Source organism: Ruditapes philippinarum, unplaced genomic scaffold, assembly GCF_026571515.1.
Source record: "Ruditapes philippinarum isolate M1 unplaced genomic scaffold, ASM2657151v2 ctg337_1_1_1_1, whole genome shotgun sequence".
Classification (NCBI taxonomy): Eukaryota; Metazoa; Mollusca; class Bivalvia; order Venerida; family Veneridae; genus Ruditapes; species Ruditapes philippinarum.
Genome location: NW_026866767.1, coordinates 2600 through 70998, shown reverse-complemented (window position 1 = coordinate 70998; position 68399 = coordinate 2600). Strand labels below are relative to the sequence as shown.

The 68399-nt window shown below is 32.1% G+C and overlaps 4 protein-coding genes across 4 annotated transcripts; 3 read left to right on the top strand and 1 right to left on the bottom strand.

Moving 5' to 3' along the window:
* Positions 1 to 12977: 12977 nt before the first annotated feature.
* On the top strand, positions 12978 to 19714 carry LOC132733636 (uncharacterized). The gene is made up of 8 exons (XM_060720296.1): positions 12978 to 12986; positions 13500 to 13710; positions 16659 to 16858; positions 17069 to 17233; positions 17504 to 17587; positions 17900 to 18088; positions 18565 to 18665; positions 19576 to 19714. Exons 1-8 carry the CDS (start codon positions 12978 to 12980, stop codon positions 19712 to 19714), a joined length of 1098 nt encoding a protein of 365 aa, XP_060576279.1.
* A 621-nt stretch (positions 19715 to 20335) lies between these two features.
* Positions 20336 to 23869, top strand: LOC132733639 (glutamate receptor ionotropic, kainate glr-3-like). Its single transcript, XM_060720300.1, has 7 exons — positions 20336 to 20487; positions 20892 to 21087; positions 21540 to 21766; positions 22030 to 22134; positions 22367 to 22530; positions 22816 to 22967; positions 23303 to 23869. The coding sequence occupies exons 1-7, from the start codon at positions 20341 to 20343 to the stop codon at positions 23401 to 23403; spliced, it is 1092 nt and encodes a 363-aa protein (XP_060576283.1). The 5' UTR covers positions 20336 to 20340; the 3' UTR covers positions 23404 to 23869.
* A 9168-nt stretch (positions 23870 to 33037) lies between these two features.
* Positions 33038 to 41080, top strand: LOC132733641 (glutamate receptor ionotropic, kainate glr-3-like). The gene is made up of 11 exons (XM_060720302.1): positions 33038 to 33148; positions 33504 to 33692; positions 34946 to 35045; positions 35463 to 35559; positions 36813 to 36968; positions 37114 to 37309; positions 38558 to 38784; positions 39375 to 39479; positions 39950 to 40113; positions 40481 to 40632; positions 40902 to 41080. The coding sequence occupies exons 4-11, from the start codon at positions 35500 to 35502 to the stop codon at positions 40997 to 40999; spliced, it is 1158 nt and encodes a 385-aa protein (XP_060576285.1). The 5' UTR covers positions 33038 to 33148; positions 33504 to 33692; positions 34946 to 35045; positions 35463 to 35499; the 3' UTR covers positions 41000 to 41080.
* A 14643-nt stretch (positions 41081 to 55723) lies between these two features.
* LOC132733640 (protein serrate-like) lies at positions 55724 to 64651 on the bottom strand. The gene is made up of 8 exons (XM_060720301.1): positions 64483 to 64651; positions 63515 to 63691; positions 62732 to 62772; positions 62274 to 62402; positions 57223 to 57306; positions 56931 to 57068; positions 56508 to 56530; positions 55724 to 55940 (listed from the first exon to the last, which is right to left on the bottom strand). The coding sequence occupies exons 1-8, from the start codon at positions 64554 to 64556 to the stop codon at positions 55737 to 55739; spliced, it is 870 nt and encodes a 289-aa protein (XP_060576284.1). The 5' UTR covers positions 64557 to 64651; the 3' UTR covers positions 55724 to 55736.
* Between the last annotated feature and the right edge of the window lie 3748 nt (positions 64652 to 68399).

Here is a 68399-nt window from a genome sequence, read left to right as displayed (position 1 = left end):
CAAAAAAAAGCCCTTACTGCGTTAGTCACGCAGTACAATAAATTATTACTTGAATCTCGATTATTTTAGTGTTCTTAAAATCGTTGTGTATTTTTCTCAAGCCTTTGGAGTTCGAAATATTTTGGCTCATCTTGAGGCATGCAGCTTTAACATTTCACTAATACAATTCAAGTACAATACAAATACATGAAGTACAATTCATTCTTTCGTTATTTGTTTCATTTGAATAATTTGATTCATTTTTATGAAGTTTCACACAAAGTAACGCTGGTGCATCATCCACATTTCTGTAAATTTTTATCATAAATGTTCTCTATGAAAAAAAAAGAATAGTTTGTAGTTTAAGATCTATGTCTAAATTTTCACAATTTAACAAAGAAAGATTTAAGAGAATATTGAGCGGTCTAAAGACTTTTAATTCTAAATTCAAACTTTAAATGTTGATCAATATTGATCATGGTGTTGCAAATTCAACTATATTTGGTATTTTAATTACTGTATAAACATGCACTATTACTTCTTTATGCGCCTATTTTGAATGAATACTAGTAATAATTATGCATAATTTTTATCGGAACCATAAATAAACTTAGTCTAAGTGTAACACTGTTTAATATATCAAATTGAGCCGCGTCATGACAAAACCAACATATTGCGTTTGCGACCAGCATGGATCCAGACCAGCCTGCGCATCCGCGCAGTCTGATCAGGATCCATGCTGTTCGCTATCAGTCTCCTTATAATAGAGTTGGTAAGCGAACAGCATGGATCCTGATCAGACTGCGCGGATGCACAGGCTGGTCTGGATCCATGCTGGTCGCAAACCCATTATGTTGGTTTTGTCGTGACGCGGCTCAATTCTTTTCATCCAACACTGCAATACTTAATCATTCAAAGGTATTTATAAAACTTGAATTGAAATAAACTGATAAGGCAGGGCATTTTTGACGAGGGTGTCTGTTGTCCGGGATCATTTTAAAGTAATTTTAGCACCTCATAAAACATTTAATCTTTCTTAAACGTGCTTTGTTTATCATATATATAAATATTCTTAATGTTTGTTACAGACATGAATATATTAACAGGATATGGTAACATAATGTGAAACAAGGGAGACTATCAGGCAAGGTATGCGCTGTTCTAGTCTGGATTACCTGCCCCTAATTGCTACACTAATGCCTCATGTAATACTTGAAATTTATCAAACATCGTAAAAAGTCAAGCAAATACTTTGACATGTCGTCATTTTCAATTAAATTCGATTTACAAATATAGCGTAAACACTAATTGTTATAGTAGGCCTATAAGTGCGTCAAGAAAAAAATAAATAAATAAACCAATCAATCAATCAATCAATCAATCAATCAATAATTTTTGTTTGGTATGAGTTACAGAGAATTTAATACTATTTATTACTGAACCGTCACTCATTCAATATCCTCTATTTATTATCTTCTACTCATATGATTGGGTCTATAAAAATTGAGTATACTAGAGTATACTAGAGAATATTAATTTATTTAAAATAATTGAACAAAATATGCAACGAGCTCACACCCAGAAGAAAATATTGCAAGTACCATTGTTTTACTCATAATGTTTTAACGTCAAATGACGTAAGCATAGTTGACGTCACTGACGCCGCCATATACGTCGTCACCAAAGTGACAACGTTATTCTTTATTTCACTTGACTTGTTCAAGATGACTAGCAACACAAGCTCTCTCAGTAAAAGATTTACTCTGCTAGAAGCTGAACGTCGGTTTAAGAAAGCCTGTGATCAGATCATAGTGCTTAACCAACGTCTCAGTGATATGCAGAAACGCTACAAGAACGCCAAGACGAACAAAAACAGACACTTCCAGGCTAGCCTGAGACGGAAGTTGGCGGTAATCGAGGGTACCCGGAACATGTATCATGATTACGCCAGGATGAAGGGAGAAAAGATTGCAGAACTTCGAGCAGAACTTTTTGGTGAATCAGTGGCGATAGTGTCAGGCTAATTTCTGTCTGATTCGCCACCCGGTCCTTTTTAGGACCAACCAAATAAATCGAAAGAAGCCTTCTTATATTGTCAAAAAACTGTCTTGTTGTTATTTGTGTCTTTCTTATACACACAGTAGTTGATGGAAAATTATGCCTCAGAAATCAAAATATTTTTTATTCTACCAGAAAGGTCAAATATTTGTTTTATAATGAATTTAGAGCATGTTAGGTGTTGATTAACTGAGAAAAAAATATAGCGCTGAATATACAGTAATGTGTCGTAAAGATAGCAAAATCAAATAAAAATGTAAACAAAGTAGTATTTTTACTACTCCGATGCTTTCCTTATTAAACAAAGTGGGCAAATGAAAACAATTGAGCCGCGCGATGACAAAACCAACATAATGGGTTTGCGACCAGCATGGATCCAGACCAGCCTGCGCATCAGCGCAGTCTGATCAGGATCCATTCTGTTCGCTATCAGTTTCTCTACCTGTTATAGGGTTTGTAAGCGAACATGGATCCTGATCAGACTGCGCGGAAGGACAGGCTGGTCTGGATCCATGCTGGTCGCAAACCCATTATGTTGGTTTTGTCATGGCGCGGCTCATTTATCAAGTTCCACTAGCAGTACATCTCAACTTTGCGTGTGTTTGGTAGATTAAAGGTAAATTTTGCTTCAGAAATCTTTATTTTTGTTCGTAAAATGTCAAATATGTGTTTAATAATTTTTTTAAAATGAATTTATAGCTTGTATGATGTAAATCAACTGAAAAGGTGGCGTTTAACGTGCAGTAATATGTCTTAAAAGTAGCAAAATGTAAACAAAGTTGTATTTTGACTTTCATACAAAATACAAATTGACTGTAAATTATACCAATTGCCAAAAGCGCTGAAGAATAAAAAGGAAAGTTCATTTGCATGGCAAATGAGTAATGTTTGGAAACTGTAACAATATACTTAAATAAAAAGTTTTTTTAAGATTGAATTAAAGTTGATGGCGTTTCTGAGGCATAATGGGCCTTTAATGATGCCACGATCGTGTGCTTTATAATGTCGTTTAGGATAAACTCTTAGTTATCCAACTAACTCTGATAGTAATCACGGCAAGAATAGGGGGGAAATGAGATAAACATTTACACAAAACCCACATCTCCTGACATTCATACTAGAGGTACGGGCAAGTGCGTCATTTCCGAAAAGGGGAGGCTCGAAACTTCTAATTTAAACCTTATGCCATTGATCTCGTATCAACGAAATTGATGCACCGAGTTGCTTCTTATGCTCTCTCTCTCTCTCTAATGAGCTAAGCATGCGGACAATAGCAGCAAATAGTGTGAAGTCTAAGCAGCGGGAGAGTGCAAGCTTGCCTTGCTCTGTAAAAGGGACATTATAGTTGTCAAGGACATTGCTTATACTAAAAGAATTTAAGTACATATTCCTTATGCATTCACTTCCAAACCTTATACAGTACATCCTTATCACATCAAGGGCCTTGCACGCGTGTTGTCAAAAAACTGCCGGTATATTAGTCTACCGTTGTAGCTCGGTGCTGGATAAATTATATAGCTTATTCCGCGAAAAAGGCGTAAGAGATTAACGCTATGGCAAGAGCCGAAAACAATAAATAATTGTTTTTATATGATCTCAGATGGTACCCGTTTATAATAATTCTATTAATACTTCATGACGTCATGAGGCAAATATTCAAATAATTTATATGGTTGATAATAAAATGTTCTAGAACAATATTATAAGTCATCATATATATGGTCATACTAAATTACTTAGAACTTTATCTAAATGTTTTTTCAAACAATATTTTATAATAATATCCAATGATACATTTCGATTAATTTTATCAATATTTGAAATACTCATGGAAAATGTGTCCATTGTAGACCAATCCAATATTTGAAATTCTTATGGAAAAATGTGCCCGTTGTAGACAAATCCAATATTTGAAATTCTTATGGAAAATGTGCCCATTGTAGACCAATCCAATATTTGAAATTCTTATGGAAAAATGTCCCCATTGAAGAGCAATCAAATATTTGAAATGTTTATTGAAAAATGTCCCCATTGTAGACCAATCCAATATTTGAAATTCTTATGGAAAAATTTCCCCATTGAAGAGCAATCAAATATTTGAAATACTTATGGAAAAATGTGCCCATTGAAAAGCAATCTAATATTTGAAATTCTTATGGAAAAATGTGCCCATTGTTGACCAATCCAATATTTGAAATTTTCATGGAAAAATGTCCACATTCAAGACCAATCCAATATTTGAAATACTTATGTAAAAATGTGCCCATTGTAGACCAATCCAATATTTGAAATTCTCATGGAAAAAGTCCCTATTCAAGAGCAATCCAATATTTGAAATACTTATGGAAAAATGTGTCCATTGTAGACCAATCCAATATTTGAAATTCTCATGGAAAAAGTCCCCATTCAAGAGCAATCAAATATTTGAAATTCTCATGGAAAAGTCCCCATTCAAGAGCAATCCAATATTTGAAATACTTATGGAAAAATGTGTCCATTGTAGATCAATCCAATATTTGAAATTCTCATGGAAAAATGTCCCCATTGTAGAGCAATCCAATATTTGAAATACTTATGGAAAAATGTGCCCATTGTAGAGCAATCCAATATTTGAAATACTTATGGAAAATGTGCCCATTGTAGAGCAATCCAATATTTGAAATACTTATGGAAAATGTGCCCATTGTAGAGCAATCCAATATTTGAAATACTTATGGAAAATGTGTCCGTTGTAGACAAATCCACTTTAAAAAATTAGACGAACTTAGGTGAATTCAAATGCAGCAAAAAAGAATCGGGCTTTCCTCAATATTTTCCTTTTCTCATAACTTATTATATTTCGTTTTTCTTTTTTAGTTTGAACAATTTGCCGCGATGAATTCGATATGTTCAAAATGAATTATACTAAACGAACTGAAAGCAATTATATAAGATTGATTTTTCCATTTCCATTCATTGTTCTTGACAATAACATTTACTACACATAATTAGTTATTTATCAAATTTCTTTCCATGTGGATATATGATTGATTTATATCTAGTTTTCTATTAACCTCATGCTGTCATGTACATGTATATATATTGTGCATGTTTTGAGAGAAATAAAAATATTGAATTAGTTTATACAAATTTATTTTAGTTTGATTGTGTTGGAAGCTATAAGTTTATTGAAAACACTATCGAATTCGTTCCTGGAACCAACCAGCTCTAAGCAATGAATGTAAAGTATATTGCTCAAGGAAACAACGACTTACCCCTGACAGGTTTGAAACCACGCGGTCGAGTACTAGTCAGACGATTTAACCTCTCGGCCCCTTCGCCGAAAAAATATTGAATTGAACCGATATAACAAACGTAATTAATTGATACTCGTTTGATTCATTTAATTAGTTAATCTTCTTGATTGAGTACTGGTCTTTATTTGTCATATGGGTCTCATCTGCAAAACTGTATTGACATTTTAATTCTATTAGAAAACCTGGAATTAAAACCCTTTCAGCAATAATATTAATCATATGTGCGGAATTGATTTAATCTCAATAAGAAGTCGTTTAAATGTATAATTTCATCTATAAATGCTGTGCTGTATTGTAGACTTGCTATTTTTTTAATGCGTTTATTTAAGGTCGCCGCCGGAAAGCCCATATGGGCGACGTACACTCAAGTCGCGCCATCCTAGAGCGTACCGCCGAGGTTTTTTGTCGATTTTTTTCCAGCTTTATGTGGTGAAGGAAGACCCCATGTGCCCCTCCGGGCATTATTTGAGGCACGAGCGGGCACCTGGATAGAACCACCGACTTTCCGTACGCCAGCTGGATTGCTTCCTCACATGAAAGATTTCGATCCGAGTGAGGATCGAACCTAAAGCGTCGAGGGACCTGTGATCTCGAGTCAACAACCTTAACCACTCGGCCATGGAGGCCCCTTGACTTGCTAAACACACCCTTCTCCTTAAATATATATATAACTAACATATATATATATATATATATATGTTAGTTATGAAGACATTTTACAAGTTATATGACCCCTATATACACCCAGCGCTCGGGTTGTATATGCAATCAACCGTTTATATACGGTCATTTATTGCATGCTTTTCGGTGGTTTATAGAAATATATCAGTGAAATAAAAATCTGATAATTCACTGTTGAAAACAGTGAAATTATCAATTTGATATGTTTCACTGTTTTCAATTTTAGCCCGTTTACACTAAATTAAACAAATATCATCTATATAGCCTGTATGAATTTAATATACAGTAATCTACTATTTTAGAGGAAAAAAAGTTAAATTTTTACAAAAAGTGACAGCAGCGTGTTTGTGTATTCTGTGCTTAAAAAGGGTCATCAGTCTTATCAAGCACTCATAGTACGGACCATCAATGTCCTTAAAGGTGATGACCTATAAATTTTGAATTCAATAATTCACTGAATGATACTTAATAGGTATGCAGGTCGATTTTTGTGATGTTTACTATTATGATGTACGAGACAATTATTATATGCAAAAGTCGTGTTGTCACTATTATCTACGTAGCACAGAGGGGACATTACCCGATTCAAAGCCAAACATATGCAGTATTATAATGTCCAATGATTGTCGACGTTACAAAGCGTAATATGACACGTTTTTCTTTCGAATATCCATCTGCAGATATCTAAATAAAACAACCTCTTAAACCCAATACAAATGGAAGATAAAGTGGACACCTATATTTGAAACGGTATTATTCTTAATGAAATATCAAAAACAAATTGTCGTGTTTTTCAAAATGGTGGAATACCCCACATGTTATGTCTTTAAGCTTTGACTAGGGTCAATCCTGTAAAATAATGATTATAATTATTTATAATTGCGCTATCAATAATAAGTCTTATTTCCATATCAAAAATTAATAGGAAAAATGAGAATATATTTCTTCCTCTTGGGAAATTAATGAAGCAATTCGATGTATATTTTATTATTATTATTATTACAAAATGAATGAATACGATTATCGTATAATCGGATGGAAATGATAACAATGTTTTGGAATCATCTGGGGTCCGTCTTATCAATGGTCGTGATTTCTATCTGATTTAATACGGATGTCTCTTGTCAACAATAACAGTTTTGTTTTTAATGCTTAAACATTGTGTTCACTTAGAATATACACTGCTTATGTAATACTTTGTATAATTTAAACTTTAAGTCCCCCTCCATTTCCTCCCAGATCCAGTCCAGAAACAAGATACAAGGTTTCCGACAAAAGAACTTGCTAATAATGTTGGTATAGCATAAGGATCAACTTAGCTATTTTGAAAAAGAATTAAAAATTAGAAAGCCGTTAATCTGATGTGTTCCACACAGTCTGTCTGATAAAAAAAAACAATAAAGCAAAACATGCCAATGCACAAGGCTTGTGAAAAGTATAAAGTTTCTGAATGGTTGCCTGTGGATTTGATATTTTTAGCTCGAAGAGATGAGTCAATAATAAGCAAAGATGGTGTAGAGCCGAAAGTAGACCAATAAATCTAAACTAATAAAAAGAGCGGGGAAGTTTTAAACAATATTTTTTCATTCTAATGGACTTACTGTCCACACCTAAGCCAAAAAACAGCCAAACAGTCACCTGAAGGATAAATGCACGTATTGTTAAAAAGTTAAGAAATTTACATAATGCGGAAAACAGCGACCGAACTTTGAAGTTTGTACTAAACACCTGGCAGCTGCTCACGAGTGAGTAAAATATTTCTATGAAAATGAAAAGGTGTCACCTAGGTTCTTCATCCACCTCATCACAAAGTTCTGAAAAAGCAACGTACTCTTCATTTTAAGTTCCCGTTGTAGATGTAACATATAGAAATATTTTGTTAAGATCTTTATCTTCATCCCATCATAATTCTGTATTGCAATCATCCTATATCGTACAGTTAAAATTTCGAGTCATCCCATAGAAGTCCAAAATCTACAATGGTCCGAGACTAAAACGACTCACTTTGTCTCTGGCAAAAAAACCTGCAAAAAGAGGCTTAAGAAACACTGTCTCCGCTTAAGCAACTCCCTATGCTTGCAAAATACATGTACCACAATTAAACAGATGATTGCAGATTCCCCTTCCCACCACCTGTTAAATGATCTAGAATGACTTAATTTTACCAAATCCGGTTTACAGAAAATTGCGTTAACATTTATAATCAACAGCATGTAATTTCTTGCCATGTTTTCGAATTTGCTAGACTTTATATCAGAAGTCATAAACACAAATATGATGCTGAAATGTATTCTAACGACAACTAGTCATTTAAATCTTGGTAAATGAGAAAATTGGAAACCAAAACCTGAACACATTCGTTTAAACGAAATATACGCCAAACGGCACTTGCAAACATTTTCTTTGGAAATGGGCGCATGCCCCTGAAGTCAACAAATATGTGCTACACATAAATCTATTAGAGTAGAGAAATAGAGTAAACCATACAACACCATTCTTGTGTTTTATTTCAAGTATTTGTATATCAATAAGTTAATTGACATTGATATCATGACCACACACTATCAATTAAATTGAACGATTTCAGACAAAAGCAAAAAATTCTGTACCCATGCCTGAGAATGTTTGAACGATGGGTTTGCAAGTTTATCAATTTCCACAACGCGTTTCTGTATGACGCTATATACAGAGTGAATTGGACCTGTAGGTATATAATGACTATGCGCAGTAGTTCATCAAAAGAAAGGTTTATTGGAAGTACATTGTAACGACAACAGAGTATAAACCAAATGATTATTGGCTATGGTCAAGAGCGAACGCTAGATAGCCCAAAATATGTCTGCGCGTTGGCAAATGCCACATTCCAGTGGCTGCAGTACCGTTTATCAGATTATTTTGTCATAAAAGCCATGTTAAACTGCCTTTACTGAATTGATTTCTAGTTTAAGAAAAAAACATTTTTTTTGTTACAGGAAAACACTTCGTGAGGTAAAAGTACAGTTTAAGTAAACAACTATGACTGTAACTCATGACTTACCCCGCCCTCCACCAAGCAGAGCTCCAATGACAAAATAAATTAAATGTAAACATTAAGTTGGTGAAAGGTATGCATATAAGAATTATTGAATTAACAATAATCCTTAGAGAATATATAATGTTATTCAATTAACAAATGCACACCGTATTACCGGCGCCAGTGATGAAGATTGCTGCTGTGATAACAAAAATCTAAAATTTGCTGATTAATACAATTTAGTAGGTTATAAACTTGGTTGGTATATTTATATGAGGTCAATTTCATGCTATATACTACTTTTCCATTGACTTGGGATACCATCAGGAAAAATACGAAAAAATGACTTTTTTGTGTGCAAAATATCATATAAAAGGATCACAAGCTATAAACACCAAAATACACCATTTAGGGTTACGCTTGCCAAATATGTACCCAGTGTGTCTTTTACTGGAATTGTTACAGGCGTCCAAACTAGCCCGGTGGAAGAGAAAATAATGACAGAAACGCTCTGTAAGTAGCTAACGTGCTTGCAGAGGATCAAAATCACTCCCAGATAACAAGTTAGAGTAATACCAAGGAAGTGTTGCAAAAATACAAATAAAATACCCGAACGATTCTTGATAAGGGTGGCTTAAGAACTCATTGATTGGATACGGACCTTTATTCTGGTCTTATGCAGTTATTTTACATTTGGGAGAAAATGATATAGCACCAACATGAACTATATTCAATCGAATCAAAGCAATTATTGAAAGACTGAAAGAAAACATGTGACGTATGTATGACTTAAAGAAAAAAAAAGAAAAAATAGTGATGGGGAAATACCAACTAGAGAAATTTTACCAAATGTTCGATACTGACAAAAGAAATATTTGAGAAAGAAATATTGGATCATTTTAACCCGCTCAAAATATTTCATGAAATGGGAAAAAGAGTCCAAAATTACAGTATAGTATATCCAGTCCACAAGCTATGAAATTGACCTTATTTGCGTACTAATATAAATAAACCAACCAAATTTATAACCTCCTTTTAAAAATCAGTAATTTTAAGATTTCTGTCATCATTGCAGGTATCTGCCATCTTTGGCGCCGGTAATTCGATGTCTCAGGCGTGTCTCACGAATAATTAGCGCTCCGGGAACTTATTTCCCAATGAAATAAAATTTAAAACACGTGCTGCAAAGGCATAATATCACAAACGCCGCATCTGTTGATTGGTCAATCGATTTTATAACTGCAATTTCCGTTTAAAAGGACCCGTTTCACTTATAAGTAATATTGCGTTAAATCCTGATTGAAATTAGATCAGATACATAATAAGGACGGAGAAAATATCCAATATCCGTATTATGTGAATGTCAATAAAATACATACGGTTATTTTTTGAAGTATTAAATTCAGGTGAAGTTGACAAGACCAAGTACCAAATCTTCAAAAAGTTAAACTTCCAAAGTAACTTTATGAAAAACTGACAGACTGACAGAAGGAATCACATATAATAACATGAATAAGTTAGCATAAGAGATGCGTGGTACGGCATATTGGTATCCTGTGGTTAAATCATGGATACCAGTTTTTGTTCTATTAATTCCATACGTGCATGCATCGGAGTTTGTAATTGGTAAGCAATTTTGCATTTTGCTATTTCTGTCTTTATAAGAATGTGTTTTAAGTTTAAAAATTTTCTTTACCTATATATAAAGATTTTCATGAGCGGGTTGAAATATAAAATATATATGATCTTTTTATTTTGATATACATGTATTATAATTGTAACAGAAGTGAAATATAAAAATGTTGTCATTTTATTGATTTCGAGGAAAATATTAATCAGTTTTTAAATGTCAATAGGTATGTTGTGAAAGATAATAAGCACGACATAATAATCATGTCTTATATTGTAGGTTTTACCACCCTTTCTTGTTTTAAAACAATTTACTAATGAAATCTATAAAATGGAACGTGATTGTTAAAGCACACACTATGTTCTTGATATAACTTTCATGAATAATTCATCATGTAATAATGATTAATTCTTTATTTTGATTTAGGAGCTATCTGTGGTAATCAGTGTGGAGTTTCTAATAAAACAAACACTATCTATATTAAAGATGGCGTTTCAGTTATATATCATCGCATTGAAATAGAGAATGTCGTTGACCTCGCGAAAACAGGTAACAACTTCAATATCGAAACAAGTAGCAGTCATCAAAATACTTAGAACTATAAGTTCTTGTTGAAATTTCAAAAAATAAACGATTTTAAGTCACATACAAACTTAATATACAGATGATCATTTGTGTATTTCCAAAAGGATTATATCATTCTTGAAGAACAATAATTTAAATATTTTTATTTTCAACTCATTAACTGCTGAATTTAAAAAATGGATTTATCCGCAGAGTTGATTGTGGTACATTCTATTATTTATATTAATGGTTTCATAGATTTATATCAGTTTTCAACGTGCTACCATTATGCAGTCACCTATAAACTATACAGAATATTATCACTCTGCAGCTGCCTCTAAACTGATGGTATAGATATGTCTCTATAGTCATCGGTTAATTACTAGATAATTTTCTTCAATGCACTTCATAAATACACCAACAGTTCGTTATATTTGTTATTGTCGTTGTTTTGATGACCACATGACCAAAATCGTAAAATAGGCCTAATTAATGTCTGCAGGGTCGCTCGAATAAAGTACTAAAATCGAGGTAAGGATACATTAAACGATAAATTTATACCTAAAGAGATGCCACACGGAACCCTTATTTAAAAACATATGCGGTCCAATTATTGCTTAATTTGCAGTTTAATTTGTATATAATTAAGTTTGACTGTATCTTTAGAATGTTGACATTTAGTTCTATCATCTTTAGAAACTTGACTTCTGCAGCTTTTATATACGTTTGAATACCTTTATTCTTTACAATCTGGCAATAATTATGTGGCATTTGTGGCAAAGGATTAACTGGCACAGCGTTTTAAAGAATTTAAGCAAAGTTACATCACGTGTAACAAGAAAAGTAACCATATACATTACAATTTAGGTATTTCTCTTACCTTTTACTTTCCAATATGAAATTTGTTGAAATTTATGTTCGACAATTGTACGTGCATCGTTAATACATGTGTAACTTCGTTATGCAATTTAACAAACAACTGAACGTTTTCTTGATGGCTTACACAAGATGTTATTACAAATATTGCTGTGTAATGTTTCGAAAATAACGACATTATGTGCGTGTTCGCCCATAATACTAGATATCTAAAACATTTTTTCGACTTTCAGGTGCAAACAGAGTAAGCTAAATGTAAAAAATAACTGGACTGTATCTAATTTTTATACCGGGAAACCGTGCGGCCATGTTTTAGATATAAAGTAACCGTTGACTATATGCTGACCTTATACGAGCGATCCGGCGGCCATTAATTGAGCCCAATGGTCACATGATCAAACGCAGTATAAATCTTATTATGAATTTTCTTACAGTTTCCCGACTTGACGGGGATGTCTCTATAGATGTGATAGTGCTGTTACAGAAACCGTCATTTTATGGCAAAGAAACATCCTTGTTTAAAACTTTCAAAAAACGACTGATTTTTTGGGGATCCCGAAATAATGCTAAACAACCACCACTGCAAAAGGTAATTTTATTTGACCTTGCTTATGAAATTGGAATAATATAAATTTATGATATAAGACACCATTATTAATTTTGGTAACACGTTTCGGAAAATTGTTAATACTGCATTGACATTGTGTGCAAAGGTCAGTTACACAATAACTTGTACAATAATAGAGAGTCTAAACAGAAATGGGAATATTACATAATAATTTAAGGCCTCTCCGAAATGATTCTTTTTTTTTTTTTGATCATTGTAATAGTATAATAAGTGGATACCTCATTAATGGTATATTGATATGTACTTATGATAATGATAAATGTTGGTTATTGAAGTTTTTTCTATATCACTTGTATGCTTTATAAGTATTACTCGTATCAGTTCCTATCTTAATTTGAATTCTTTTAAAAATTGTAGATTCTATAATGTTAATTGTTATTTTCTCACTGTACATGTGAATCATTGTTATTTGGCTGTAGGCAATGTATATTGTTTTATACTAAATATTATTCGTATTTTTATTACATAGTTTCATTCACTGTTAAAGTATTATTGATGTGATAACAATTTAGTTAAATCTTTTTCAAACAAACATGCAACTTGGTAACAGTACTAATTAAATGTTCAACATTACTAGGGATTTTTTTTATTTGCCAACGGTCAACTTTTCTTCTTTCAATAGCGATAACAGTTAATTTACCAAGTGCAAAAGAATTTGTCTAAAATTTGAAACTAACGAGTGCCACTTGAAATTAGCGTTGTGTATTCTAAAGAATTATATTGGTAACGATATATATTCAACATAAGTATAATGTAAGTAATACTTATTTTAAGGTTAAGTCAATATCTCGTTTCAATCCGTCGGAATGTGTCGACAACTATGGCCCATGCATCGAAACGTTAGAAGAAGATGCAAGTTCTATTGAGAGAACCGATGACAAACCAGTTGTTAAAGACACACTGTTCAATGGTCCAGCGGTTGCCTCTCAACTCATTGACCATCTACAATGGAAAAACGCTATTATCATATATGAAGAGGCAACAGGTATTGAGGTTCATAACATGATAAAATAGGTCAACTTTTAGGTAAAATGATTTTCTTTATGCCTCTGAAGATGCCAAAAACAGATAGAATCAGTAACATAAGAAACTGAAATGAGGTTTTTTACTCTTTGACATGACAGTACTGCATGGATTTTTTTAAGATTTGTGAATCATTTGATGTATGTCCAATGTAGGACCAATAACTTGTGTGAGTATTTTCAGATTATTCCTTTGTCCTATTTTTTCCTGAATAGTTTTAATTGTGCAAAAAGATCCAAAAATGAAAATCATTGCCACGTTTTTCATTTAACTCGAGCTAAGAATCACACAAAATTACTAATTTAATTCTAGTGTTAACATCTTTTATCCTTTCCTTCATTTGATCTTAGCATTTCAAGTTTTTTAAAAGGCTTTTTGACTCTATTGAAGTTCCGTTGATATATTATTACTGAATTATTATATGACCAAAAAAAAAAAAAAAAAGGTTCACTTACTATAGTTGTCCTTTTACCTTTAACGCTAAGAAGCGCAGAAGTTTTTTTTTCCATTTTCGACATTCGATCCATCTCTAAAGCGAGTAAATGTCACAATTGCAGTCTTTTTTATTATGGACACAAAGGACACTGTCTAAATTTGTAGTTTTTACATGGTGTCTGTTTCCACGTTGTTTTTAGCTCACCTGAGCATATGCTCAGGGTGAGCTATTAGGATCACTCTTTGTCCGTCGTCCGTCGTCCGGTGTCCGTCGTCCGTCGTACGTCGTACGTCGTCCGTTGTCCGTTCACACTTTTCAAACAACATCTCCTCTGAAACCATAAGGCAGATCATAATGAAACTTCACAGGGATGTTCCTTGTGTGAAGCCTTAACAAAGTTGTTCAAAGAATTCCATTCCATGCAGAACTCTGGTTGCCATGGCAACCGAAAGAAAAAACTTTAAACGTCTTCTTCTAGAAAACCCAAAGAGCTAGAGCTTAGATATTTGGTATGAAACATCTTCTAGTGAGTGTCTACCAAGATTGTTCAAATAAAAGCCCTGGGGTCAAAATTGGCCCCGCCCCAGGGGTCATTGATTTTCCCTATATGCATATAGTAAAAACTTAAAAAAATCTTCTTTTAAAGAACCCAAAGAGCTAGACCTAAGATATTAAGCATGAAACATCTTCTAATGAGTGTCTACCAAGATTGTTCAAATAAAAGCCCTGGGGTCAAAATTGGCCCCGCTCCAGGGGGTCATTGATTTTCCTAATATGCATATAGTAAAAACTTAAAAAAATCTTCTTCTAAAAAACCCAAAGAGCTAGAGCTTAGATATTTGGCATTAAACATGTTCTAATGGATGTCTACCAAGTTTGTTCAAATAAAAGCCCTGGGGTCAAAATTGGCCCCGCCCCAGGGGGTCATTGATTTTCCCTATATGCATATAGTAAAAACTTTAAAAAATCTTCTTTTAAAGAACCAAAAGAGCTAGACCTAAGATATTAAGCATGAAACATCTTCTAATAAGTGACTACCAAAATTGTTCAAATAAAAGCCCTGGGGTCAAAATTGGCCCCGCCCCAGGGGTCATTGATTTTTCCTATATGCATATAGTAAAAACTTAAAAAAATCTTCTTTTAAAGAACCCAAAGAGCTAGACCTAAGATATTAAGCATGAAACATCTTCTAATAAGTGTCTACCAAGATTGTTCAAATAAAAGCCCTGGGGTCAAAATTGGCCCCGCTCCAGGGGGTCATTGATTTTCCCTATATGCATATAGTAAAAACTTAATAAAGTCTTCTTCTAAAAAACCCAAAGAGCTAGAGCTTAGATATTTGGCGTAAAACATGTTCTAATGGATGTCTACCAAGTTTGTTCAAATAAAAGCCCTGGGGTCAAAATTGGCCCAGCCCCAGGGGGTCATTGATTTTCCCTATGTGCATATAGTAAAAACTTAAAAAAAATTCTTTTAAAGAACCCAAAGAGCTAGAGCTAAGATATTTAGCATGAAACATATTCTAATGGGTGTCTACCAAATTTGTTCAAATAAAAGCTCTGGGGTCAAAATTGGCCCTGTCCCAGGGGTTATTGATTTTCCCTATATACATAGAGTAAAAAGTTAAAAATCTTCTATTAAAAAACCAAAAGAGCTAGAGCTAAGATATTTAGCATGAAACATGTTCTAATGGATGTTTACCAAGTTTGTTCAAATAAAAGCCATTGGGTCAAAATTGGCCCTGCCAGGGAGAGGTGGGAGGGGGCAAAAATCATTGTTATTCATTATTTGTGTATAGTAAAAACTTAACATCATGAAATATCTTCTAATGGGTGTCTTCCAAGTTAGTTCAAATAAAAGCCCTTTGGTTTAAACTGGCCCGGCCCTGAGGGCCTATGTTCAGGTGAGCGACCCCAGGGCCATCATGGCCCTCTTGTTTGTCATCGTTGGCACTAAATCTGGAGGTATAAGTAGGGTCATGTGCCTAAAATGTTTCTTGATCATTTTTAATCATGATGTTTTTGAGCATGCTGTTTAATTAGTATTTACTGAAATGAAGTGTATAGTTCAAACTTTCCACCATTTAATATACTATGTATACAGTTGTATCAAGCAGTTATATTACAAAAAAGAAACGAGTAATCATTCGATTTAACTAAATCTCAATATGATCGTTTTTATTCAGTATCACTTCTTTAGAAGATGCCAATGTTCTGCAACGTCTAAAAGTATGCACACAATTAGAATTCTTCTGAAAAGCATTGCCTTCTCAACCAATGTAAATCTATGATTTAAACTTGTCGTTAAAACTCGTTTTAATATACATTAATCATACTTATACATGTATACATGAATTATATATTTCGTGAATAAGAAAAAATAGATGTAACAGTTACCATTTATCATTTTCTGAATTGTTGGCAGAAGAAAACATTATATAAAACTAATTTGATGATGTTTTGCTTCTTTTTCAGTCTTTGAAATGTCGTCTTTGATTGGCATCCTGTCTAAAAAAGGAATAATGAGCGTCTTATACCATGTCAATGACCTCCATAAGCTTTTTATTGACTTAACAGTACAAAGGACAATGTTTAAGCCACAATGGAAGACCATTGTTTGTTTTAACATGATAGTTCTATGTCGATACAAATGTGCAAGCAAGGTTATTGCGCAAGTATGTATTACTTTAATCTCAAGATGGTCCGTTAAAGCTTGATATATTTCTTTTCCTAACGAGTAGTTACAAATTCTTGCACAAATGCTTTTTGTTTGTAAATTTTATGAATTGCCTCTTTATTTCGGTTTTAATTGACTCATCTTTAAAGTACATGTTTACAGACTACATACAATAATTGAAAACATTACAATTCATTCTTTCGAAAAGGCAAATGAGTTTGATGGTGTATACAACAACAATCGCACGTTCTTAAGTAGTTTGTCTCGTTGGTTATTTGTGTTGTATGGCAAATCACAGGCGTTCCTCCAATCTACAAAACTCCATCATGTTTTAGTTGTTCATATACCGGAAATTGACTCGGGTAATAGAAAGGTAATCAGTTACAGTATTACGTCGATTATGTGCTTTTAAAACAATCCATTTTCTTTTTTATTCAATGAATATGCCAGCTGATTCAGAATAAATGTTTTAAAAGTTTATATAATGAAAAATGCATGGATAGTTTGAATAAGCTATTGAACATTGTTTGTTTTGTCAATTTACTCTCTGTAGTGGAATCGTCTGCTGCAAAATATATAAATATTCCACAATATACTGAAGCTTTAAGGTCTTTTCCTTCATCAATGATTGTCTTGTTTTCAGACCTTTCTATCTTTACTGTCAAGGAACTTAATTGATAATGATGAAGGTATGACAAAGACAGAAATAGTCCACGTTATTGAAAAGGTTATTTTCTATCTATCTCTTAATGTACAAATAAGTTTTATGAAACTGATATTTCAAATATTTCTTTGACAAATCCTCTTAGGTCGGTGTCATTGTGATGGAAGGTAGAAACCATATTGTTTTCCAATTAATAAACAGATCTTTCAGTTTTAGACCTGCAACATTTCAATTTCACCGTATTAACATTCATCACTGCTTTACTGCGCAGATAATATTCATTTCTGTGAGAGATAACCATAAAATGTCATATATTAATCTTAATTTGTTACTTCTTAAAACAATTTCTTTACTTCCTCAATGCTAATATTATAGGTTTCATCGCCAGAATATATTTATTGTGAAGGGTGTAACCTGACAACAACGGTGTGGACACAAACAGGTTTGCAGAATCGAACAGTTGGCTATGTAATGCCAACTGGACAAGTTGTGATCGAGGAAGATTTATACCCAAATTTAAAGTATAAATATAACAAACAAACGTTCTTTGTGTCGGTGATCGTGGTATGTTCCTGTTTGAGTCATTCAATACAATACATTTTACAGAATGGTATAACTAAAATATTGATTAAAGTGATGTACAAATTATTCGATTCGGCTCGAAGACACAAACAGTTTTCAAATGTAAATTATATATAATAATTGTTATCATGTAACTTATCGTAAAAACTATTAAATTACAAATATATCAAGCAGTAATTATCGAGTTCCAACAAGGACGTTTATGTTTGATCAAGGGATTTAAAAATTGCTTTTCAACATACAATTTTAGATATGTATGCATAATTCTAAGTATCTTTTATATAACGGTAAAGGAACATCATTGGTTTTTAACATTACTACTTAAATATCTATGTATAAAATACAATATCTTTTATGTAAGATCAAAGTGTGTAAGGTAAAATTTTTAAATTACTTTCAACACTTGCGTAAATCTATTTTGATAATACATTAATGCTTAATACACACTATTTTTACAGTATCCGCCATTTATTATCAAGCAAACGGTAAACGGTGTAACAAAGTTAACGGGGTTTTGTATTGATATCCTCTCTGATCTGGCCGAAACTCTCAATTTTACGTACGTATTATTTTTCCTTCATCCCTCTTTAAGTCGATATTAAGTTGAGAAATATTGAAAAGAGCTTATGTAAGTATTTTTATTTTCCTGCACGACACGACTGTACATCCAGAATAGAAATTATGACTAAAGATTCTGTAACTCAATTTTTATGGTTTTATACCACAAATATGATGCGCAAATGAAGATTTTATCAATATTTTAAGTTCCAAAAAAGCATTATTTTCAAAGATATTACCGATTTTACATTTCATGTAAATAAAGAGATGTAATTAGAAATATGTTTTCGATAAAGTCTTAGCCAAAATTTTCAATAAGAATGTATGCATATATTTTAAAGATTACTTATAATGCATATAAACATTTGCAGTACATATTCAATATATTCTTGGATGATTGGAAATTGTTTTAGAAGAATAATTATATACATATATAAAATTCCACTTAAGTTTTGTTCATTCTTAATTACAACATACAAAATTTTTAAGTTTTTATTCGTTATCTGTATACATGTATGTAATCAATAACTAAGGTAATAAAGTGGAGGCGGGGCATGCTGTTTTATCTGTAAGATTTTCAAGATTCCGACCTTCAAGTTCTTCTTCAACTATTTTAAATCAATTCATAACATGATGCCATTCTGTTACTTTTATTTAAATTGAAATAACCTGCCTTTAGAATTTGTTGAAAACTTTTATTTGAAAGTTTATCTTTAATTCTTACATGTAACATGAAAACAAGAGAAATGAATGCATTATTTTCAGTTTAATATAATCGTTTTCTTTTTTATCCAGGAACCTTTGAAAATTGAAAACGCAAGAAAGCTGATAATCATCCATCGGACTTTAAATTGAACACATCATTAGAACTTTCTAATCATTTTCCTTTATCGTCTAGATTATTGTTTTAGGTATCAGTTATCTGAGGTACCAGATGGTAATTACGGAATGGTTGTGAACAAAACTACGATGGCATTCAATGGTCTAATTGGACAAGTCCAAAGAAAGGCACGAACATTTACTACTATATCTACAGTTTTTTATCTTTAACCTTTGTTTAAATTGTTTCTTATAAGAGAAACCGTGACTTTAAAAGTAACATGTAAATATGTACTAAATGATGGTGTAGCTTTTTGTAAGTTGTAAATAAGTAATTGGGAAATTTGAAAACGATTTTGTGCGACGTACGAATTATCAGCGACTATATACACATTCATAAATAGCATTAATTCCATTTTCAATAACAGAACATATGAACAATTTTAATACTCATAATTTATATTAAAAATGATGTGAATATATCAATACATATTATGAACAATAACAGCCCTGTAATGCTGTTATCAAGATTTGAGCAGCAGTGGGCAATATCTTAATTACCATATCCTGTGTGCTATTATGATCAAAACATGTTTCTTATGTTTTTTTGGCAGGCTTTAAGTAAATATTTTGCCAATTTTCGATTTCAATACAGTTCTAGTTGATAGACATTCCTTGCTTATACTAACCAAGAAGTAAGTTCTTGAACCCAAACGATTTCTAGCTACGAATGTTGATTGCCTTCTGATATGAAAAACTTTATAACAAACACTATTTTGGTAAAATGATAATTTACGTTTTGACATTCTGAACAAAAGAATACATCGAATCGTTTCATTTGTTTACAGGAAGTTGATATGGTTGTAGGTGATATTGCAATAACAAACGACCGAGAAATGGTCATGGATTTCACATTCCCATTTTACTTTGGCTTTAGCACTGTACTTCTTAAACGATTGAGTAATGAAAACAACAACTGGCGAAAACTAGCCGATCCCTTGAAGGTTTGTCTATATTTGAACATATAGTTGTAAATCTAAATGTACTCAGTATATGCGAGAGAAAAATAAATGTCGACTGTATATTCAGGTGTGCTAACAACAGTAGTCTGTCGTGTTAAAATAGTATATCATATCAAATAAATAAACTATTAACATCATTTCTTCTTCTTCAACGTTTATATTTTTCTATCTAACTTGATTGAATTGATTAGTGACAGTTTGATTCATCATCAGCGTTTGCAGAATCAATTCGTAAAGAAGCTGTGCAACAGGGCGGGTTGCTGCCGAGTTTAAACTACCACCACTACCACCACCACCACCAACTCATTCAGGTGAAAAGGTGAAAATTAAATTGCTTGTTTCTTGTCGTTGACCATGCTCATGATTAATCTTCGTTTATTTTTCAGTGGCAGGTTTATGTACTTGTCATCGCCACACTTTTACTTGGGTCCATTATTATGATGATCTTGGAACGTTACAACCCGTACTATACAACTGCGTTAAAGTCACATCCATCTGTTCACAATTGTTTGAAGAACAGATGCGGATTCATGTCATTTTATGGGTCTATTTCTGGTCTGGGTTTGATTTTATTGAATGAAGGTAAGAACACGTGACCTTGGCATATACCACATAACATGGTGAAATTCTTTGGAATATATTTCTATTATTCTATATGATTGAAAATTTTTACATCAAAGTTTTGTTTTTCCCCGAGTGTTCTTTAAATTTCAAAAAAACATCAATAATGTTTGATTTGGGAGGATTTATAATACAGTAAAGCTCCCTTTTGACAGTATAGTTCTCATATTCTACTCATACCATACTCGCTATCAATTAAACATACTAATAAATTTCTGTCTTTCAAGCTATTTTGTAATCAATTTTATGACCGATAACTTTATAATCCACAGCTAGTGAATATAGCTTAATACACTTTAAACTGAAACAGAAATCTGTTACATCTCTCTGATTTTAATTTAGATTATAATTTAAGATATTTCAAACATTTTGTCTAATGTATCTTTTTTATAATTTTATACTTATTTGTGAAGGCCATACTGCTGACCATGAGCCTAAGTCGATAACTGGCAGGACATTCTTCTGTGGATGGTGTTTGTTTTGTTTGGTAATCTATGGAACGTACTGCGGAAATCTCATAGCTTGCTTGTCTGTAGTTAAAGAAATTAAACCATTTAATTCGTTGAGTGAAATGCTCCAACAATCTGATAGATACACGTGGGGAACAATAGGTGGAACACTCTGGGAACAGAAATTCATGGTAATTATACGTCAAATGATTAGGTAAAATGATACGTGTTTAAATCAACACTGGGTTTAAATTATATTTATATTTTTCCCACTTTGTTTTTTATATCACTATCAAATACAAATTCAGATTGATTCACCGTCATGTGTCGGTGTTATCTTTACTTAATACCAAAAAGTGATATTTCAAGCCAAGAAATATATTTATGAAGTAGAAAAAGATAAAAGACCACCATGATTGTCAAATGAATTACAAAATGTATTTTATATTTATAGACATCCACTGTTCCGAATTTCAAAGCAATAGGTGAAGCAATTAGACGGTTTAATGAAACAGATCCAGGTATACTTAACACCAACAATGCCTATCACATCAATAAAGTAAGTATTTTGTTTCAGTTTGTATTCTGAAGTATCATGTTATGTTATGTTATGTTCAAAAAAGTGGCATTTTTCATCTCAAGAGACATTGCCAAATGAGATCAAATTTGAAACATATGTAAAATAAAACGGTTTTGATTTATTATTTTATGTATTATATTATTTTATGTATGAATGATGCTAATCTAATACCAACTAAGTAGCAGAAAAAAGTATTAATATTTATTTATAGGTTAAAAATGAAGACAATTATGCGTTTATCGGTGACGATGGTTCCATAACTAAAGCAATAGCAAATGACTGTCGACTAACTAAGATACGAGAAAGATTTATAACGCTTACCGAAGCATTTGGTTTTCCTGACAATTCCCCTCATGTAAAAATATTTGCTGATAGGTATTAAAACAGTTTTTAATGTCAAACATTTATTTCTTTGATAATTGTACACATATATTGTATTTAGTAATTATATGTCGCAACAATGTGAGCGATATGTCAAAAATTTAAAATATTTTTTGTATGATATGACAAATGTAATACATTATTATGAACATACATTGGGAAACAACATTAGTTTTGTTATTTTTTTTGTCACAAAGATCAACTAATGTGTAATACTAGTAACCTGTTTGGTTATATCCACAAATATTGTATCTTATATTATTCTTTAAATATTGTCAGGTTGTCGCAAATGTATAGCTCCGGTTTGATAAAAGTCTTGAAAAAGAAGTGGTGGCAATCGAAGAAACAACAATGCAGCGACGAAACAACAAAAGCAGAGGCGAAACAATTGAGATTGAAACATGTACAAAGTGCTTTCTATGTTGCCGCCGGTAATATCATACATTTAGAAAAGAGTTAAAATCTCACTTAATTGTGATTATACTAAATTTAATAAATACACTTCCCTTGCTTACAATAGAAAATTGTTTATACCATATATGTTCATCGACATAATAGATTTGTCAGCCAATAAATCACACTATGGATGTTCAAGTAGCGCTGCCTCGGTGCTGTTGATATGGTTTTATAATTGTTGCATTTAACATTCAAAGAGCTTGGCGGCAAATAAGTCTATTTTTCTTTAAAGGCGTTTATTAAAGATACTGAATTACGTTACTATAGACCGAGAATCTGTTGATATTATAGAAATATATTTTTTCCTCAGGTGGACTAGCTTTAAGTGCAATTGTGTTTGGGGCAGAAATCCTCATTTCAAAGATTAGACCATCATCGATACAGAGACATGTGCGTGCAAGAAAAGACTGAATTATTTAAAAGAGAAAACGCGTTTAACCTAGTTTAAGACTATATTTAAGAAAATGTTAGAATTATTAGAAAAGGATCAGGAAAACAGGACTAAACAATTTTTATTTATGACAAAAATATAAGGCAAAAATTAAATGAAAATTCAAAAAGATACAAAATAACCTGGCTGGCGACATAGCAAAAAGATGTACATTAGCAACAAATGATTTATTGAAGAACACGACAGTTTTAAGATAGGTCTATAAGTAATTGGCGATATTTCCAGTTGACCAATACAAGATGTGAATTGAACTTTCTATTTATTAAATGTGTTACCAAACATGACTTGATGTATAGATTTATCATCACCATATATTCCATTGATCATAATTGTGATTTTATGCTGTCATATCTACTGAAAACGTGCAAAGAAAGAAACCAAAACGTGTTGCTGTTTTCACTTTATAGTTTCTATTTCTTTTTTGACATACATGTATAAAGATGCTTGTTAAGTTCATTCCTAGAAGCTTATCATTATCCTCGCTTAGTTGTGGTCGTTATGGTACACTATCTACTTATTACAATTACTGCCAAAAAAGGACCTTATTTTGACCGTTCATTTGTTCCAATGTTAGATCTATTGTATTAAGTTCTGAGCTTCAAATGTTACAGTTTAACCGGATATTGGAAAATTGTACTTCTGTCAAAGAATCAATAGGAACTATGTGCAAGAAATAGTTTTCCGTTTAAGAAATAAGAAATAAGGTTTCGCGACATCTCACAATCATTGTGACATGTCGCATGTTACGTTTGCTTACTTTCCCATGCAAATCGCATTGGCGAAATTTAGTTGATGTATCCGATGAAACATTAGACTTTTAACGTTGAGAACTGAGTTAAGGCCATTTTAATGTTGGGAAATGACAATGCCGATATCAAAACATTAAAGTTTGATCACAAAGTCGTTAAGAACTGACAAGTCGTTGAAATAAGTCAAAATGGTATTATTTTTAAGTTTTATAGTACGTTTGAGATCATTTTTTGTTGAGAAAAACTAAACTAAATAATCAGAACGGAATCTCACACAAGATTCTTTAAAATGATTTGACAGGACAAAGCCTGGACTTAATTTTGTCGGGAAATTCCAAGGAAATGTTCATTCTGCTATCGACATGCCCATTTCAAATGACTTCTTTGCAGGGTGTATTTTTGTTTGACGGGAGCAAAGTACATTGTATTTAATCCATAATTTTACGAACTTATAATATTCTCTTTATATTTGAAGTAAAAAAAATAATGTAAACCATATCAGGAAAACAAGATACAGTCTTTTATGTTTTTTGTTCGTCCTTCGACTGCCTTGTGTTAGATACTAACCATACAAACCATTTTTAAACTAGTCACTACATGGCATTACTAATAAAACTACTTTTACAGCTGCAGTTATTCGTCCGTATTAATTGTCGAATTTTGTTACGTACTGCAGATTTACGTAATGTACAACAAATACATAAAGTTCATATAAAATATAAATGCAAATACAATGTATTGTAACGTGGAATAATTTGATAATGTCCGGGTAAAAAAAAAACGGTAACAAGGTTGAATGGTACGTCAGTTGTTTCCACCTCTAACTTACCATCAGTAAGATATATATTTTGCATTGATTGTAACTGTAAACATCAAAACGTTTAGTCTCGATATTGACGAAGTTAAAGTTACAAATGTTTGATACAGACCGTAAAAGAAGTTCTAAAACCATTGGTGCTACTTGCCAAATCTGGGCTTTGTAGTTTCACACTGTTCAACAGATTGGACACGAAATTTTGTAATTGATACAAAATGATTAAGTGTGATCTTGACCTTGACATGTGGAAGGTCAAACATGTGCTCTGCTCATCGTCTCATTATGGTTAGCATTACTGGCAAGTAGTTTCAATTTCTTTCCATCGTTTTAAAAGATACAGACCGAACACGAAACCTGCTAACAGACGGCCGGACGACAAGGTGCATAACAATATACATCGATTTATTTTCGGACGCATACAAAGGAAGGAACAAGCCAGTACGAGTTGTATTATTCATACCAAATAACAAAACAGGTACTGTTTTTACTGATATTTCTGTAACTCTCATGTAGTTGATACAATGTGGTAAAGAAAAACCCGAGCTGGACTGGCTGGACCTGAATAGAAAAGCATTAGTAGTGCGCACAACATCTGCTTAAACTAATCAAAGAAACACTGAGCTGTAGGACAAATATTTAATGTCCTGAAATTGCTGCTGAATTACAGATATTGAAAGTACATGAATATGTAACTGTAAAAAAATAATTAAATTGAATCCCAATCAATTTCCCGTACTAAATATTTCACGATCCAAAGTCAGAACGTATTTCAATTAAGTGCTATTAAAATTCTCTTCATAAAGTCAATTTATCTGGTGTATTGATAAACTATCAAAATATATAACAATCCACATTCAAATGAATTTGTGTCGATTAATAATTCTGGGTTTAATTTTAAGCATTAAACAATCAATTTTTAATGAACTGAAATTAATTACATCAGACAAATGAAGGAATGAGACATGCATTTGACGATATCTTGCAAATCTAATTCACCTCAATCAACTCCATTTATTCTGATTGAATTAAAACGGGGGCTATCAAAAGTATGTTTTTATCATAACGAAAAAAGCCAGAGTAAATATTCAAAATAGTTTTAATGTACAAATGTAACAACCAAAGTGAATATAAATCAAAGAACTATGGATGTAATATTTGTGTTATATGAGTCATGAGTAATTGAATATGTTATTGAATTATTTTATAATAATTCTGTTCCCCTCCTTGGAATGTCAGACGTTGAAAAATTCTTTGAAATATAACTTTGTATTTTATGTTATATTCAAATTAATGTCGGAAACCAACTGACAATATTTTGTTCTTTATGACATTCTTAGATACAGGTTCCATTTCATGTAAAAATAAGCATTTCCATTGAGTTCCAAAAGTAAAATTTAAAAAATCTTTGAAAATCTCACATAGATCAACTAGGGCACATAAAACAGAAAAATATGAAATATATAATAAAGATATATACTCAGAATTAAAAATTGATGTTATGTTCAATCCTTAGTCGATTTCGTGCTTCAACTCTTTTCTTTTTTATGACATTTTGCGCGATAGAAATTATCCTGGATAAACAGAGTAAGCGAATGATCTAAAATTTTTGGTATAGTTTTTCATAAAATGGTTTAAGAATTTCTCGAAAAAAGTATTTTCAGTCGTGCTCACGAGGTAATTAAGAGGTGTGCACCGTGAGTGCACGAGATACTATGTCGTGTGCACGAGTTGCTAAGTGGTGCGCACAAGATATTAAAGTGGTGCGCACGAGTTGGTTAGTCGTGCGCATGAGATAAGTGGTGCGCACGAGATGCTATGTCGCGTATTATTATGTGGTGCAAACGAGATAATTAGGTCGTATGCACATATCATTAACCAATCAGATTACACTATATATATGAATTTTCATAGTTAACTAGAGATGTGCCATAGGACAATGTTGCCCCTACTACACCTGCCTGTCACAGCTGCATATATACTCACTGGTTCTAACGAAAGACAAATTCAAAATTGCTGCCTTAAAGGCGGTTCACATCAGGCTCTGTTTTTTGAATTGGTCAATCGATTTTATGATCGATCTTTAAATTTTAAAATCGATTTTAAAATTTGAAGTATCGGGTATTGATAGGGACCAAAGAAATTTATTGGTACCTTTGGTAGTATAAACTCCCGATGAAATGGATACCAAACATCTTATTTTTTAGCAAATAAATATGTTAGTATAAGCATATGGAAAAAATATTTACTGACTTTTGAAGTAATCACATTGGACTTATAGCAGAACATAGAACCAATGTTTGGCACATTAATTAGACATATTTTTGTTATATCATGGATACTGGTTATTTTAATTTCATACGTGCAAGCATTGGAGTTTGTAATTGGTAAGCGTTTTTGTTCTTATTATGGTGATTAATGGTGATTAAAGAGCCTGTATGTTTTGTGAATGATATTGTTACTGTGTGTATACCACACTTGCAAAAATTTATATATGTATATAATTATGCAAATAAAACAATTTTCAAACATCGAAAAATATGTAAAATGTGTACTGCAAATATTTGTGCACATTATATTTAATCAATAAATCATATGCATTCATTTCTTAATGGAAAATTTGACTTAGAATTTATAGAAAATAAATTTCTTATTACCTCCCACACTCTGCCTTTTTTTTATAAAATCCGACACGTAGCTGGTACAATTTACCAATTTTATTTTAGATATACTTTTCTTTTGTTTTGATTCTTTTTTATATTAAATCTATTAGTGTTTCTTACCACTTCTAAAGTCAGATGAAAATTAATAAGTAAAACTCTTCTTAAACTGAAACAAATGAAATGAAACATATTTGCTGTTACTGTTTTTTTAAACTGATACAAATGTTTAATTTCATATTAATATTTAAAATGTTTAAATTTTAAATTGAACATTTTACAAGCAAGACGGTAAACTTTTGTTATTTTTTATATTTGTGTCAAGAATATGATAAGTTTAATAATGTAAAGTTTTTAATGGCTTTTGAAACATTGTCAATTACACATATAACACCTTAAAAAAAAATTAAAATGTGATTAGTTTTTTATGGATAAGTCCTCATATGAGCCGCGTCATGACAAAACCAACATAGTGGGTTTGCGACCAGCATAGATCCAGACCAGACTGCGCCTCCGTGCAGTCTGATCAGGATCCATGCTGTTCGCTGTCAGTTTCTCCACTTGTAATAGAGTTGGTAAGCGAACAGCATGGGTCCTGATCAGACTACGCGGATGCGCAGGCTGGTCTGGATCCATGCTTGTCGCAAACCCACTTTGTTGGTTTTGTCGTGACACGGCTCAAATATATTTCATTTAAGGTGCCATATGTAGAAAGCAGTATGGAGTTTCAAACAAAACAAACGAAGTAAATATTCAAGATGGAGTATCAATTAATTATTATCCCAGTGAAATAGAGAATATAATTGATCTTAGGAAAACAGGTAAGAAGTATAATATCGTAACAAAAATAAGTCATGAAAAACAGAAAGCACCAAGTATTACAAAACAATTTTACGAAATAAATTGAATGATGGTTTTATGATACATTTATGATGGATTTATGTAAAGTCGTTTTTGGTTCCGTTTATTAAAAATTTAAGGGATACGTTTCAATTTCCAAAGATTAAGCAGCGAACAGGACAGATCCTGGTCCCGTTTCTTCGGATATGCAGTGCGGAGTAATTGGTTATTAGTCGCCGGTAGAAACCGGCGACTATATTTGTAACAGTTTAATATTATACCTATGGTAGGAGAAGGCATTAAAATCTGTAAATAAAAGCACAACAATTACTGAACAATTAAAGACTACAACTGTTTTCAGTAATCTCAAAAATTCAAACATACAATAATCTTGCTCAATGAAATGAAATATTTAAGTATTGACATCGTAAAAAGCAACATTACAATTTTTATAAATTGAATTAATGACGTATCCCTATGGATAAGTCATTGAATTTAGGGATGTTTTTCCTTTTTTTCAAAGTGTAAAGCGTTGCTATTTTATGATAAATAAATCATGCATGATATTTGAAATGACACTTTTAAATTATCTGGTTGTTTGTACGTTATGAGACCTATTCTATTTTTTTTATCTTATTTATTATAAACAGCTTCTCCCAGAATCACGTGACTACACGTTGTATGTTATTGTTATAAAATCTATTAATAGTAACAAATGGCTGATAAGACAGACATACAGGTAACTTGTGAATGGTTGGCAGCTGATAAAAGTGCAAATCAAAGTAATTTTGTATGAAAAATCTCGGTATGACAGTAGGGGCCGGAATCGTATTGGATACACAGAGAAAACTAATAAACTATCTTTGTGTTGATAGTTTATCGCACTGGAAGGCAATTAAACGTTAACTATATAGTAACGACAGGAATATTGATTTCAGCTAAATAATATATTTTTTCGATAGTGCATAAGAATATTTTTTTTATGCAGACACCACTTTTACAGTAGAATTGCATTGTTTTATGCAATAATTAAGCATATATATTTTCATGGTCACTTTGCAAATATTCGATGATCGGTAATAATTTGTCGGTAATTATCGGATTCAGTATGGTACAACGGTATATGTATAAAGTAGAATTAAAAGTAGAATTATAATCATATCACTTGCTTTACAAGCCTCGATGACAAGGTGTTAGATTTTAAGTTAGTTTCAAATTGAAGACTGTAGGTTCGATAAAGTGATTTTTTATGTTTTCTTTTATAGTACTTTTTGTATTTTGCAAAACTTGACCATTTATCAAAATTATGAAATAAAATAAGTGCTAGAAATGAAACACACGATTTATCAACTTATGTTTCATAAAGTTAAAAGATATAATAAAAATCAATGTATGAAAACTACACACAGGATTTGTCCAAGATTCGAACTTGCGCCAACATATATTTAGGTTACAACTTACCACTAGGCCACCAAGCAGTATTAATTGATATAATTATACATGTAATTATACTTACAATGAAAGCGTTAACATTAATCATAATAAGTTATGTAAGCTAACGAACAGCTCCCGACAATTATTGAGTCTCGGGTAAATATTGCCAAACAGTACTTGCTTTAACAGTTTCTTGACAAAATTGCTAAGCAAGTTTGCTTCAAATATGATGTTTTATTATAACATAACATGAATTTATTGCATAAAACTCTTTTACAAAGTTTATAGCAAGAAAGATATAATTGTGGCAAGTACGTGAAAACGTGTTTCTGAATAAACATTACTCAACTTATTGTTCTTCTTTTCTTTATACTCGAACCATTAAACTGATATTTTCTTTTATTTATTATGATAATACAATCATATTTCTATCCGGCGACTTGATTCTTTAGCATCAAAATCTCTACTTGTTTAATAATTGTAAGATAAAATAGGAAAGCCGTTTGTCCCAGCAATGCCAAAAGAATGCGTAGAAATAAGGGTACAAAACAAAACAATCAAAGAAACTAAACTGATGGCATATATTTTTTATCATTTTTATTTAACGCTAGTATTACCGAAGTTATGTAAAAGTTATTTTTTTAATTATTTATAATGGTTTACACGGACTTTTGGTTCGATTCCTTACTTTTGCAGTTTTTCAACTTGACAGGGGTGCCTCAATAGATGTGATCGTGCTATTACAGACACCTTCATTTTTTGACAAAAAGAAGTTACTGTTACAAACTTTCAACAAACGACTGATTATATGGGGCTTCCGAAACAGTTCTATAATACCACCATTACAAACGGTAATCTGGTAACATTCAAAATCATAACTCACGTAATACTCCAAATATTTTAAAAACATAACCCAATTTAGATATCAATCTATAAATTATGAATGTGAAAAGGTTAGTGGCTGTTGAATTTCCTTTTAACAGCAATTAATTATCAATGCAAATTACTCGACATAGTGCACATGAAAGTATTTTTTAAATATTTTATTTTTTTAATTAGTGAATGCCATTTAAAATGAGTATGCATTGCCGAGCAATGTCCCTGTAGATTTTAAATTGTTACAAAATGTATTTAATAATATATAATGTGTGTAATTTTAGGTTCAATCTATAAGTGATATCAAGCCATCAGAATGTGTCGGCAAGTATGAACCACACGTCAGAGAGTTGGAAAATACCAGAAGTACAAAGACAAGCGGAGACAAGTCTCTTGTTACTGGCACACTGTTCAATGGTCCAGCGGTTGTTTCTCAACTCATTGACCATCTACAATGGAAAAATGCTATTATTATATACGAGGAGTCAACAGGTATTGAGTTCCATATTAAGATAAAATAGGTCAAATTGTAGGTATATTTGTTTTTTTGATGCCGACGAAGCTGGGTTTTTTGTTGGTTGTTTGCTTTTTGTGTTTGATTTTTATTTTTGCGATTTTCTTTTGTTGTTGTCGTTTTCTTTTCGTGTGGGTGTTATGGAGGCAGGGGGTATTAAGAAAGGAATAACTTTTATTCTTTTATGATAACTGGTGAGTTGAAAAAATAAATTGTCGGAAAAGAAACACCAGTTAGCACAAAATTCATCTTTTTATTTTCTGTTTAATTTTATTTATTTATTTTTTAATTTTTTAATGACCTGCTGCATTTAGTACTAAAAAGTGGGTATCAGTCTAGTCATATTTCTTAATTGATGCAAATCATTTAATCATGATTATGTTACGACATCGATTTCACTAAACATAAATACATATAGTAAGACATGGCAAATTAATATTCAAAGTATTACAGTTCTGCTTAAGACCAATACTTATAGCAATACCAAGAAAAATATTATTTATAATCTGCCTCAATTTTTCAAAATTTTGATACAGTTTGCCGGCATAAAACTTATATTTCACTCCAAACAACTACAGAAGGTAAGTTCTTAATAATTATGGTCCAGAGGGTTGTATTTTTGTACAGCTATAAATATATTGTTTTTCTGATACCATGCCGAATGTTTTATTCAATACAACATTTTCCTCTTTGTTGAAAGGTATATTAGCAAACAAATATCATAATAAATCATCTGTGTTTCCTTTTCAGTTTTTGAAATGTCATCTGTAATAGACAGTCTGTCCATAAAGGGAATACTAAGTGTTATTTACCATACCAACGACCTCCATAAGCTCTTTATTGACCTAACCATAGAGCGAACCATGTTTAAGCCACAATTGAATACTATTGTTTTCTTTAATATGATAGTTCTGTGTCGACACAAATGTGCAAGCAAAGTTATTTTGCAAGTATGAATAAATTTGTACTTTTAGAGTTTCCCTTTTGTATTTAGATTTTAATGATTTGTCTGTGTGTTTTATGTAATTACATTTTACGATTTATGCATTTTATATCGGTTTTAATTAATAAGCATTTTTAAAAATCCACTTTGACATAATATTATATGACAGTGGTTTTTGCATAATGTATCCTTGAATTATTTGACAGACATGTATTTACATAAATAAAACATACATGTTTAAAATAACCTGCAAATAGTAGTTGAAAACTTTTCTTTGTCTTTCGAAAAAAGGCAAATGAATTTGATAGCGTATACAACAACAATCGCACGTTCTTAGGCAGTTTGTCTCGTTGGTTATTTGTGTTGTATGGCAAATCGAAGACATCCCTCCGAACAACAAAACTACATAATGTTTTAGTTGTTCCAGTACCAGAAAATGACCCGAATAATGGAAAAGTAAGATTATTAATATTGAAAGAAGCGTTATAGATTTTGTAAACACATTTTGTTCGCTAGCTAATTAAGAATGACTGGTTAAAAAAATAACGAAATGCAATATGCTTTGTTTAAACCATTTATTTAAAGATTCATAACAAAACATCTAAAATAATTATTGTAGAATAACATAGTATCAGTATGACTCAAGACTTGCAGTATTGTGTGCTATATTTATTTCACATTCTCGGTAAAGACATTATTTGCTATAAAATTGATACAACTTCTACAATGTATTGCAAGCTTACTGCCATCTCCATTATCAATTTTAAAAACGTGTTCCATTTTCATTTTAGATTTTTCTGCCTTTATTGACAAGTGCCTTAATTGATAAATATGAAGGTATGACAAAGACAGAAATAGTTCAAACTATTGAAAAGGTTAGCATAATTATGCACATGTAAATATTTACCAAGATCGTTGTTTTGACGGTAGAAGGGAGCATGATTCATGCTATTGCTGATTATTTGTATTAGCGTTCAGGCAATTTCAGTCAATCCGCAAAACTTCAATTTTTTTGCCGTGTGTTCCTTTTTTTAAAAAAATGAATATTTATTTCTACTTAGCAGCCGACTTAGAGATATTTTTTATCCAATGCTGGCATAAAATGCATAAAAGTTAAAATACTTAAAACGAAACATTGGACCTTTGAGCCAAATAGTCTGCTAATTTATGAAAATAATTAATGAAACTTATAACTGACATCTTACTGTTCTATGTATTATCATCTCACAGGTTTCATCGCCAGAATATATTTATTGTGAAGGATACAAACTGACAACAACGGTGTGGACACAGACAGGTTTGGAGAATCGAACAGTTGGCTATGTAATGCCAAATGGACAGGTTGTGATCGAGGAAGAATTATATCCAAATTTAAAGTATAAATATAACAAACAAACATTCTTTGTGTCCGTTATTGTGGTATGTTCTTGTTTAAGTTCTAGATTTAGATTTTCTTACAATATTCATGTGGGTGTTATACCCATGAGTATATACTTACATACTATAAAGATAAACATTGATAATTTTCTTATAATATTTTCATCTTGTTTACAATTCAATAAATGTTGGTATATTTGGTGTTTTCCAAAAATATATATTTATAAGCTGTTTTCTAAAAACATGGAACTGTGGATATTCTAATAATACATGAACTTCATCTTCTAATTTTGAGCAAATATTACATTTTCTTTCATTATACAGTTGACTATAATTTAGTACTGTCGCACTTACTATTTGATTAAAAGGGTGGTTTGTCATTTCAAACCGTATTCTATTCGTCTGTCATATTGATTATATAACCTATAGCCAGAAGCAATTACTTCAATTCTCTGGTATATGCAGGTATTATACAATAATTAAATTGCGGTAACTCATATCATTAAATTTTAGTAGAAAAAAATCCTAAATTAAAGGCTCACTTCGAATATTTATTTACAATATGTCTATAGCCAGCAATCTGATTAAAATCAGCTCTTAAAAGTAAAAAGTAGATCTGAACTTTAGTCAGATTGTATAGCCAAATACCTCAAATTTCCATTTTTATTTATTGAAACCCTTGGTATGCAGTATATCTGATGTGATCTGTGGGCAAATCATGTTCTGCATTGGTGTCATTTAAAAGACCCAATATGCCTCAGATAAGAATATAATTTCCTATCCTTAGAAAGGGCTAACATAAGTTTAATAGTGTTTAAACAATGGTTTTAAAGAATGTAGGATGTTAATTACATGAAGAAAGTAGCGCTGAATGTGAAATTATTTGTCATAAAAATTAGCAAATTGTTAGCAAAGTAGTATTTTGACTCCCATACAATATATTAAATCTCCTTAATTTTCCTAATTCTAAGAATGTAATAGAATAAAATATTCTTCAGGTAATTGGTCAACGAGTAACGTTTTGTAAACTCTATCAGAAAACAAAGTTTAAGATGATTTTCAAACAAAATTAAAAAAAGCATTACATAGACATAATGGCCATTGAAAGCCAGATATATTTAAAATATGTGCAAAACAAATCTAATTTCCTGATTTTCGCATCATTAAAATGTAAGCTTTTTAACCTTAGGAAAATATTAAATGACCAAGTAGCTGTAATGTTGAAAGACGGGTTTGACATTGATTTTTAACACTTGTTTATTCGTATTTAGACCTAACTCAAAATATTTTTACAGTATCCTCCGTATGTAATAAAAGCTGAGATTGACGGTGTAACAAAGTTTACAGGGTTTATTATTGATGTCCTCTCTGATTGGCCGAAACTCTTAATTTCAAGTACGTTATATTTATACTTTATTTAGATTCAACGTACTGTATTCTTACAAGAATGATTGTAAAACAAAGTATTTATATTAGCTGGTTCGACTACTTAACGATGTTTTATCCATGACTAGAATTTAAAAATATAACCATACTTGGACCATCTATCTTCTTTACAATGATCGGTATTGTTGTATTTGATTTTCATTTATATTTGAAATTAAGCTAATTGTGACCTAGCGCATACATGTTTAACTTTGAGATTTCAGAGGACATACTTCAAAGAAATCATGTGGTTAAGCCAAACCTGCTTAATTTATATTGTCACTCGGCAAATAAGCATGACGAACTACTTGGTGCAATTTTACAGATTATAAAATTGTCGATTGATTTCATTGCAAAATTCAATCTTTATTATCAATTTCCCTATAGGTATCAGCTATTTGAAGTACCGGATGGTAATTACGGAATGGTTGTTAACAAGACTACACTTGAATTCAATGGTCTAATTGGTCAAGTCCAAAGAAAGGTGAGAACAGTTATAATTATGTTTATGACTTAACAGTTTTAAACTTTTTTAAATTATGATTAATTCATTAAGAAGACTGGGATTGGTCCATATTTGTCCGTCTGTATGTCTGAAAGCATGAGAAAGAAAACGATATGATATTTGTTACTTGGAAGGGAAAATGTTAATGATCAATGTGTAACCACTATACATTTTAGATCAGTTTGTCAAAGGTTAAAATCACAGTTGCTTTGGCACCTGACAGTTTGGCAAGTCAATAACTAAAGAATGCTTTGACCAACATTCCTAGAAGTCTGTGTTGTGGTTTGTCATGGCTGCTATTGGTTTTGAGGTCACTTTGTCAGAGGCTACATGGGTTTGGCCATTTAAAGCTTGTCCGACCAATTAACTAGAGAAAGCCTTTGCCTCATTTCAATGATTGTGTTTGTGGGTTGACCTGAACTGGTATAAAACCATTATTAATTTTGGAGCCAGTGGTTAAGATTAATGGTCAAATACATGTAGATGCCCGTATTGATTTAGGTCATTGATAAAAGGACAAAGTAACAATGATATTTTATATATTTTTTGCCTTATCGTTAACTTAAAAAAATTTAGAAATGTGTTGGGACACAGCCAATGGCCCTTAAAAGATGCCTATTGACTTTGAGGTCATCAGGGCGAGGCCACAGGGGTGCACGAAATGCTTTCCTAATCGAGATTTTTTCAGACCGTATCAGTTATGATTCTATTATATATAGATATAAATAAAAAAAACATAAAACCATTGTTAGAACGTCAATTGACGTTATTTGTGTACTATTGATGATTATGACGAACTATGGTTTTATGTTTATTTATAACCCTGATGATATAGAAACCAGTCGGCAATGAACACTAGTTAATATGAGTTATTTTAGCATGAATTTTTCTTGTTTCGCCACATGTTATCATATAAATATATATTCCTCATTGATGTAACACTTGACGTTTATACAATATGCAATATTTTGTAAATATGCCACCATATTTTACAATATGACAGCAAATAAAAATGTGGTTAAGTTGTCCTATGAACACGTTTCTAGTTCAAACATTTTTGTTTTCAATTATTTGTTAGATATTTTGTGCGACGTATACTGGCTTTATGCTGATGTGCGTTTATCAATTTTAGAATTTCAAAACAATTTTTAAACTGGAGGGTTCTAATGATAAAAAGTGTGATTTTGACGTGCCGTTTTCAGGAATAATGGAATGAATTTGTTTGTTTACAGGAAGTCGACATGGTTGTAGGTGATATTGCAATATCAAACGAACGAGAGATGGTCATGGATTTCACGGTTCCTTTTTACTTCACCTATAGCACTGTACTTATGAAACGATTGACTAATGAAAACAACAACTGGCGAAAGCTAGCAGATCCATTCAAGGTTTGTTGACGTATGCGTCGCATACCTGTGCGTATACCATTAAATTGACTAAATAAGTTAGAGAAATAAATGATATATGTATGCATTTTGAACTTGAAGAGCTATAAAACGCTGGTAAATTCTTTACATGTACTTTCCTTTTCAGTGGCAGGTTATTTTACTTGTAATCGCCACACTTTTTCTTGGGTCCATTATTATGATGATCTTGGAACGTAACAACCCGTTCTATACAACTGCGTTAAAGTCACATGAATCAGTTCACAATTGTTTGAGGAACAGATGCGGATTCATGTCGGTCTATGGGTCCATATCTGGTCTTGGCATGATTGTCTTAAATGAAAGTAAGAACACTTGAATTTAAATTATAACATAAGATAACTATAGTTTTGAATATTATAATTCAATAATAAAAGAAGTTTTTTACATTGATGACCAGTATTCTGAGTTGTTGAATTGTCCAAAACAAGAGATTATATGGTCTTTAAATCTGGTTGTACCGCCACAAGTGATATTGTTTAGTAAGTTTGATTTCCATTTACATGTACTTACAATTATAATTTACAATATTTTCTTCTGCAAATCTATGTTTGGAGAAATATAACTAGTAGTTGTAGACACGCAATGCTTTATTTCTCTGATGAGTTGTTACTACTTACCTCGTCATACTTTTAAAACAAAAGATCTTGAGTGAAAAAGAGATAGAGAGCGCGCACAGGAATTAAGTAATAGAGCAATTAATCTGCTGCAGAACTGTCTGTTACTTTTAATATAGGTACTTATGTTTCTTAACAAATTAGTTTGAACTGATCATTGATCAAAATATAGCAATTAGTCATACAAGTGTTCCGAGTAACAATAAAAAGAAAAGAACCTAGAGTTATGCGGTATTGACTACGTAATGTGATGAGACTGATAAATTCTTTTATTTCGATATTATTGGTATATGCATAGGACTTTCCAAAAAAATCCAAATTAACAGAAATAAAGCTGTCATTCTGTTGTTGTGACTTTCATTATGTTTTTTTGTTTTTGTTTTTGTTTTTTTTAATAATTCTAGTTAATAACCTTAATTGGGTTTGATATGATATGTAATAGAAAGAGCATCGAAACACGAGGCTATCTGATTTGTACGAGGGGGCGTAGCCCCCGATTCTAACACCACCCGCATGTTTCCCTATTGAACATAGAAGAACCGAAAGTGTGTGTTATTATGCTATAAAATCACTGTTTCAAAAATCAGATTGCCGAGTGTTTTGATGTTCTTTCTCTTTTGTATCATAGTCAAGCATAAAAACACGTTCCCTGTTGTCACAACATGAAACCCGAGAAAAAAGTAACCAATGAACGAGCATCTGAATATGATATTTCTGTCGCTTTCCTTTTCTCTGCCGTCACAATAAGTAAACCGCGGCAAAAATGAGCCAATCAATGGGCATGCTCTGGAGTGCGGGTAACTAATACCTGCACTCCAGTTAACGCACTGTGCATGTATATGTATACGATTTTACACATTTTCAACAGAAAGGTCCCCAAACTATGATACAAGCTATTATTATAGCATTCATTATAATAATTCTTTTTTTGTGCAGGCCATTCTGATGTTCACAGCCCTAGGTCGATTACCGGCAGAACATTGTTCAGTACTTGGTGTTTGTTTTCTTTGGTAATCTATGGAACGTATTGCGGAAATCTCACAGCTTCTTTAACTGTGGTTCAAGAAACTAAACCATTTAATTCATTGAGTGAAATGGCAAAACAAGTTGACAGTTATAAGTGGGGAACAATTGGCGGATCACTTTGGGAAGAGTTATTCATGGTAAAACTCTCTATTACAATAGGATGTGTTAAAGCGAGTTCTAGTTGGATTCAAATATATATATATTAATATTTAATATATGAAATGAATTAAGACTCACTATCATTTGAAAATATTCATATTCTAGTCGCAACTTTACAAGTTACATATGTCAACTTTAAAGTAATACCAAAAAAATATTATTATCATGCAAAATACCATTAAATGTTAAACTCCCATTTCTTGATCGAATATCACTGGGACAAATAACTCCTACATTCCTCCGTAATATTATTATACTTTATACTTAACTCCCTTTGACAATTTTACATTGAGCATGACAGATTTTTGCCTGTGTATTTGTTTACATATTGTGTTTTTGTCTTGATAATGAAATAAATTAAGCATTAAACATTGGTGCCAGGATAATAGTGGATTTTGCCAGCCATTAAACCGGTATGTTAAATCAAGGCTGCGCCCAGTTCTTGGGTTGACGATGTATTTATTTACGCGACAGACATGTTTTATTGATTTCATTATTTGATAATTTGGAAAAACCTATATAATACATGTATTTACACAATATTATTATGTACTGTTTTATGTTCTAGACTTCAACTACTCCGAACTTCAAAGCGATAGGTGAGGCAATTAGACGTTTCAACAAAACGGATCCAGATGTACTGAATAAAAATAATGCTTATCATATCAACAAAGTAAGAGTGACTGTGGTAGTTTACGCTGTAAAGATGATATGAGCCGCGCCATGACAAAACCAACATAATGCGTTTGCGACCAGCATGGATCCAGACCAGCCTGCGCATTCGCGCAGTCTGATCAGGATCCATGCTGTTCGCTATCAGTTTCTCTACTTCTTAAAGGGTTTGTAAGCGAACAGCATGGATCCTGATCAGACTGCGCGGATGCGCAGGCTGGTCTGGATCCATGCTGGTCGCAAACGCACTATGTTGGTTTTGTCACGGCGCGGCTCATATGTGTTCATTTATCTAAGAATAATCAAATCAAAAAACCAAAGCAAAAGAAACGTTTTGAGTCAAGGCATTAAATTCTCTTGTCATGCTAATAAGATTTACTTTACATTCATTTCGAACGCAAAACAAAACTGTTTTTTTATAGTATTATGCATAATTAATGCTCAAAGCCACCGAACTTGGTTTATTTGTAGGTGAAGAATGAAGACAATTATGCGTTTATTGGTGACGATGGTTCATTAACCAAAACAATAGCCAATGACTGTCGACTTACTAAAATGCGAGAACGCTTTATATCGCTATCAATTGCATTTGGGTTTCCTGACAAATCTCCTCATGTACTGATATTTTCTGAAAGGTATTAAAAACGTAACTGATGTGTATTCATTCTTAAATATAAGCTGAAATGTTGTCAACAGTTTATTAACTTTCTCTATTGTATCAAGTAACTTTTTAACAAAGATGTCGAAGTTAGCAATAAGAATAACAACAATTAAACTTTAGATTATATATCATTTTAGAATGTCATATGTTTTACAAAATGCATATACCATTTATTACAGAAACATATCAACATATTGTTTTAATATTTTCTATCACAAAGAACTTTATTAAATATTTTCATCAAAAGCATCGATAGGATATACCCGCTTACATGTTATTGTAAATTTGTAATGTATAAGTGGCAGTATTGGTGATATCTACTAGTCTTTATATTTTGCCAGGCTATCTCGAATGTACAGCTCCGGTTTGATAAAATTCTTGAAAAGGAAGTGGTGGCGATCGAAGAAAGAAAAATGCGACAAAGAAACAACGAAAGCAGAGGCGAAACAATTGAAACTGAAACATGTACAAAGTGCTTTTTACGTGGCTGCCGGTAATATCATACATGTAGAAAATATCAAATAATTTAACGTAATCATACTACACTTACGAAATACACTTTGCTTTGGAATAAATTTATACATATTTTAAAAATATGTGTGTTTATACCTGTAATATAATTTATCAGTGAAAAGCATCGAGTCTGATTAAGGATGTGGTGCAAGTAAGCTTGATTTTGTATGGTTGGCATTCAACTTTCAAAGAATAGGTCTATATGATATACTGTTTACATTGGTTGATATTCTACAATATATTTTTCAGGTGGACTCGCATTAAGTACAATCGCGTTTGGAATAGAACTCCTTATTTCAAAGATTAGGCATTGGACACGGTGCAATGTGCGTTCAGGATTAGACTGATTGTTCCTAAAGCTGAGAGATTTGTTGTAACTATTCCTGTCGAAGAAAAGTAAAGTTATGTTCATATTCGTGAAATAAACAAACAAGCAACAAAAACAAGACCACGTAGTAGTTATTATTTTTAACAATATTCATGGAAATGTTCATTTGATTTTATTTTTTACGACATATGCTTTTATTTGCGTTAATCGTGAAGTATGTAATATTTACATAAAAGTAAGAAATATTTATACATACCTTACGATTAACGCAAATAAAAGCATATGTCGTGCCTTGAGGGTACCTATGTGTAAAAAAATGAGAGGGTGTCTGTGATATAAAAATTCAAATGAAGAGAGGTAGCCCGTGCCGCTGCAAAACCGAAAGTAGGGTGTTTTTATGAATTTTACAATTATTTTTGACAATATACTGCCATTTGTCCGAAGATGATATGTAAATGAACATACTAAATATGTATGATGCATATATAATCAAGCTACAGGTTCATTTTTAGCCCGAAAAATATGTCGAGGTGATGGGCGAAGTAAGACATGTCGATTTTTTGTAGCTTATTGTGAAGTTGTAGTACATGAAAAACGGGCACATGACAAATCAGCACATAGATAAAACATTCTAGTGTTCCGTGGTATACATCTTTTCTACGTGTCATACCTTCTTTCCTTATTATATTGAAATTTTACTGGATTGTTATCTATAGTTGGTTTGTTTTTAGCAGAGAGTGGCCTGTGCATAAGCAAAGAGGGTACCGTTTCAGCAGATTTCGCAAAGAGGGTACCGATATGGATATGCACCGTGAAGACGCCTTTGCATAATTCATCGAACTTCCAAGACAACCATCGCATATTTTAAAGTTCGACTGCTTGTACTTTTTATATAGTTTGCAGACCAAGGTTGAATCTCTAGATATGCTCATTTGATCTTCCTGTACACTAGGGAAAATGATTTGAAAGATCCAATCCTGCCGAACTGTAAAAATAACGAAGTAATTTTAAGTATGTTAATTTGTTTATTTGTTTACCAATAATTCAATTTGACAATCTATCTTGATCTTGATTAAAAATGAATTCAATATTTGGATCAAACTAATATTAGCGTTTGAAGATGACTAAACATATTCTCAAGCGAGTATGATAAAAAGGTATCGTATTTGGGTGCGGTAAAACATTTATATTAACTCATGCTGTGTCATTAACATTTTGACAGAACGTTTTTCACCTTCTATCTAATAATGAATCTTTGCTAAAGTCAATTAGATTGAGAATTGTCGATATAAATTTATAGCTATGGTATCTAGCTTTGCTAAGCAATTTTAATTGTTATTCGCAAGTCACAAACTCTCTCTCTCTCCCTCCCCCTCTCTCCCTCTCTCTCTCTCTTTCTCTCTCTCTCTCTATAAGTAATTTATAAGTAATTTGTTTGATTTTTCTAGATTTGAACACATTACAAACGGATATTTATTTATTTATTTCTATTTATACAAATGTCTCTGAAACTGTTTGAATATTTGCATTATCTAAAAAAAAACAACAAAACACTACTGCCAGTTCTTATTCTAAATTTAGGTCTTTCGAGTACTCTTTTAAGTATTCCTTCAGTGACAAATGAGTAGTAGACTAGTAGAATAAATATGATATGTGCTTCAGTGAAAATTATTATCTCCAGCAATGCCTCTTATAAAAAGAAGGAAGATAAGCTGCTAGTCACTCAGACGTGTCCATAATAAGCGTGCTAATTTCTGTTATATGCGTATTTCCTATTTTTATTAAAAACTTAAAATTAATTTCATAATGTTGTCATCTATCAAAAAATCAATGGCTGACTTAAATGTTAAATGTCAATTCTCACTGACAGAATGATATTTAAACAAGTCATTCACACCATTTGTACAAAACTGTAATTCATATATTCCGACAACTCTTAACCGTCGTTACCAGATGCTTTGTTGCTGCTCTAGAGAATCATTATGATACTCAAGATGTTAAGACTAAAATGACGGAACTTCCTAATAGTGTATTTATATCATCGAAATCAATTCATAAAATTTCTAAAACGAATTCAAAACTGCCATATTTTAACACCAACGGAATACTGTCCACACTAAGGTCCCAATGCTTTGTCCATACGTTGTATCACGTTAATACCTGCCACTCACTGGATACGTTTCAGCTGCTCACAAAATGAATGTTTGAAATTTATTATAAAAGGAAAAAAAGTGTAGTTTAACTTCCTTAACTATCCCTTTACATAAGACCTTTATCCTGTGACTTTCCCTGTTACTGACTTTTCTTATTACTGTTTAACTCTAACAGAGTGTTGTGTAATGCAATATTTCATTGTAGTGTATGCACAAACATTCTTCTTTACTACCTTTACTAAATGAGGCTATTTAATACCAGAAACATACATTTCTCTTAAGATCTGCGGGTATAACATAAGCAACTATATATGCTATTCTTAACACTTTTGCAGAACTTCCATGACATAATGAAACGCAGACATGCCTCTCATGCAGCTTATGTTATATACTACAGAATTAACATAATTCCTTTTTATATTATAATAAAATTGACTTATACTTGCCGCAGTGGATTCATTGATTTTAAGGGGTTTCAACGAATCGCCTCATCGTCTACAACATTAAAGGCGTTACATTTCAGGAATTGAAGTTTTTAATTTGTCCATCGATTTTGTAACTGTAATTTACATTGTACAATGTGTGTTTCGCGTAGTGATAAACGTTATCATTATGCAGTCGAAGAAATTAATTTTTACATTACTGTAGGTCCTCATCTAAATGAGATTAGCAACATAGTTATTATGGATGAAAATGTAGTGATTCTTGAGGAATTTAGTTAAAATCAGTTCTGCATATATTCCAACTAATTGTATTACGTTGGTGTTAACAAAATAAAATCGACTTGAAAATATTTGCTTAATTTCTAAAGTTAAAAATATTTATTCAAATGCTTTAAAGAAAAGACCAAGAATCTTATGCAGACTGAACATAGAGACAATGGCCGGAAAAATATATAGAGACACCTTGGTGAAATCATTGATTCTAGGTATTGTTACAATACAAATAACGTACGGGCATGCCTTGGATTTTGTAATTGGTAAGCGTTTTCATATTTTACCGATTCTGCATAGAAGGGACTCCAGTGAGGTCTTTGTCATAACGGAAAATATATTCAGGAGTTTAAAACTTTTTGATGTAGGTATATACTAATTGTATCATAGTTTGTGGACCTTTCTGTTGAAAATGTGCCAGAGTAAAATCGTATACATATACATGCACAGTGCGTAAACTGGAGTGCAGGTATTACTTACTTGCTCTCCAGAGCATGCCCATTGATTGGCACACTTTTGCTGGGGTTTACTTATTGTGACGGCAGAGAAAAGAACAACGATAGAGATATCATATTCAGATGCTTGTTCATTGGTTACTTTTTCTGGGGTTTCATATCATGACAACAGTGAACGTATTTTTATGTTTAACAAAACAGAAAGAACATCAAAACACTCAACAATATGATAAATACTCCGGGGCTATGCCCCTTGTACAAATCAGATAGCCTCGTGTTTCGATGCTCTTTCTATTACTTATATGTGTGCAAATTTTCAGGTTATTTTGCGAAATCCGATTATCCAGAATAGTCAGTTTTATTGTGCAGAATTACCATAAATTGAAAACTGTTCAAACACATTTGATTCTAATCGGGCTAAGAATCAGATGTAATATCCATTTTTAATGTCATTCTGAGTATATTTCTCAATTTGTCTTTCAAAAGTTGTCCAGCTAGTTTATATTAAACGATTTTTAATACTTTTGGACCTCAGCGGAACTTTTTATATGAATGTGTTTTAAGGTTAAAAGTTCTCTGCATAGGGCACACTTAATTTTAAGAACATATAAATATTTTCTGAAACCTCATTGTAAGTCACAGGAGCGGGCTGAAATTTAAAAACTCAGCTTTTTTCTTTGAACTCTTTCTCATGTAGGTGATTTCTGTCAACAATTCGCTACGTTGTAAAATATAGAGTCAAAATAAAGCCTCACTCTTTAAAACAGCCTTCTTATTCAATGCTATAAGAACTTTACAAATGAAATGTGCTTTTTAAAACACAGACAATGTGCATGACATTTCTCCTATGATAAGACCATCAATAATTCATTATATATCTCTGTTCAAGGAGCTATATGTAGAAAGCAGTGTGGAGCTTCAAACAAAACAAACTCTGTTCAAATTAAAGATGGCGTAACAGTTATATATCATAGCATTGAGACCGAGAATGTCATTGACCTCTTGAAAACAGGTAATAACTACAGTATCAAAACAAACGATATATTTAATCTTATTCATTGGATAAATAGACCTTTCATTGTTGAATTGAATTTGATACTCAGGGTGCATAACAATATTGGTATACTATTTGCAAAATCTGCTGAAATGAAATGGTACCCTTTTCTGCACTTGCACATGTTATTTTCTGCTGAAATTGGCGATGGACAGGAATCAAATTAATAGAAGGAATAAAATTAATCGTCATTCTATACATGAATTAATTTTTGTTGGTATTCGCGTCGCACAAACACTGGTCATATGGTGACTTTCCAGCCTATAGCTAACTGCTGGATAAAGAACTCAGGTGCCCCCACATCATTTAAAAGCATGAACTGGTACCAAAGTAGAACCACCGTCGCTTCGTAAGCTAGGTGGATAGCTTCCAAACATAAAAGAATCCAAAGTGAGGAAAGTAGATTAAAGTCAACGACCTTAACCACTCTCGACAGAAGATATACCATGTGAGAAGGCAGTAGTACACATCGAGAAAATGGTGATTAATGATAAGCAACCGCCTATAATGAGAGGAAATCAACAAAAAACACCAACAAATGTTTCAATTCACCATACTGTAAACATGACCTGTTTGTTGTTTTTTTACTTAGTTTCTCAGCTTGACAAGGACGTCTCTATAGATGTGATCGTGCTGTTACAGAAACCGTCATTTTATAACAATGAAACGTCAATATTAAAAACATTCAACAAACGACTGATTGTTTGGGGATTCCGACACATTTCTATACAGACACCTTTGCAAAAGGTAATCACACAGCATTCGAAGTCGTAATTAATATCATTCAAGAATTGTTTAAAAAGAATATTTTGGACATTCGTATTTATTTATCAATTATTAATCAAGGATAGTTGTAAAACGTGTGTTATAGAAAATTTTAACGCTTGGGGTTTTACACAGACAAATAAGTTTCAGTGACACGAATCCAAAGGAAAATGGACGACTATCACGATGTATGCTCTTGACTTATATTATGAACAAATCATAGACTATAATAAAGTTATACAGTAAACAGCCGATAATAGGATACATTTCATTCAGAGAAAGTAATTGCCCATTCCAATTAAATGTCATGCGAATAAATGGTTTTTAAAAATTGTTTGATTCTTAAAATAAGCCTTTGTCATTTGAAACTACAATTCTTTGACGAGCGAGGCATCTTAAGAAATCCAATGGTTTCAAAATGTATTTTAACAGAATATAATGTGTGTAATTTAAGGTTCAGTCTATTATTGATATCGAGCCGTCGGAATGTGTTGGCAAGTATGGACCTTACATCAGAGAGTTGGAAAATACCAGAGATACTGAGACAAGCGAAGTCAATTCTCTTGTAACTGGCACATTGTTCAATGGCCCAGCGGTTGTTTCTCAACTAATTGACCATCTACAATGGAAAAACGCTATTGTTATATATGAGGAGTCAACAGGTATCAAGGTTCATAAAAAGATGTTATAGGTCAAATTGTTGGTAAAATAAATTTTCAATGTAGAAGCTTAAGCTGATTTTGTTTACATGTGTTTGTAAGACTTGTTTTGTTTTTTTTATATTTTTTGTTTGTTTGTTGTTTTTGATATTTGTTATATTTTATGGGTTTTTTCGGCGTGATAAATAGGACTAATTTGCATTCTTTATGTGAAATGACATGGCATACTGAGGTTACTTCATTACATCATTTTGTGTTCAAAATTAATTTCGCAAAAGATATTCTAATTGATAGCTCAGTGATATGGTTAATTCATTACAAACAATGACATATTTCAAAATATTATACAATCTTGAGTATACATTTGAAAGCTATGTATTATAATTATGACGATATATGTTTTTAAACTGTAAAATTATACTTTTTCATCAATGTTGTTAAGCAGATATGTACAAATGAGCACACTTATCTTATTTTCTACAATATTATTTTACAAGCATTTTAAAGAAATGAACATTATTACATGGTTATTTTTTGTTTCCTTTTCAGTTTTTGAAATGTCATCGCTAATAGACAGCCTTTCCAAACTGGGAGTTCCAAGCGTAATTTATCATGTCAACGACATCCATAAGCTCTTTATTGACCTAACAAAAGAGCGAACCATGTTTAAGCCACTCTGGAATACCATTGTTTGCTTCAATATGATAGTTCTGTGTCGATACGAATGTGCGAGAAATGTTATTTTGCAAGTATGCATTAGTTTGTTCTTTTGCCCCAACCCCCTCTCCCCCTTTATGATAAGATTGCAAGTACTTGTGCATGTGCTTTATGTAATAACATTAAATGACATGTTTTTATTGAAGCATTTTCAAAAAAAATACATATATATATACAGTCAGCCTATGATGTAGTTTTTGAGTTAAGTACCCTTTAATGTTCTTGTTCATACATAAACATAGCATAATTATGTAATATATCCTGCAATTAAAGTGGTTGAAAACATTTATGTCTTCCAAAAAGGCAAATGAATTTGATGGTGTATTCAACAACAATCGCACGTTCTTAAGCAGTTTGTCTCGTTGGTTATTTGTGTTGTATGACAAATCACAGACATCCCTCCCAACAACAAAACTCCATCATGTTTTAGTTGTCCATGTACCTGAAAAAGGCTCGGGAAAAGAAAATGTAAGATTTTTTTCATATTGATAGTAATGTCATAGTATTTTATTTACACACTTTTCTTTTTTTGATGTTTGCTAGCTGATTTAAACAAATGGTTTAAATACCATTTATAGAATGGAATGTGTATTCTTTACAATATTTAAAGTCCATCATTAAACTCTGATGAAATTCCTGTAGAAAAACATAACAGCGGATACTTAAAATTGTTTTATATTCTCTGTTTTTTCCCTTCTTTTTGTTTGCTTAGTCGAGGCATTGTCGTCTATGACATATACAAAAAAAATAACGAAAAGCCACACACAAACGCAAATATTCAGTTTATAAATTATATTAATTATACGTTTCGGCAACATGCCTTCAAACAAAACAAATAAAAACAATGAAACTGAACTGGATTCAAGATAGTAAATTTTTTTGATTTTAAATACATGCAGCATATGTATTAAAGACGACCTCGGGTCATTTTTGCACATTTTCTGGCCATTATCACATAATGGGGAACGACAACCAAGTTTTACCTCTAATAAACTATAAAAATAAAATATTTTGTTTTTTATCGGTGTCAGGAGGAAAGAAGGCAACATGCCCCTTGTCATGTAATTTTTCTTTATCATTTACTAGAAAATCCTTATTTTGCATGAAATTTTTACTTTTTTAATGACTAAGAAATGTTTTCATATTTACTTATAACTGGCATTAAATTCATTGATTTAAAGGTTATAATGACGACGTGTAAAAGAAATCTTAAACGTGACGTTTATGTAAGCAACGATATCTGATATTTATACAAAAGAAATTCCTAAACTGTCCCATAAGAGTATCATTTTTCTATTCTTTTCATTATGAAAAGAAAATAAACTTCTTTCTACAGGCTTCATTGCAAGAATATATTGACTGTGAAGGGTATAAACTGACAACAACGGTGTGGACACAAACAGGTTTGGAGATCCACACAGTGGGTTATGTAATGCCAACTGGACAAGTTGTGATCGAGGAAGAGTTATATCCGAATTTGAAATATAAATATAACAAACAAATGTTCTTTGTGTCCATTATTGTGGTATGTTTTCGTTTTGGTTATTAGAACAATATGACTGCATATTAATTACCTGCTAAACTTGTGTACAAATTATTCAATTACGTTTTTTTGACGTTTCAAACCGTATTCGTCTGTCATAAAAATAACAAAATGAGCAATGATATAACATGCAGCAAGAATTATCATTCTCAAATTAATTTTCTTTTTATCTGTAACTGTAAGCTCCGATAAAGATATCGTACAATATTTTCATAATATATTTCATAAGTATCTTAGTCACACGTCCTAAACAAAAAGGACCAGCGCGAATATATCATAACAAAATGTTTGTAGCCAGTAACCTTAAGGACACCTTAAACTAATTTTAAAAACTCAAGAGTATGCGCTTTGTCATTAAGTAATTATCGGGCGAATGATAGTCTGTATTGAACAATCAGTCCTTTTATTTCAAATTATTCTTTGAAAAGAATATAATTTCTGTAATTCAATTAGCAAAATCTAAGTATCTTAAGCTCAAGAAAATATTATTTATTATTAAATGTTGAAGATGGCCGGTTTTTGCCATTGCTATTCAACAACGCAAATATATGAGTTAGTATGCCTTATTAACAACATCATTACAGTATCCGCCATATTTGATAAGAGAAACTGTAGACGGTGCGACAAAGTATACAGGGTTGTGTATAGATGTCCTCTCTGGTCTTGCCGACACTCTTAATTTCACGTATGTAATCTTTTTTCTTTCCTAATTTCAACTCCGAGAAATAAATAGCTTCTAAATAATATATCGATGTGATCTACATGGAAGTCGCTTGAAAATTATTAAAGTTTGGAGACAAAAAAAATGTCAGACTGCAAACAGAACTACTTATTTAGAGTTTGATTTTATTTTCCCACAAAGGTATCAGCTATCAGAAGTACCAGATGGTAATTACGGAGTTGTTGTGAACAGGACCACAATGGCATTCAATGGTCTTATTGGTCAAGTCCAAAGAAAGGTTTCAACATTTATTAATATGCTTTATATTCTTCAGTTTAAACCTTAGTTCAAATTGATTCTTTAGAGACAAATAATGACTTTACTAAATATTTAAGAATTTTACTTTTGGTGTGTTAACAGGCTTTTTAACGCCAAATGTTTTTTTTTAAGTTTTTGAAACATTTTGTGCGACTTATACTTAAAAGCTTTATACAGGTAGCTTGAGCTCATTCGGTATTTTTAAAACTGTGAAACTATTTTAAAATTGAAGAATTATGATGATAAAAATATAATAAGCCAATTGAAGAAACTATGCAATGACTTTAAATCAATTGTTTTACAGGAGGTCGATATGGTTGTAGGTGATAATGCAATTGTTTTACAGGAGGTTGATATGTTTGTAGGTGATATTGCAATTGTTTTACAGGAGGTCGATATGGTTGTAGGTGATATTGCAATTGTTTTACAGGAGGTCGATATGGTTGTAGGTGATATTGCAATTGTTTTACAGGAGGTCGATATGGTTGTAGGTGATATTGCAATTGTTTTACAGGAGGTTGGTATGGTTGTAGGTGATATTCCAATTGTTTTACACGAGGTTGATATGTTTGTAGGTGATATTGCAATTGTTTTACAGGAGGTCGATATGGTTGTAGGTGATATTGCAATTGTTTTACAGGCGGTCGATATGGTTGTAGGTGATATTCTAATTGTTTTACACGAGGTTGATATGTTTGTAGGTGATATTGCAATTGTTTTACACGAGGTTGATATGTTTGTAGGTGATAATGCAATTGTTTTACAGGAGGTTAGTATGGTTGTAGGTGATATTGCAATTGTTTTACACGAGGTTAATATGTTTGTAGGTGATATTGCAATTGTTTTACAGGAGGTCGATATGGTTGTAGGTGATATTCCAATTGTTTTACAGGAGGTCGATATGGTTGTAGGTGATATTGCAATAACAAATGAGCGGGATATGGTCATGGATTATACATTCCCATTTGACTTCGGATATACTATGGTACTTATTAAACGCTTGAGTGACGAAAAGAATGATTGGAGAAAACTAGCCGATCCCTTAAAGGTTTGTCAGTAATGAACAAATTTACAAACATTCAACCGAATTTCCGGACGTAAAATTGTTATCATTTCAGATAAGTAACTACGGAAGAATGTTTTACCATGTGAATTTAGCGAATGCCTTTGTTTGAAACATTATAAAATGTTCAATTCCTGTCATAGAATTTAGAAATGCTTTATACAGTCTGGAAAATAACGACTTGATTTATAATTATTGTTTTAAATTATCCGATCCATTGCTGAGAAATAATAAAAAGGTTAAGGTGACAGTTAGAAATTCGACCCGGTATTTGCGTAAAAGCGTATGCTTTGTTTTGAGTAGCTGCATAAAGAAGGGTATCAGATAGATAGTAGTTATAACCTTGATTATGACCGATGACGATAAATCAAATTATTTTAACCCATCATGCTGGAACAGTGCAATCACTTACACGCATTGCCAAGACAAGGGGTGATACGCAATATATTATTGAACAATACAATAAGCAGTACAGATAAATACAGAAATTAAATGTTCTCACCAAAATCAGGCCTCGGAATTGGGATCAAATGATAATTGTTTCACATGCACAATGCTTCTTTGCATAGAAAGAAACTAAGTGTGCCTATTTTGGTCTAATAATGCCAATTATTATAATGATGAAATTAGGATCAAATTTTGTACCAAAGTAAATATTTCGAATCAAAGCTCACATGCTGCAAAGTAGTTATACTTTCGTCAGGAATTCCAATATTCCAAGTCAACTTTTAAGTCAATACTGAATAATAAATCTAGCACAGGAAGCAATGGATTAATTTTGAAATCTGCATTTTCAGAAATATATTGATTCTGATTTGTAAATCTTTGAAAACGCAGCGCAAGGTTGTGGATCTGGCAGCGTAAGCAGTATATCACCCTAATTTTTATTTTTGTTTTTATACTTTTTATTTGAAATAGAAAGTTGCCGGACTTTTCTATTGGTTTCTTTTAATCTTTAATCTACAAGTACTTTCCCTTTCTAGTGGCAGGTTTTTGCACTTGTAATCGTCACACTTTTACTTTGTTCCGTTATTATGATGACCCTTGAACGAAGGAACCCCTACTATACGAATGCGTTGAAATCACATCCCTCCGCTCACAGTTGTTTGAAGAACAGATGCGGATTTATGTCATTCTTTGGGTCTATATCAGGTTTAGGTGTGATTGTATTAAATGAAGGTAAGAGCATGTTACTTTTGAATAAAGTTTAAGAATAGAATGTTGTACTTACAAATTTTGAAGAACTTTATATTTATGCATTTCCTACTATTCATTCATTAATTGTCAAATTTTCTGCTTTTAATTCTGAAGCCTTGTAATGATTTGACAAATGATACGGTGCGAGTCTATTATGCAGGATTTTCGAGAATGGATAGAAAAAGCTGTGTACACGCAATGACAAGATGTTTCTTTCCATCAATTGTTGGGACAAACCACATCACACCTTCATGTATAAAACAAGAGAAATAGAATAAATAAAGTTACTTAGCTTCTTCGAAATTCAGCAGATAATTCAATTGAACTTACTAAGTCTTTCGATAGAGAGATGTTGATTGTTTTATAAATATGTTTGAACTGAACATATTTTAAAGATTATGATAATTTCCTTATTCAATCCTTATTCAAATAGATAGAATTTTGAGTAATGAGCTTGGGAATTCTTTATAAGAAGAAAGTGTTCTTTTGTTTTGATATCGCTGTTAGATGCATGAAAACAAAAATCCAGTCGTCAATTCGCTTTGATTACCTGTCTTATCATTCCATTTTTATTTCCGTAGGCCATTATGATGCTCATAAGCCTAGGTCGGTTTCTGGCAGGACATTTTTCAGTGGTTGGTGTTTGTTTGCTTTGGTCATCTATGGAACATACTGCGGAAATCTAATAGCAACTTTATCTGTAGTCAAAGAAATCAAACCGTTTAATTCATTGAGTGAAATGGTCGAACAATCCGACAGTTATACGTGGGGCACTATAGGTGGAACACTCTGGGAACAGATATTCATGGTAAAACTAATTCAAGAAATATACTACAAATTACAATAATGATATTTACATTTTCCCGCTATGCTTTTTATATGATTTAACGTTGTCAAATACAAATTTAGACTGATCCATAGTCGTGTATCTTTGTTATCGTTTCTTAAAAACATAAAAAGTGATTATATTCAAGCCAAGTCATCGCAAGTTTGTTTGCTTTTAGCATTATTTGCGTTATTTCGGCGATCAGTTCAAGTAATTTATCGCATAGTAGAAAACGGTTCATGATGTATTATATATTTTCAGACTTCAACTGTTCCGAATTTTAAAAAAATTGGTGAAGCGATGAGACATTTTAACAAAACAGATCCAGGGATACTAAATACAAACAATGCCCACCACATCAACAAAGTAAAAGTTTTCACTTATCATAGTAATTCATTTTATTGTATGGTATGTTAAGCGTTGACTTTAAACCAATTAACCCTCAATCCTGTGCCTCCTTTCGCACCGGGGTAGTTGATTCTTCATGTGATGAAGCGATGCAGTTAGCTAACGGAATGTCAGTGGTTATACTCAGACGCCCATTTGTGCCTAAATTAATAAATGGAAAGGGCTAAGATGTTCCTTCACATGTAAAACTACAAAGTCGCCATTTGTCCCGACCAGTACAGTGTTGCAATAAGGTAAACTCTAACCAAACAAGATAAAATTCATTTTAAAAGATTTCACTTGGAAAACAATATGTTTTTATTGCAGTGACTACTACTACTAGTCTATAATAAGGCTCAATAACATTTTTATTCTTGGCGTAATCGGCATTCGGTTTTCCTGACAAGTCTCCTCATGCACAAATATTTGCTGATAGGTATATATTTTTTCCTTTGCTTATTGTATTAGATAACAACGACGTGGACGTTAGCAATATGCACAAAAACGAAAATATTTCTAGATGCAATTTTGGGGATTTCTATCACCTAGGAAATAACTCTGGTTTTTATTTTTATTATAAGAGAAAATGTAATATTACATGTATGATTTCTTGTAATGTAATTAGTTGGATCATATCTACCATTTAATTCAAATTATTGTAATATCTCGTCAGGTTGTCGCAGATGTACAGCTCCGGTTTAATAAAATTCTTGAAGAAGAAGTGGTGGCGCTCGGAGAATCAACAACAATGCAACGTAGAAACAAGGAGAGTAGAAGCAAAACAATTAACATTAAGTCATGTACAAAGTGCTTTCTATGTGGCTGCAGGTAATATCATCCTTATATCAGCCGCGTCACGACAAAACCAACATAATGTGTTTGCGACCAGCATGGATCCAGACCAGTCTACGCATCAGTGCAGTCTGATCAGGATCCATGCTGTTCGCTTACAGACCCTATAAGTAAAGAAACTGATAGCGAACAGCAAGGATCCTGATCAGACTGCGCGGATGCGCAGGCTGGTCTGGATCCATGCTGGTCGCAAACGCATAATGTTGGTTTTGTCGTGACGCGGTTCATATATAAAACAAAATGATAAAGTTACCATGCTAAGCTTATTATTTAATGTTGTTACATTTTTCTGGGTCTTGATTCCATCATTTTAAGTTTTGAAAATTTAGTACCAGTCAAGCCGTAGCTGGGAGGAAGTGAGGGATGATGCATTTTTTTCATAATCCCTAATGTACTCAAACTGAGATTGCAATTTTGATTTTTTTTTTGTGATTCATGCTTCCGAGGGATCACACTTTTCCAGCTTTTTATTATAAAACACTTGGTTTTTGAATTTAGAACTCTATGTTGAACAGTACAAAGAATTCGATAGATGTTTGTACCGAAAATACAGGGTTTTGCCAATAGTTAAGTGTCTGACTATGAATGTAAAAGTTGGCCAGAATTTTGAACGGTTGGTATTGTAGGCTGTTGTTGGTACATTCAAAACTTAAAGAGTTAGGATAATAGACTAAGAATATGTTGATATCTTATATATCTTTTTAAACTTCAGGTGGACTTGCTTTAAGTGCAATCGTGTTTGGTGCAGAACTCCTAATTCGAAAATTTAGACCATTGAAACAGAGAAATGTGCGTTCAAGAAAAGACTGAATATATTTCAATTCTGCATGCAGTAGACCAGTTAAAATACAACTTGGTTCAAGTTAAAATGATTGAAAGGAATAAGAAACACGGGACTAAGGAGGTTTTTTAATTAAAAAAAACACGGTCGGTATACAGGGGAAAAAGGGCATGTCAACAAAATGAGCAACTGATCAACATGAACGTGCTTTTAATAATTGCAATTTGAAGCCATTTAATATTTTTCTATATTGTTTACTGAATATTTTGTAAGGTAATCGTATTCTGATTGTTTTTCCTCTGAAGCATATATAAGTTATTAAAGATTTTTGATATATCTTGAAGGGTTTACTTTCTGCATATTTTGGTGTACTTTGTGCAGCTTAAGCTGTGTTTAAGGTGTCTCTTCTGACTATATACGTATATATCTACATAAATACTGTAGAAAAAATGCTTTCCGTTTTATCATGATAAAGTATGCAACAATAATAAATTCAACATCAACATTTAAGGAAGGGTTAGAAAATGTAAAATATCAGGAAATATCATCTGAATTGCCTCAGTTCATTTTAAACGTCCATTTTGTTCCTTCTTACTACATGTCGTGTAATATTTACCACTCTTCAACTGGAGTGATTTCGGACATAGATACCCGGTAAACTTCATGGTCATTCGGTTTCACTTGTGTTTTATTCTTTGGAGTTTTTTTGTAAACGCCTGTTAGAAAAAGACAACTGCCAGTAACCAACGCCACAGCGGCAGTACTTGCAATCGTTATTGGTAAAATCCACGACAGAAATGTGTCGTCTGCTGCGTTCTGTATAATATAAAAAATAATTAGAAGAGACATGTAGAAAATCGTTTGTATTTTGTAATTTGCCAAGGAAATACATCTGATGACAAGTACTGCTGTAATAAGATTTCCCTAAAGGAGTGTCGCTCCTCGCTAAATAATCAAATGAAATATTCACAAGAAAGATGTTTTTATCACATTAGTTATACATGAATAGTTAATCAATTTTTTTGTTGTTTTTTTAAAATATCATTTTGATTTTAATGGAACGTCGAACATTAGATCGAAAGATCGATGTCCATTCTAAAATATATTGTTGACTGTTATCAATTAAGACTGGACTGTATTTTCATTTGATATTTACTGGAATACATTTTCATCTACTAAGTTTACACAATGAAAATTGTCAGGCAACCATTTACTTCAACACTAGAAGACGGTCGTTCCCATTTTACAAGTACATGAACAATAATATATAAACGGACAATATATTGTTTCCTACTACTAGTATATGACTTTTCTTGTTTTATTTACATCATTTTTAATGTCTCGTGATGTTGACAGATAACTGTTTTTATTTAGTAAACTTACCTCTGATTGTTTAGGTTGGAAGTCTGTAACAGAATTGATGAAAAAATTATAATTAACAACCACTCTTTTATCATTTTTACTATATATAACGTATGTTTACATAGACGAGTATAAATGTTATAATTCTGATAAAGATTTTTTGTCCACAAAGATGACAAATACGTTGACAGGTTATATACCCTAGGATTAACGGGTGGTCCTATATTGTAAGCAACCGTTTAAACACGGTCATAGCTTTTCAAAAATCTTTAAAAAATAATCTACAATATAGCACAATTCCTTTGAGGAAAAATAGAAATAAATTCATAGCAGTTGTGGAGTAAACGCAATAAACATCAAAATCGACGATGCAAGCGTTTCTGGTTTTACAAACAAATATAAGCTATTTTTAGGAGATTTCTATAATATAGACTTTGTACTTACGTTCACACATTTCCCCAGCATACGTCGAAGCACAGAGACACATAAATGCATTTTGCATATCCAAACAAATACCTCCGTTGCGGCATGGATTTGAACCACAGGGTTGCACTTTTGATTGACACATAATACCCGTATAGTCTGAAAAAATCGCTGTCCTTTAGTTCAGTAGCAATCTTATAACAGACTAAATCAGTAAACATTTTTGTAATCATTTTGAAGTTAAACACTAATAAAGCTATCATTTATTTACGGTTTGCTGTTCAGAAAATCAGTTATTTTGTTTAGAACTCACCTGATTTACAATCACACTTAAATCCATTTGGCTCGTCTGTACATGTTCCATTGTTTTCGCAGGGGTTGTCAACGCATCGCACCACTTGATAAAATACAAGACATACAAATATATATGTTGATATAGTTATAGATCTATTTTTCTATCAAAATTAAAGATGTCTCAATATGTGTGTCATTATAGAGAATAATAGGTTGGTGCCGTGGATGGAGAAAGTTTATCTGGCGAGGCGGAGAAATTTATTGGGTGAGCCGAAGGCGAACCAAATAAATTCCGGAGCAGAGCCAGATAAACTTTCTCCATCCACGGCACCAATCTATTATTCTATTTATCCTGTCACCGTTTTTTAAAAGAATTTTATTAGGCAAACTACCTTTAATCACACTATCGGAAATGTTTCTATTAGATAAACAAAGAAGGCCCGAAGCGTGCATTATTCTACAACAATGCACTCGCCGTTCTTATTATCTCCCTGTGTATTTTCACATTGATGGCGCCATTTGATTGAAAAATGTGATAAATAAAAACATTTTTTTGTCGAATTTTGTTGTGAAAACTATCTAGAATGAAAGAAAATGGTCTAACTAAGAAAATGAATTCGAACAACAATATCTTTTATTCAGTCGTTAACGCTGTACAGACGATTAAGGTATTGTTTACGTGACGTCACAATGTAGCGCCAAACAGCACGTGCAAAACAATCAAATCAAGTAAGCTATTTTAATGTCGCAAACGAGTTAAGTTTTACATTTATTTCACTTTTAATAATTTTTATTTCGCTTGAAAAATTATAGAGTGAAATAAAATAAAGAAACAAAGTTTTATCAACGTTTCCAAAATTCGTTATTCTACACACAGAAGATTTAACGACAGTTTTTATATTTTTTCTTGACAAGTAGTCCGGCAAACATACATAACACGTGATCAAGTGCCGTAGATCAGTAAAAATATACGGCACCTTGTTATCGGGCCGAAATTGATACAAGACGGGATAAAAAAAATACTTAGCACACAAGTCCTTAACTCCGCTTAAAACGACATTTAGTGGAGCGCCGAATTTATATAGTTTTATCCGGATATCGATATATCCGAGAGGCAACAAATTTGAGATCGCAGCAACAACACCTTTAGCGGTATATCGTTATAAACGATAGCGTTTTAAGCGGAGTCACTGTATTTGTTAAGCTACTATTAAAAGTCAAAAAAGTAAAGAGTACAGTTTAATTACGTACAAATGTACCTTGAAGATATTGGGATTTCCAACATAGACAGGACTGATTTTGAGAATTTGGCTCCCAATAAGATGCTAGAGGCATTTTGTAGTACAAGTGATATCTTGGTGTATTTCACGTATTTAAGGTTTGCTGAATCCGATAAAGGTGGATACCAAATTGAAAAACTTGATCTTGGCCATTGAAATGGCCATTTAAAATGACCACTAAAATGGCCGTCAAATTTCTTTATCATAAATGGATGATATAGCAAATAAAACTTTTAAAGAATGGAAAAGCCTGAAATTTGTCACAAAGCATGTTCAGGTAAAAACAAATTAGACACCAAAACAGAATTAAAACAAAACAATCCAATATTGCCGAAAAATCCAAGATGGCGGGCAAATATTATAGGCAAATATTATTATAGATAAAAGATAGTACTGAAAATTTTAAGGCATTTACGCATCGAACACTACACTACACTATCCTGCCTTATCTGCTAGCTTTCATGTATTTTATTGACACTCTATGCAAGCATATAGAGTGGCTACTCAGATTCCTATTAATGTCACCTTTCTCTGATTTCTTAGGTGTTCGTTTGTGTTCGTTTTCCTGTTATCGGTGGTCGTCTTCGTTCTTCTGTTATCGGTCCTCGTCGTAGTGCTCTTGTTGTGAGTTCTTCTGTTATTGATCGTGATCTTTGTTTTTCTGTAATCGGTCATGGTCTCAGTTCTTTTGTTGTCAGATGTTCTGTTATCGGGCCTCGTTTCTGTTGTCTTGTCAGTTCTTCCGTTATCGGTACCTTTCCTGTTCTGTTATCGGTTCTCGTCTTCGTTCTTCTCCGTTCTTCTGTCATCGGTTCCCGTCTCTTTTTTTCTGTAATCAGTCTTGGTCTCCGTTTTCTTGTTGTCAATTCTTCTGTTATCGATCCCAGTCTCCATTCTCTTGCCATCATTCCTCGTTTATGTTATTCTGTTATCAATGCTCGTCTCCGTTGTCTTGTTGTCAGTTCTTCTGTTATCGGTCCTCGTCTCCGTTGTCTTTTTGTCATTTCTCTGTTCTCTGGTTCTGTTCTTTTGTTGTCAGTTCATCCGTTATCGGTCCCTGTCTCTGTTGTCAGTTGTCAGTTCTTCTGTTATCGGTCCCTGTCTCTATTCCTCTGTTATCGGTCCCTGTCTCTGTTCGTTTGTTGTCAGTTCTTGTGTTAACGGTCCCTGTCCTTTTCTTCTGTCATCGGTCGACGTCTCTGTTTTGTTGTCAGTTCTGCTGTTATCGATCCCTGTCTCTGTTCTTCTGTTATCGGTCCTAGTCTCTGTTCGCTTGTTGTCAGTTCTTGTCTCCGTTTTTCCTTCTGTTATCGGTCCTCGTCTTCGGTCTTGTACTTTCGGTACTTGTTTCCTGATCCGTTAAGGTCTCCTTGTTGTATCTATCGTTCACGTCATTCTGTGTCGATGTCCTGGTTTTGTCAGTCTTGTAGTCATTTATTCGTTCAGTGGAGTAGCGGGGGATCGAACTCACGACCCCTTGATTTGTAGACAGACAGTGTTACCACTGCACCATAGCGCCCGCTCTGAATAATAACCATTTTTGAAAGTCCTTTATACTTTAAATGCTATTTTAATGGCTAACAAAGGGTGTATTACAATTATATTTTAACACCTCTACTATGTAGCCAACCCACGTGACTTTTATAATTACATGTATATGGTCAAAGAAAATATTACTCGATTTATTAGAAGTAATATTATATAGATAACTTTGCTGTTACTTTAAGATATCCTTAAATATTATTCGAGGGTACCAGGAATTCTGGTGTATATCGAATGATGTGATAATCTTCTTGTAAATTTTTTCAAAACCGTGACTGAATTCCAAAATTTTCGATAGCTGCCATGGTAAAGCAAGCACATGTAGCAATCTCCCGGTTTCAGACATTTTATGACTTGATGAAAATATGCTGTTGTTGTTATTATTGTTGTTGTTGTTGTTTTTGACTTTAACCTTAAATTTCAAATTAGATCGCCACTTATTTTTAAACAAGATGGTAAACATTTGTTGTTTTCTGTATTTTTGTTAGGAATGTGATACACTTCTAAGTTTAAGATGACTTTTAATATTATCGATTATCCATCGTACACCTTAATGCAATTATAATTGAATAAAAAAATAAATTATGCAGATATTATTTTCGGCAGAAAACAGCAAATACAAACAAAACAACACACAAAAAACTTACATGCAGCATACATGTGTAATGTTCACAATGTGCTGAAAAACAGCTCTTTTCAGCAAGTGACACATTTTATAAAAATAAAATTGAGGTACCACATGGGGAAAATCTTCAGAAAATAGTTTCCTCATTGAAAAGTGTGAAATTATATTTTCATAATTTTCACTGTGAAATTATCAAATATAATTTTCACGCATATATCAGTAATCCACTGAAATGCATAAAATAAAAAACTATAAAACTAATGTTAGTAAAAGTCACATCTGCTAAAAATGTAAACGCTATCGTTACTTCGGCAGAAGCACAGCCGGTTAAGTGACTGACTGATGTGTGAGAGGTCTATGGTTCGATTCCTACTGTTGCCTTTTTTTAAGACATACTGTTTTTTTTTTTTTTTGTTTTTTTTTTTTTTGTTGTTTTTTTTTTTTTTTTTTTTTTTTTTTTTTTTTTTTTTTTTTTTTTTTTTTTTGGGGGGGGGGGGGGGGTGCAGTATATATTTTAAAACACTTTTTGTATCGGTTTGTTTGTGTTGTATTTATGGCATTGAAATGACATTTTTTGACATTTCAAAATATTAAACCATAAATACCATAATAAGTGCAAAATATATGAAAACAAAATGAACAACTTAAAAAAAATCATAGCTACAAATAATGTTGAAAATTACGGATATCTGAAGTGACATTTTCCACACTTTCTCCCGGAATTGAATTCGTTTTTACGAGATAATAATTCCCAATTAGAAATATTATTTCGTTTTAACGAAACATAAAATCTAAATAACGAAATATTGATTCGTTATTACGAAATATTTATTCTTTGGTAATATTTATAAAGACGGATTTAAAACTAAGTTTATTGTTAAATATAAGTCAAGTAAACAAAACATAAATTTTAAAGTGATTTTTTTTCAATCTAAGTCATATACCTTAACGCGCTAGTAAAACAGTACTGTATATAACTATTAATTGAGCCATTAGGCTTATAATCGTTATATTTGGTGGCCAATCTCATTAAAATATGATCATATTAAATAATCGTTTGATTTTGACAAGAATAATTAATTGCATCATATTGTATCATAGTTTTAATGACGTATTTTAGTATTTTTAAGCGGCCATTTTGAATTGACATTTTGAAGGTCAAGGTCAATTGTATTTTCTTGGTATCCACCCTCATCGTCTTCAGCATACCCATATTAGGTTAAAACACTCAAGATATTACTTGTACTATAAAATGCCTCTAGCATTCATATTTTCTTTAAATCAGTCCTGTCCAACACCAATGCGCCATTTTGAAATTAAAGTGTATGTACAATGAGCTTTCATAATTCTTGTGTATATTCTACGGAATGAAGCTTGGCGAGAGAAAAATGAATGTTGAATAATCATATAAGTGATAAACGACATTAAGAAATTGGTACAATTTACTTTTAAGTGGGTTATTTGTAAGTTTCATAGGCAGACGACTGTCACAAGTGGTCAATGATTTGGAAAGCTATGAAAACATTTTAAGTACATAAATAGATAGAATCGATTTAATTTCATACTGGACTAAAATCTTCACAAACATTTCAAACTATCATTCTCTGAAAGTTGAATTTTTACCTTGTGAGCAATTTTTAGACTTATATCCCGGTGTACATTTACATTTCTCCTCTGGAACTTTGAATATGTTTATACACTTGCCATTATTCTCACATGACACCGCTCCCGTTGCACAGTGATCGTCGTCATCTGTAATGTTGAAAAAGGTTACTGATAATTTTTACGATGGGTTTTTCCTTTGCATTAGTACTCAAAGTAAAAAAAGAGACAGGCTTGCAAGTTTTATTGATAGTGTCAAACAGAACTGTCTTATCAAAAGTAAATATTAACTATAAAATTAGTATGATATATATGCACTGCGGTAAATATGATCATGCAGCGCATGCGCAAATTAAACGCAAAACAACCTAGAAGTACAAGGCAACCAATTTGAAGTTTAATGCTGCTCTAACATATCTATTTTTTTAATCATCTATTAAAATATTTTCCTGCCAAAAATCAACACAATTGCTGCTCACCTCCAACTAGACTTGTTACACATCTTGGGTCCGTCGTAATCCTGCAATGATCCATCAATTGATATACATTTGCATTATGAAAAAATGAAAGTCATTGAACAAAAATAGTAAAACAATGTTGCAAGAAAATAAGATAACACTAGCAGACCATAAAGAGGTGATTTGTAGATGATCATTGAAGAATAAATGTGAAGTTAGTGTGTATTTCCTTTGATTGTCTTATTGTCATAATTCATTTCATGCTTTTGTATGGAATAATGATTTATCTAAGAAATTCATATTTGATAATTTCACTGTGAAAAGGTTTATAAAGATATAATTTCACACTTTTCAATGAAGAGATTCCTTTTTTTTAAGAAAAAGGTCTCCAAATGGTGCCTCACGTTTACTGTCGCTTACAATTCCGTCATTAACAGGCCTGTTTTGAGTCTAACAAAGCTTAAATAGATTTAAAACGTAATCAACACGATAAAATTTACCACAATTCAATATTTGGTTACATTCATAACAGTCTGATAATTATATTTCCTTCCACATGTAAAACTTTTCTTGATGTTTTTAAGATAAGAAGAAAAATTGTGGCTATGCCACTCATGAGAGCACTGTTTTGATCAATCGATGGAATAGAATTTTATCTTTTACAGAAACGATCAAATATCCACTATTTATTATCAGCAGCTGATTATAATGGTATTTGGTATAAACAAAGAATGTGTTAAATAATTTGTAAGTGGAAAAACAGTTTATAATTAGCTTCAATAACTTTGGTTCTGAAGAACATACCCAAACATGTCTACACCCCAAACACAGTACTGCTGAGAGCCGATTTGATCTGGAATATGAGGCCGCCAGTTGACACCAACTCTGACAACATTTGACCTGTTCAGAGTCACCCTCTGGTCATCCGGGAAATAAGAGTAGTTGAAAAACATCGCTCCACTCATAATTATCTCAGCCTCACTGAAAACAGCAAACACCATCTAACTGTATCAACTTATCTTGATTAACCAATTTAACATTACATGTATCTAAATCTTGCGAAACCTTTTACAAGAATATTAACTTCTGGAAGTATGTGTTGCTTACAAATGGTCAGAATTACATACTAATGACACTAGCATGGTCAAGTTCCAAGCCAGCCTGTATATCATTCGTAATTCTGCCTGCACAATGGTTGCCTTTTTGTTGAATTGTTGTTTTATTTTTATTTATTTTTTTATTAATTTATTTAAGTAGTTAATGTCCTTACAATATCATTGAAAGTTTCAAAATCAAGACAGAACGAGGTTATCAAATTTAAGGGATAAAACTCTTTATTCAATGGAACCTGTGATTTCTACGATATGTAACAATATGAGATTCAACGACACTGATGCACAAAATAAAAAAATGATGACGATGCCATAACTCTTTGGAACGAAAAAAAGGCATATATAGTAATATATGGACACATTTTCCTTCATACTACACCGGTTTATCTAATGAAATTTGTTTCTTCCAGTAGCAACCGTAAGGTGGCGGATTATCTTATTCTGAATGATGATTTTGAAAAATTGGGTCAGGCTAGGGGTGTCAAACTCTAATATAATTGTTTATGCTGTCGAATCAAAATCAACCAAAAATTGAGCTACCAAAGGCTGTTTAGACAACACAAATGACTCTATACTGGTGGAAAGTTTTAAATTATGGCGCGTAAATGTGCAGACGACAATCTTCTGGAGTAAATGTATATGTTTTGTTGTAAAGCATACCTTATATTGTAAGCGCCGTCAGTGTGCAGGTAAAATCCAGTAGCCACCGGAAGATGGCGAATTATCTCAGCCATTCTGAATGATGATCTTGAAAAATTGGGTAAAGTTGGTCTTACAAACTCTAATTTACGATTTATCTTATTGCATGGTCCGTCGATAACACGAAGAGTGATCTTTAATATAAAAGAAGTAAATCTATAGTTTCGTTTATTTAGATTTTGTTATAAGGAAATCTTTGTTTTTATAGAAAAATCTGTTGTAATACAAATATACAATGCCCTAACATTGAAAAACAATCCAAATGTAACCGTTTAAGAATAGTAACCAATTAAATGTTAATTTAATCGTTTTTAAAATAGCATAAGGTCAACAGGTTTTTTTTTTCTTACCCAATATATTTAAAACCCCGAAAAATTAAGAATTTATGTTAAATACAATAATGGTAATTTTAGACGAAAAAAATATAATCCTTAATAATTGTGATAACCCAACTTTTTAACTATCTGAAAACATGTAATGAGATTTTCGGGTATTGATTGTTTAAGAACTTTTGGTTCTTATTGGGACGATAATTGGGAAGAGAATAATTCTTTCACAACGGTATAAAATAAAAGGTACTTTTTCCCAAAATGAATGGGAGATTTTTTTTCCCGAAATTGTCCATTTCAAAATAACATGCATTTACGTAATCTCTAGCTATTAAAATAAAAGCTCACGGTTTTTAAGCAATTTTTTAAAATGAGAATGATATTCTAGAAATATAATACTTAGATTGGTTAACTACCTGGAAGGAATCTTGCTTAAACTAATTCCCTTCTCGTGTGGGAAACATGTTTTTTTTTTTTGTTCCCATAGAGACAGGATGGGGGGGGGGTTTTCGGGGAAAGTCCCTTCTGCTACCAAAGTAGTCTATATAAGATTTTTTTCTTGTATCCGGCAACCTGATAGGGCTTTGATGGTAAATGTACATGATATTCTAAAATTAGATATAAAAATCATATTTAAATAATAAGGGTTAAAAAAAACACTTTTAAAAAAAATATATACAAACGTTTAACAGTACAAAAACACGTTTTTTCCAGATTGATAAAAAAATCTTATTGTACGTTGTATTCAGATCAGAAAGTTTAAAATTTTTAAGAGCTAAAAAAGTATTTAATTGTTTCCCCTTTAAAAACGATCAAATGGTTAAAAATGTTATTATTAATTTACAAAAAAAATAGATTTTTAATACTTTTCACTTACACTATCTAGCCAAAAAGACCATTGGGGAACATTTGTACATGACCCGCCACTTCGGACGCTTCGCCCACATTTTTATTTGTCTTTTTCCCGGATCTTCAACGGAAAATTTTTTATTTTACTCTCGCATTAAAATGGTATGCTGCTTAAATATAACTATTAAAATTTCTCAGTGTAAATTGCATAGGTAAAAAAAAGTTTCGAGTGAAATTTTACGTATAGGTCCTATGCCCGTAAAATAAATTTTCTTTTCTTAAAATTATGCTAGAAAATTTTTAAAGATAACTTGTATAGTATATTTATATATTAATACAAAGGAAATTGCAAAGGGACCTTCTTTGGCAGAAATGACATTTCATTTGCCCTACACTGACACATTCGTAATGTGTCTTATATATATCAGTAATCAACGGTCATGTTGGTTGATTTATGATTGAAAGTAATTGATTAGGTATTAATTTGGTGTTGTTTTTTTGTGGCCAAAGCACTGGCTAAATGTATCAAACACTGCTCCGAAAACTGCTAAAATATATTAAAGACTAGCTTCATTTCTTGTCTGTCGAAAATTTTTATTGTGTTCTGTTCCTCAAATCGACATCAAAAACACTATCGAGTATGAAAATAGCGCGTTGTTATGAAAAGTAAAAAAATATCAATGCCTAATCCAAAGCTAATCAGACACTATAAAGAAATTAACTCTGTTAAATAATATAAACCCAATTAAATAAACACTGTAAATATATATAACACTATTAAAATTTAAAACTGCTTAAATTATCCCCTTTTTAACAATTAAAACACTGCTAAATACCTTGTAATAAAACCCTATTAAGAAATTTAAACACTGGCTAAATATATCTTACACTTTAAAAATAAGCACTGGCCTTAAATACCACAACTATTAAAAAAAACACTGCTAAATATATTCACTTTTTAAAAAAAAACAACACTGGTTCTAAATATAATTGTATATTAAAGGAAATGAAAAACGCACGCACCGCACTATATGCATTTTATTACAATGAAAAACAAAACACAACGACTCCATTAGATATTATCATAACTTTTAATACAAAACGCAAACTTAACAAACTGAAAATAATTTCAAATGGGTTTAAAATTTCAAATGTACACCAGTAAATCGAAGAAACCTTCGCTGAAATCCCAAAATCAATTTTTCATCACAGTAATGCAAACTTAACAAGGCAAAAACCCCAAAATGAAAATCCAAAACAAAAGTCACTCATAATGTCTATTCGTAAAGTTCACCGGGTCGGGTTCTTTAAAACGACAATATCCTCCATCAGCGTCTCTTACAGCTGTACATTGTCGCCTCATAGGCCCTTACGGTGGCGGTTAGTGCCTGTGGAATCCTGACGCCAATTCAGCCTGTAGTGTTAAGTGCGAAAACGCCTGGAAAGCCGAGAAATTGGGAGACCCGATGGACCACCAAACGGTTGGCGCTTTGATAATACAAAGTTTGATTGTAAGATAGACTAGACCTGAATCTTGTCCTAAATCTACCCAGCGGTTAAAATTCTTTGTAGGAATTTTCATTGGCAAATACAATTTGCTTAAGCAAAATTCTTCAGAAGTGTTTTGAAATTTAAGCCATTTTATAGAGGAAAGTGTGGTAATATTCAAATTTCAATGTGAGCTTTTCGATTTCCCTAAACTGACCATTGGCATAGGTTTAATATTCTTTTCATAAAAACTTTAATTATTGTTCATATTGTGTCTAACATTTCAGAAAGGTGAGAAAAACAAGTTAATAATGAATAACAGTTTTAAAAAAAAAAAATTTTTTCATTTCATTAAAGTAACCTGAATTGGGGATTAATCTGTTTTCCGTTGGTGAACTTAATCACAATTAGCCAAAAGTGTTTACTTTTGAATTTTTCGGGTACGTCTTTATCATGCAAATAACTTAATGAAAATTTGCCCAATCATTTTTCATAACTATGGTATCAAAATGACCGGGAATGCCATTCGGTTTATGAAATGTGAAAAAATATTAAAGAAAATATTTTCCTTGTTAAAATGCAACTATTCCGAACCGTGGCGGTTTTATTGTCCTTTAAGTATAATATCAAACCCTTTAAAGAAATAAACACTGCTAAATAATCACACCTATCAAAAAATAAACACTGCATAGTTAATAATCAATACACTATAAAATATATAAGAATTTAAAAATATATCAAACATACTAAAAATATCAAAAACTTAAAGAGCTTACCTATATATGAAGGGTTAAAGAATAACGGGCTTCCATTGGGGTAGCCCAGTATCCGTTTCTTTAATGGCTGTATCAACGTAAGTTTCCATTTATCCAAAATGAGTAATGTTGGTAATTGGTCAGAAAGAAACTATTCCATGGTAATTTCGACAGACCTGAATAGATTATTGGGCATGAATAATTTCATTTTTTGAATATGTTTAAGGCCCCATTAGGCCTCAGAAATGTTTTTTTTTTTTATTTTTATTTCTCAAACACTTTTTTTTTTTTGGGGTATATGTTATAGTTTTCCCTAAAAAGTAACCGATTGGGGCCAAATAATGTACAAACTTCATTTTTCTGTTATTTGCTTTAACTTTAAAAGCCACATTTCGCCATCGTAAATAAATAAAGTTTTTCACCCAAAACGTGCCTCAAAATGTTTCGATTTAAAATC

What these genes read in the sequence shown, in the direction of transcription:
- LOC132733636 (XM_060720296.1), top strand. An exon ending in CAAGCAAGGTTATTGCGCAA is followed by an intron (nt 16,859 to 17,068) that starts GTATGTATTACT and finishes TCTTTCGAAAAG; the next exon opens with GCAAATGAGTTTGATGGTGT. An exon ending in GCCGAAACTCTCAATTTTAC is followed by an intron (nt 18,666 to 19,575) that starts GTACGTATTATT and finishes TTATTGTTTTAG; the next exon opens with GTATCAGTTATCTGAGGTAC.
- LOC132733639 (XM_060720300.1), top strand. Translation starts at nt 20,341, where the DNA reads ATGGTTGTAGGTGATATTGCAATAACAAACGACCGAGAAATGGTCATG. An exon ending in AACTAGCCGATCCCTTGAAG is followed by an intron (nt 20,488 to 20,891) that starts GTTTGTCTATAT and finishes TTTATTTTTCAG; the next exon opens with TGGCAGGTTTATGTACTTGT. An exon ending in TCTGGGAACAGAAATTCATG is followed by an intron (nt 21,767 to 22,029) that starts GTAATTATACGT and finishes TTATATTTATAG; the next exon opens with ACATCCACTGTTCCGAATTT.
- LOC132733641 (XM_060720302.1), top strand. Translation starts at nt 35,500, where the DNA reads ATGGTTGTTAACAAGACTACACTTGAATTCAATGGTCTAATTGGTCAA. An exon ending in GTACTGATATTTTCTGAAAG is followed by an intron (nt 40,114 to 40,480) that starts GTATTAAAAACG and finishes ATATTTTGCCAG; the next exon opens with GCTATCTCGAATGTACAGCT. An exon ending in TGCTTTTTACGTGGCTGCCG is followed by an intron (nt 40,633 to 40,901) that starts GTAATATCATAC and finishes TATATTTTTCAG; the next exon opens with GTGGACTCGCATTAAGTACA.
- LOC132733640 (XM_060720301.1), bottom strand. Translation starts at nt 64,556, where the DNA reads ATGGCTGAGATAATTCGCCATCTTCCGGTGGCTACTGGATTTTACCTG. An exon ending in GACGGCGCTTACAATATAAG is followed by an intron (nt 63,692 to 64,482) that starts GTATGCTTTACA and finishes TGCTGTTTTCAG; the next exon opens with TGAGGCTGAGATAATTATGA. An exon ending in TAAGTGTGATTGTAAATCAG is followed by an intron (nt 57,069 to 57,222) that starts GTGAGTTCTAAA and finishes CGATTTTTTCAG; the next exon opens with ACTATACGGGTATTATGTGT.